General features: G+C 42.4%; 1 protein-coding gene across 1 annotated transcript; it reads left to right on the top strand.

Annotated features, from left to right (window-relative positions):
• The first annotated feature begins 16,727 nt into the window (after positions 1-16,727).
• On the top strand, positions 16,728-35,246 carry gfi1aa (growth factor independent 1A transcription repressor a). Its single transcript, XM_020530796.2, has 7 exons — positions 16,728-17,757; positions 21,119-21,337; positions 22,085-22,282; positions 23,238-23,608; positions 26,736-26,873; positions 29,117-29,282; positions 33,751-35,246. Exons 2-7 carry the CDS (start codon positions 21,223-21,225, stop codon positions 33,927-33,929), a joined length of 1,167 nt encoding a protein of 388 aa, XP_020386385.1. The 5' UTR covers positions 16,728-17,757; positions 21,119-21,222; the 3' UTR covers positions 33,930-35,246.
• The last annotated feature ends 30,304 nt before the right edge of the window (positions 35,247-65,550 follow it).

Here is a 65,550-nt window from a genome sequence, read left to right as displayed (position 1 = left end):
AATGTCAGCCTTCCTGCTCCTCTGATGCTGCTTGGCCTACTGTGTTCATCCAGCTCTACACCTTATTATCTCAGATTCTCCAGCATCTGCAGTTCATACTATCTCTGAAACTGGCAGATCACCTGGTATTGAAGTAATCACAGGAAACAACAATATCAAACACAGCCCTGTTGATCCTGTAGAGTGCTTACTAACGTCTGGGAGCTGGCCCCAAAACTGGGAGAGCTGTCTCGTAGACTACGGGCAGGACAGACCCAGCAGAAATGCAGCACAGTGATGTACTGTAGGGAGGGAGCTGCCTTCGGAGTCCTCAACATTGACTCTGACCCCACAAAGTCTCACGGCTTTAGGTTAAACATGAGCAAGGAAACCTCCTGCTGGTTGCCACCTACAATCTTCTCTCAGCTGATGAATTGGCACCCCTCAATGTTGGACAACACTTAGAGGAAGCAGTAATTGATAGACAGAACAATGCGATCCCACAACCAATGGATCAGATCTGTCCTCCGCAGTCCTGCTGCATTCAGTCATCAATGGTTGTGGACAATTAAACAACTCACTGGAGGAGACGGCTCTACAAATATCTCCATCCTCAATGATGGAAGAGCCCACCATGTCACTGCAAAAGACAAGGCTGAAGCAACCTTCAGCCAGAAGTGCCGAGTGGATGATCCACTTCAGGGGTTTCCTTCAGAGGTCCTCAGGATCATGGATGCCAGCCCTGAGCCAAATCAATTCACTCCATGTGACATCAGGAAATGGTTAGAGGCACCGGATGTTACAAAGGCTATGGGGCCTGACAACATTCCAGCAATAGTAATGAAGACTTGTGCTCCAGAATCTGCTGCTCCCCTAGCCAAGCTCCTCCAGTACAGTTACACCACTGGCATCTACTCAACAATGTTAAAAATTGCTCGGGTACGTCCTGTACACAAAAAGCAGAGATGGACTGTGGCTCAGTAGTTGGCACTGCTACCTCAGCACCAGGGACCCGGATTTGATTCCAGCCATGGGTGACTGTCTGCGTGGAGTTTGCACATTCTCCCTGTATCTGAGCGAGTTCCCTCCAGGTGCTCCAGTTTTCTCCCATTGTCCAAAGATGTGCAGGCTCGGTGGATTGGCCATGCCAAATTGCCAGTAGTGCCCAGGGATGTGCAGGCTAGGTGGGTTAACCATGGGAAATGCAGGGTTACAGGGATAGGATAGGAGGGTGGGTCTGGGCTGGTTGCTTTTTGGAGGGTCAGGATAGACTCAAAGGACTGAATGGCTGCTTCCATGCCGTAGGGATTCGAAAATGAAATCTAACCCAGCCAATTACCGCCCCATCAGTCTACTTTCAATCATCAGTAAAGTGATAGAAGGTGTCATCAACAGTGCTATCAAGCAGCCCCTGCTCAGCAACAACCTGCTCAGTGATGCCCAGATTCCGCCAGGGCCACTCAGCTCCTGACTTCATTATATTACAAATCCTTGCAGGGAGTATTGCAAGTGCCACTTGAGAAGTTTTAAACTCATGTAGCAGGGAGGTTGAAAGCAGAGCAGCTTCAGCATATGGAGTGACTAAGAAGAACATAGAGGTTAAGTCAAGTTAGTCTAATAGGAAGAACAAGAAAGGCCAGGTTCATGAATGGGACTGGTGGGGCTGGTAGTCTGAAGTGTATTTATTTCAATGCAAGGCCCTGAAAGAACCCAAATGGGACATCAGTGAGCAGGTAATTGCAGAGCAAGTGCTGCTTGATAGCACTATTGATGCCATTTTCTATCACCTTTATTGATGATCGAGAATAGACTGATGGGGCAGTAATTTAAAACAAGGAGTAAAACAGGTAAGGCAAGTTGAATTTAGAGCCTGGATTAGTACATCGGACAACGATGTTGTAACCATTACAAAAACTTGGTTGAGAGAAGAGCAGTATTGGCAGCTCAATGTTTCAGGGTTTAGATATTTTAGGTGTGATGGAGAGGGATGTAAAAGGGATGAGGGAGTTGCATTACTGATAAAGGAGAATGTCACAGCTGCACTAAGAGAGGACATACTGGAGGACTCATCCAGCGAGGTCGTATTGGTTGAACTGAAGAATAAGAAAGGTGCAATTATTATGATGCATCTTACAATGTCCTCCCAACAGCCAGCGGGAGATAGATCATGGAAAGATGTAAAAAAACAGGAGGGTTGTTTATGAGATAGTAGGAACTGCAGATGCTGGAGAATCTGAGATAACAAGGTGTAGAGCTGGATGAACACAGCAGGCCAAGCAGCATCAGAGGAACAGGAAAGTAGTGGGTGATTTTAACATCCCCAATATTGACTGGGATTCCCTTCGTGGAAGGAGCTTCGACGGGTCAGAATTTGTTTAGCCCTTCCGGGGCGGTTTCTTAAAACAATGTGTAGATACTCCAACTAATAGAAGGGCCGTACTAGACCTTGTACTGGGGAATGAGCCTGGCCAGGTGATTGAAGTTTCAGTGGGGAAGCATTTTGGGAACAGTGATTATAATTCCATAAGTTTTAAGGTAGTTATGGATAAGGTTTAAGACTGAGCCTCAGGTGAAATTGCCAAACTTGGGGAAGGCTAATTACAACAATAACTGGAGACGAGACTTTCAATTGGGAGCTGCTGATGAAGGTAAATCCACATTTGACATTGTGGAGTCTTTTAAAGGCCAGTCAATCGGGGTTCAGGGCCAGTGTGTTCCTGTGAGGATGAAAGATGAGGATGGCAACATTTGGGAACCTCGGTTAACAAGAGATATTGAATGTTTTGTTTAAAGAAAAAGGAAGCATATGTAAATGTTTGGGAAACTAAAATCAGGCAAGGGCCTTGAGTATAAAGGAAGCAGGAAATAATTTAAACAATGATTTCAGAGGGCGAAAATGTGCTTGGCAAGTAAGATGGTGGAGAATCCCAAGGCATTTTATATGTATATTAGGAGCAGGAGGGTTGCTAGAGAAAGGATAGGTTCAATCGAGAACTGAGGGAATTTACGAGGTGAGAAAGTCGCTGAGGTCCTTCATGAATAATTTGCATTGGATTCTACCAAGGAGAGATACATGGTTGATGGTAAGATTAGGGAGGGGTTTGTTGATATTCTGGGGCATATTGGTATTAAGGAGGTATTGGGTATCTTGATAAACGTTAAGGTACGTAAGTCCCCAGAGACTGATGGGATCTGAAGAAGGCAAGGGAAGAGATTGCTGGGGTCTTGACAGAGATCTTTGTATTCTTTAGCCATAGGCAAGGTGCCAGAAGACTGGAGAATAGTCAGTGTTATTCTATTGTTTAAAAAGTGCAACAGGGATAAAATATAATATAATATTTATAATATAATATAATATCCAGGATATTATAGGCCAGTGAGACTTGCATCAGTGGTAGGCAAATTATTGCAGAAGATTCTAAGGGACAAGATTTACTCACATTTGGGAGAGAATAAACTTAATAGGAATAGCCACATGGCTTTCTGTAGGAGAGGTCTTGTGTCAAATCTGACCTTTTTTTGAGCAAGCAGCAAAGATGATTGATAAGGGTAAGGCAGTGGATGTTGTCCACGTGGTCTTTACTATAACATTCGGTAAGGTTGGTCGAGAAGATTAAGTCACATGGGATCCACAGTGAGTTAGTAAGTTGCATACAAAATTGTCTTGGTCATAAAAGACAAAGGGTAATTGTAGAGGGGTGTTTGCCTGACTGGAGGATAATAACCAGTGGTGTTCCACAAGGATCAGTGCTGGGACCTCTGTTGTTTCTAATATGCATAAATGATTTGGATGAAAATGTAAGTGGTCTGATTAGTTAGTTTGCAAATGACACAAAAATTGATGTGGAGTTGCAGATAGTGAGCAAGGTTATCAAATGATGTAGTAGGATGTAGATCAGTTGGAAAGTTGGGCACAGAAATGGCAAATGGAGTTTAATCTAGACAAGTGTGAAGTGATGCATTTGGAAGGTAAAATGCAAGATAGTGTGGGAAAGAAGGCAGTCAACTTGCTTTCTTCAGAAATCACAAGACAACAGGTTTATTTGAAAACACAATAAACCTGTTGGATTATAACCTGATGTCATGTGATTTCTGACCTTGTCCACCCCAGTCCAACACTGGCATCTCCACATCTTGCCTTCATCAGTTCGGGCATTGAGTATGAAAGTTCACAAGTCATGTTGCGGCTGTATAAAACATTAGTTAAGCCACTTTTGGAGTATTGTGTGCAGTTCTGGTTGCCAAACTATAAGAAGGATGTGGAGGCTTTGGAGAGAGTGCAAAAGAGGTTTTGGTACTTGGATTGGAGTGTATTAGCTAGAAGGGTAAGCTGGACACATTTAGATTATTTTTGCTAGAGTGTCAGAGGCTGAGGGGCGACCTGAAGTTTATAAAATTGTGAGAGGCTTGGATAGGGTGGATAGTTGGAGTCTTTTTCTCAGGGTGGAACTGTCAAACATGAGGGGGCATAGACATAAAGTGAAAGGGCGAAAGTTTAAAGAGATGTTCAAGGCCAGTTTTTTTTACAGAGATGGTAGGTGCCTGGAACATGATGCCAGGGGAGGTGGTAGAAGCAGCTGTGATAGCAACATTTAAGAGGCATTTAGGTAGACACATGAACAGGCAGGGAATAGAAGGATAAGGACCATGGTCAAGCAGATGGGATTAGTTTAGAATGGAACGTTGTCGAAGCAGACATGGTGGGCCGAAGGGCCTGTTCCTATGCTGTACTTTTCTATGTTCTACAGCTTTGGTTCAAACATAGACAAAAGAGCTGCCTTCCAGACCCGAGTTCAGAGTGACTGCCCTTGCCATCAAGGCTGTTTTTGACTGAATGTGGCATCAAGGAGGCTCAGCAAAACTGGAGTCAATGGATGTCAGTGGTAAAACTCTGCCCTGGTTGGAGTCATATCTGGCACATAGGAAGATGGTCGTGGTTGCTGGAGGTCAATCTTCTCAGCTCCTGGACATCTCTTCAGGAGTTCCTCAGGGTAGTGTCCTAGGCCCAACCATCTTCAGCAGCTTCATCAATGACCTTCCCTCCATTATAAAGTCAGAAGTGGAGATGTTTGCTAATGATTGCATAATGTTCAAGAAAATTGTGCAACTCCTCAGATACTGATGTAGTCCATATTCAAATACAGCAAGACCCAATCCACATCCAGGCTTGGGCCGAAAAATGACAAGTAGCATTTGTGTCACAAAAATATCAGGCAATGATCATCTCCAACAAGAGAGAATCTCACCATCGCCCATTGACATTCAATGGCCTTACCATTAGGCAATCGCACACTCACCAATCTTGGGATCACCATTGACCAGAAATTGTACTGGATTTGCCATATCAATACATTAACTGCGAGTGGCTAGGAATCCTGCAGTGAGTGACTCATTTCCGAACTCCCCAGAGCCTGTTCGCCATCTACAAGACACATACTCCCTATTTGTCTGGATGAATTCAGTTCCAATGATACATGAGAAGCTTGGACAAAGCAATCCACTTGACTGGCACCACACCCACAAGCATCCAGTTCCTCCATTACTGATGCTTAGTAGCAGTACTCATCTGAAAGATAAGCTCCAGAGATTCACCAAAGATCCTTAGACAGCACCTTCCAAACCTACGACCACTTCCATCTAGAAGGACAAGGAAGCAGATCCATGAGAACACCACCACCTGCAAGTTCTCCTCCAAACCACTCACCATCCTGACTTGGAAATATATTACTGCTCTTTCACTGTTGCTGGGTCCAAATGCTGGAATTCCCTCCCTCACAGACCTACGAGTGTGCCTACAGCACATGGACTGCAGTGGTTCAAGAAGGCAGTTCACCACCACGTCAAGGGCAATTAGGGATAAACAATGAATGCTGGCCCAGCCAATGATGTACACATGAGTGAATGAATTAAAAATGAATAAAATAAATAAATGAAGCACTATGATTAGATACCTGTACCCCTTTCGTGGAAATCTGAAGGTGATGCTACATCAGAGATGAGTCATAAATTGAATCATATCGTAGAATCCCTGCATTGTAGAGGCAGATCATTTGGCCGATCAAGTCCCACACCAACCCTCTGAAAAGCGTCCTACCCAGACCCACATCCCTCCCTTATCCCTGTAACCCCACATTTCCCATAGCTAATTTACCTAGCCTGCACATCCCTGCACACTATGGGCAATCCACCTCTTCATTTGTCTTATGGTCTCTAGATGGAATTTTGAGCCTACATATTAGGATCCATTTCAAAGGCCTCTATTTTCTTCCACCAATCTTATTGTCCAAGTATTTGAACCGTACAGGAAAATGAATAGAATGCAGCCTCTTATAATTTTTTTTCATTTACAACATGAGTTTACTCCCTGTTAACACATCATCTCCTCAAACCTACTTCTGGCTAACTTTGTCCTTCTTCTAGCATTCAAATCATGTTTACCATCATACCTGTTATCATATGTCCTAGATAGACAAGCTTACTAATTTGTTCCAGTGTGACACCGCCTACGTCAATTTTCATTCAGCTTCCTCGTAATGTATTCCTTCTAAGTGCTATTGTTTCTGTCTTTTTTGGTGTTCATACTAAATCCATATGCTAATTTGAAAATCTAATTGTAGATTTTACTTGATCTATATTTTATAGGGCCTCTTCTGATTCTGCAAGTAGCACTGTCATCAAGTTTACTGCATGTTTGTTGTAATCCTACCTCCAATTTTTACCATGGAAGTGTAGATAATCATCTGACTATTTGCTTTGTGTGCAGATTGAATAGTTTTGTTGACAGTACACAGCCTTGTCTTACTCCTCTCTTTACTTGAAACATGTCTGCTTATCAATCTTCTTGCTTGACACATCTTGTCCCAATATAGGCTCTGGAAAAATCTCACATCTCCACATGTTTGGTAACATGCCTATTTAACTTTTGGTGATAAACACAATTTTTCTTTTACAAAGCATTTGTAAATGTTGTTTATTTCTTGGTATTTATCAATACTTATCCATAATTATTCATTGAAAGTTAGCAAGATGATCCTGCACTTTTGTTAAAATAAATGTTAGAGTGGAGTCATAGAGTCACATAGCACAGGAACAGACCTTTGGTCCAACCAGTCCGTGCCAACCATAATCCCAGACTAAACTAGTCCCACCAGCCTGCACTTGGCCCATATCCCTCCAAACATTTCTTATTCACGTACTTATCCAAATGTCTTTTAAATGTTGTAACTGTACCTGCATCCATCACTTCCTCTGAATTTCATTCCACAGACGAACTACTCTGTGTAAAAGAAAAAAAAAATGCCCCTCATGACTTTTTAAAATCTTTCTCCTCTCACCCTAAAAATGTACCCCCTAGACTTGAAATTATTATATATAAAATTTCAGGTTTATAAAATATTTATATCAGAAAAAATCCAATATGATGTACAGAATCACCAATGTACATCTTGCAGAGGGACAGAGAAAATGAATTGGTTTCATATCAACATGTTTGAATACATAAAATTGTATTTGTATCTGGCCATGTGCTGAAACCCATTTTCACATTTACTGTAACAAGAGTTCAGGCTCTAAAATTATTGAATGCGATATTGAGTCCAGAGGGCTGCGCTGAGCAAAGCTCAGTGCAAGCTGGAAGAACAGCCCCTCATTTTCCACTTGGAGACCCTGCAGCCTTCTGGAGTCAATATCAAGTTCAATAATTTTAGGGCCTGAACTCTCCTATGTCCTAGTCCCCAACCCACACACCAGGCCTTGTTATCTCACAGTCTGCCATTACACACTACCTATTTTTAGTCTCCATTAACAGCTATTCACCCTCCTAGCCAGATCGTTATCCATCCCTTTGTCTGTCCAGCTGTTCTTCTCTGTCTTTGGGCTCTATCCCCACCTATCATTTACCCTTTACCCTGTCCCTCCACCCTATCTTCTGCATAAAAACCAACATGTTCCCATCTACCATCAGTTCTGAGGGTCACCAGACCCAAAATGTTAACTCTGATTTCTCTTCACTGATGCTACCAGACCAGCTAAGCTTTTCCAGCAACTTCTGTTTTTGCTCCTTATGAGTTTACGTTTTAACCATCAGATATAAGGTTCCAGGTCCAATGGGATATTTCTAATAGTTCCTTTTATATGGAGCCATTGCTATTCAGTCATTGGATTTATCCCCATCAGTCCTTTGTCTATTGATTTACACTAGTTCCTGGTTCACTATTTTAAAATTCTCATCATATTGTTCAAGTCCTTTGGTTTGGGCTACAAATGTAATACTATTCTGGTGTACATCCCAGCTAGTTGTAGTGGAATTATCAAATTGTGATTGTTGGGGAGTGACTATTATAGTGCATACCACCCATAATCTCTGAAGAATAGAAAACAATGAACAGCAGAAATTTTGAATTAAGGCTTAAAGTGAAAAATGATTCATTGGTCAAAATGTGACTACATTAACGCAACTTGCAGAATCCTGTTAATTAGTGTAATTTATAGATGATCTAATTAATTAGGAGATTGTATTAGGAACGAGAAATCCTGAGGCGAGCGCACATCTACTGAGAGGAGCGAAACTTGGTCTCAGGAAAGTGATCAACATGTGCAAAAGTGCTGAGGTTATAAATCATCTGCTGGAACGTATTCATGGCAGAATAGAGCTCTCCTAGTATTATGCCTATAAACATTCTGGACCTAAAAGGCAGATACATCATGGACAAAGAGCAGGATGCAAATACTGTAAAGGGATTCACACAAACATTTTTAAAAGACATGTCCACCATGGGAGTCCAGAGTTCTGGCTGCAATCTGAATGATTTCAACATATGTTTGTTTGAAAGAAGTGCAACCATCAGATATAAGTGGTCACTGGAAAGAGATTAGCTGAAAATTTTGGTGAATCACTTTACACCTTTCAATAAGTTATTTCAGTCAGGTCAATAAATGGTAAATGGTTTGTGACTGTTGGAATGATGATCAAAGGAGCAATGAGGTAGACAGTGGTGTGCCACCCATCATAACATTGATGAAGTCTGTGCAAAGTGGCACAATATGGCAAATCAATAATTCAGCTCCCAAAAGGAAAGTTGAGGGTATATGATGGCACCAAACATATCCTTAGAGGCTAATTACACTGAGAGCCCAATGCAAAGACAAGAACAAAGAGCTGGAGTTTCCTATCGTAGACAGCAAGTAAGAGCCACTCATCTTAGCCAGAAAGGGTCTGTACCTTGGATTGGTGACTCTTGCCGTGCTGAAAAAGGTTTGTAACATGTCACATCACATTAAACCACTGATCATGAAATAGATCCTAGGGGAGTACAACAATGTGTTTACAGGTTTAGGACATCTTCCTGGAGAATATCATCCAGAAATAGATGGGAGTTTAAGATCAATTAGAATCCACTGAGGAGAGTTTGAGCTGCCCGTAAGCCCAGCCTGAGAGACACAATAAAAGAGCTGGAAAAGATTGGAGTAATACAGAAAATAACAACTTCTACTGAATGGATTAGAAGCACTGTAGCAGTGGAGCAGCCTGGAAAGTTGAGAGTATGCATTAACCCTACATAAAGCTCTAAAGAAATCTCACTGCCCTATGCCAACCATCAAAGCATTTTTGTCACAACCTGCAAAGGCAATATCTTCACTACTGTAGATGCCAACGATGGTTACTAGAAAATAAAGCTGGATGAAAGCAGCAATTTTTCATCTACATTCTGGACTCTGTTTAGATACAGATGGTTGTGCATGTCAGTTGGTCTTCTTACAACTCCAGAGGAGTATTAACACAGACAGCATGAGAGAAATAATGATCTTCCCAGGGTGGAAGCAATCGTGGATGATCTGCTAGTTTATGGGTGTAGAGGCACCATAGAAGAAGCCATTGCTGACCACTATCAGAATCTAACGTGACTGGTCAACAGGGCTTGCCAGATGAACCAGAAGCTGAACAAGAAAATATCTGCATATAAGGATAATCAAAGTCAAGTACATGACCACATACTGACAGCCTGGATCCATCAAAGGTGAGATCAGCAGCAACAATGTAACAACCAACAATGTAAAAGCAGTACAATGGTTTGGTGACAACAAGGTGCAGGGTGGATGTGTCATCTAGCAAAACTCTTGCCATCAGAGTATGAATCATTACACTAACTCAATGCAAAGGATACGCAGTGGTATTGGGGATCAGAGCACATTTCAGCAAAATCGAGCAACTCACGATAGCAATGCCAGTGCTGAAATATTATGACATAGATGATGAAGTTACTCTGCAGTGTGACACTAGTACCATAGGACTTTGAACAACCGTAATGCAGCCGATATAGTTGCATCCAAGATAGGATGATGCTACACTCAAATCAAGAAAGACTGCCTGGCCATTGACTTTGCTTGTGAACATTTTTATCGATACCTACTTGGAAGAGACAAAGTGACAGTCAAATCTGATCATCAACACTTCAAAGCATTTTCCTTACGCTGCTCCTATCTGTTTTACTTTAGTTAAAGAGACCTTATTAGAATATGACATATGAACAAAAATAACAAATCTATGTTGCTGAAGTGCTGTCAAGACCAACACTAGCAATGTTGAAAGTAGAGGATGCTATGAGAAAGTGTGAAGTCTTCCGATCCTACATGAAGCAGTAGCTCAATATGCTCTGTCAGGTATCAACCCAGCAGAAACATTGAATCTAACAGACAGGCTCTTTGTTTAATTCAAACTATCCAACAAGTTACAGTTCCCCAAGTGTTGGAAGTAGTAATGAAAAGATAGTTTGTAAGCATCAAAGACGTTCAGGTGGTCTCAAGAGCATATCAGACATACAAGATTAAGTGACAACTCAAGATGACATATTTTAGGAAATAAAGTAATTTTCTCTTAAGGAGTTGAGAGGAGAGATGCTGAAATCATCAAGGAATTGAGTCAAGTCTGAAGAAGGCAAAAGAAATGCTTTACCAGCCAAACTTGAGTAATGAAAGCAAGGACCACATTAACCAGTGCAGTGCCTGTGCTGTGTATCAAGATAAGTAGCTCGAAAGTCACTAATGAAATATGACATCCCAGACAGTCAAGGATGAGGCTGGGAGTAGACGACCTTATTCTCATAGAAACTCTCGTAGGTATTCCAGACTTAGTGATGACTAACAATGGTCCTAGTTCAGGAGTGAAGAATTCAACCATTTTATAAAGAATTTGGAGATTCAACACCACACCTCATCTCCACACTACCCCCAGACAATAGGAAAGACTGAAGCAGCAGTGAAAAGTCACCAAAAGAATCATAAAGAAATCAGGTAAATCCTAAACAGATGCAGAAAAAGCAATCCTTGAATGGAGGAACAAACTTACTGAAGGCAAGAAGGAAAGTATTCCAGTATAAAGATTAATGACACACTGCAGCCAAACTATGTCCAATAGCAAAAATGCTACTGAAGCCACAATAGTGGGAAAGCTGATGGAGGCCATAATACTGGATACAGCAAATACACACTTAGAGAAAAATAAAATGATACTAGACAGTCAACGTGTCTTTGTCAAGGACACGGTATGTCTGACAAATTTAATTGAGTTCTTTGACAAAGTGACACAGACACTAGAGGAGGGTGATGCTGTGGATGTTTCATATTCAGACTTTCAGAAAACATTTGATATGGTGCTACATGGCAAGTTGGTTAGCAAATTAGAACTGTTTGTGATCAATGGTCCTTGGCAGCATGGATTAGAAGTTGGCTATAAGATAGGAAACAGATGGTAGGTATAGATGAGCATCTCTCAGATTTGAAATGAGTCGAAAGTGGTGTTTCTCAGGGATTGCTGTAGGGATCCTTGCTTTTTCAGATTTATATAAATGATTTGGAGATGGATGTTGAGGGCAAAATCTCTAAATTTGCAGATGATACTAAGCTAGGGAAAACAGTGAATTGTGAGGATGATGCTGACTGACTTCAGGTGGAAATTGACAAGTTAACCAAATGGGCAGATTTGGCAGATGAATTTCAATGCAGAGACATGAGGTAATTTTGGTAGAAGAAACAATGCAGGCTCAATGGTACAACATTGAGGGGGAGTACAGGAGCAGAGGGACCTCAGGGTTCATGTGTATGATTGTCTGAAGGTGGCCAGGCAAGTTGAAACAGTTGTTAAGAAGGCTTATAGGATCCTTGGGTTTATAAATAGGAGCACAAGAGTATAAAAGCAAGGAAGTGATGCTATACTTCTACAAATAATTGGTCAGACCATATTTGGAGTATTGTGTTCAGTTCCGGCACCTTATTTCAGGGAGGATGTTAAAGCACTGGAGATTGTTCAAAGGACATTTACTAGAATGATGCCAGGAATGAGGGATTTTAGATACAAGGAAAGAGTAGAGAAATTGGGCTTGTTCTCCTTGGAACAGAGAAGATTAAGAGGTGACTTTGAGGTGTTCTAAATTATGAACAATTTTGACAAGGTAAGAAGGATATTCTGTTCCCAAAAGTTGGTATGTCAGTAACAATTTCAAGATTGTCAGCAAGAGAGCTGGGAGTGAGATGAGGAGAAACTTCTTTACTCAGAGACTTGTTAGGATTTGGAATGCGCTGCCTGGGAGAGTGGTGGAGGTGGATTCCATAGACGATTTCAAAAGAGAGCTGGATGTACATTTGAAAGTGAGTAACTTACAGGCCTATAGAGATAAGGCTAGAGAATGGGACTAGCTGGGTAGCTCTTTCGAGAGCTGGTATGGGCACAAAGCGTCAGATGGCTTCCTTCTGTCCTGTAAAATTCTATGATTCGATAATTCTTAGTGGTAATAGATGTGAGCAACAAAGTCAAAGTGAAACAGCAGAAAACCAAATTTAATGTTGATAAATTGCCAATGGAGGTGTCTTTTACCAATAAGCTAAGTAGATATAAATTGTTGAATATATATGTTAGCATTAATTGGGAGATGTATATTGCCTTATCACACAGATCAACCATCAGCCCAGAGGCCTACAGCATCCCAAACTTGGCAATGGAACAATAGTTACTGCAGCAACAAGTAACAAAGGAATGACACTCCCCAGAGAAGGAATATCAAGCTGATGAACACAATTGGCTACATTCATACATAAAGATTCTGTGTAACATATGCAGAGACAGATGAGAATGAACTGCTAATGCCTGAAAACAGTTACATACATAATGGGTAACTTGGGTAATGCATGGTGTAAATTGTAACATTAAAGTGTTTTTGTATGAAAGGACGATATTTGGGATAGAAATGCAATACTGTGCCAATGTCACTATAGCCATGTGACCTGTACCATGAGACACTTACTGCAGACATCCCTCTTATAGCCAAGTCACTATAGACCAAATACAAGCAAGGCTGTGGTTCTCTGAACTCCTAACACCCTCCATAACCTCATCCTTCCCTATGTCCATAAATTCTTCCAACCCTGTAGTTCTTCAAAAGTACATTTTTCCTTCAGTTCTAGTGACCCCAAACTAAAACTCTTCAATTCTTTTCTGAAACTTCTCCAACTATCTTTCTCTCTCCCTTTTATCATTGTACCCCCAGCATATAACCTGAAGTAACTGTCCCTTCTTACGTTTTTGTTTGATTATTGCCTTTCAGAGGTGCCTTGGAGCATTCCACTCTAGTGCAGGTTAGGTGAACTGGCCATGCTAAATTGCCCATAGTGTTCAGGGATGTGTGGGCTAGGTGGATTAGCCATGGGAAATGCAAGGTTACAGGGATAGGGTAGGAAGGTAAGTCTGGGTGAGATGCTCTTCAGAGGGTCATTGTGGACTAGTTGGGCCGAATAGCCTGTTTCCACACTGGCGGGATTCTGTGATAAACTATGATGATAAATGCAAGTTCCTGTAATTCACATTCACTGGGTCATTGTGATGTGTGTTAAACTGAGCACCCTGTTCAATTGCAGAAGTATTAAGTAATAAAAAAAAATGCTGGAAATCAGAAACAAAAACAGAAGTTGCTGGAAGAGCTGGGCAGATCTGGCGGCATCTGTGGAAAGAAATCAGAGTTAATGTTTCGGGTTCATGTTGCTAGGCCTGGTATGCGTTAAATAACGACGGTCGTTATCATACATTTTTGGAGATGTATTTTATCAATGAACTAAATGGACATAATTTGCGAAAGCGTAAATTAGAGGATGCCCAATTTGTACTGTAGAGCATCTATATACATCTTCATCCGTATTTAATAGGAACATGAGCTATCCAGCTCGATCACCTCCACACGGCGAAAGTTCTGAGGAAGGGTCATTCGACCCGAAACGTTAACTCTGATTTTTCTCCACAGATGCTGCCAGACCTGCTGAGCTTTTCCAGCAATTTCTGTTAAAGTTATACTTCATTTGTTATACATTTTGTGCAAAACGGGCGTCTGAAATTTTCAGCAGCGCAATCTGCCCACAAAATAAATGGAAGAAGTTGTATCCTCGCGTAGAAAACAAACAAACGCACATCGGAATAGAGTCAAGGTGCTTGTTAAACTGATTAGACATTCTCATTCTCATACGTTCACCGAAAGGATTTTCGACGCTATCGTCCAGTATTGAGAGAAGCTGGGATTTATTTTTTGAGGACTGTCCCATGCGGGATTGTAATGCTGGCAGGAAGAAAAAAGTGTATGTCTGTTACAAAATGATTGTTAAATTGTAAACCCCGTCTGTTCTCACATCTTTCCTCAACCTGCAATGAGGTCCAATCCAGTAGCAGAAATAAACATAGAAATTGCTGGAGAAACTGAACCAGTCTGGCAGTATTTGTGGAGAGAGAAACAGAGTTAACATTTTGAGTCATCACCTTTCTTCAGAACCAGACTCATCCCAGACACGAACCGTTAATAAAACAAAGAAACGTTCGGGAAAAAAATGGTCATTGGACTGGAAATGTCAACTCTGTTTCTCTCTCCACAGATGCTGCCAGACCTGCTGAGTTCCTCCAGCACTCTTTGTGGTTTGTTTCAGATTTCCAGCCTCTGTAGCATTTTGCGTTTAAACAAAGCAGATTCCGTGAGGTGAGGACATCTCTGACTCCATACATTTGGACAGGTACATGAATAGGAAAGGTTTAGAGGGATACGGGCCAAACGCAGGCAAATGGGACTAGTTTTAGTTTGGGAAACTTGGTCGGCATGGACAAGTTGGACCGAAGGGTCTGTTTCCGTGCTGTATGACTCTATGACCGAATGGTCAAGACTTCCTTAAAACGCTTTGTTGCGGCATCCTGTGTTTCTAACAGAAATCAGAACTTGTCATTAAACATGCACCAAAGTGCAATTACAAACTTCCCCTTTAAATGTTGTCGTGTAGCCGAATTGTGAAAATAAAAGTACACCAGAACAGTGAATGAAACCCAGTGATGGTGGTGCTAGGTCGGTGTGTGCGAGTGTGTGTGTGTGAGGGGAGGAGCTGTTGTTGGGTAGAACTTTAAACTGGAATGAATCCTCTTGGTTTTCCCGGGCTGCAGGGCAAGTGCAAACTCCTCCAATACTCTGGTGACAGGGCAAAACTTTACCTTTCCCCATTCATAATCCAGACATGAACAGACTGAAGCCAACAGCGTTAACCTCGTCACAAACAAAAACAGAAGTTGCTGGAAAAGCTCAGCAGGTCTGGCACCATCTGTGGAGAGAAAATCAGAGCTAGCGTTTCGGGTCCGGTGGCCTTTCCTCAGAACCGTTGTGGAGCCTAAGAACCTCACAGCGTTAACCTCGTTCCTTGGGACAACTCACTTTGTTGTAAGTGTCCCTTTTATTACTGTTTGGTCTTCAGGTGAACTGCCTTTGTCCAACCTAAAACGCGTCGAATAAATTAATTTCTACTGCCGGTCGGATGCGGCTTTGTAGTCGCTGCTAAGAAGTTACATCTGTTGGTTGTAGTCTTTCTAAGGAGGAAGGCGGCTGTAGAGTTCCCTCAGCCAACAGAGGTAGCGGCAGTGGGGGGGGGGGAGGGGTGAAAAAGTCTCGCCATTGACGAGGTGATGAGTTTGTGTGACTCCCCTCTCAATCCCCAGGCTTTCCTACTTTGCGATAGCAAGAAGAAGGGTCCCGACCCGAAATGTCAACTTCCCTGCTCCCCTGATGCTGCCTGGCCTGCTGTGTTCCTCCAGCTCCACATTGTGTTGTCTCTTTTCTACTTTGCGCTCTTACTGAAGAGCAATGGGGTGGGGGTGGGGGTGTGTTCTTAGGCTCAGGGTGAATTCACCGCTTTAACCTCACCTGAGCTCCTCTGGAGCACGTTGTGAGAAACCTGCAATAGGAAAGGTGACACACCATGGACAAGGGTGAGAACAGGGAATAAGCAGAGAAGTAAACTTGCCAAGTCTGAGAGAAACTCAGTCAGAACAAATTACTGCAGATGCTGAAATCTCTCCTCAATCAACTCTGTACCACCTACAGTGCCATCCGCCCCAGGAACGAGAGAGACTGATAACTGCGTCCTCCCTCTAGCGCCTGCTTTGTCCCCTGTGGCCAGGTTAGATTTCCCCTCTCAGCGCGAGATGATTTCCTATTATAAATAAATGTGTCGTGAATCTCTTGATTTTCTCAGTGCGGAAGTTCTCGGTAACCAAGAATAGGTCAGGTCCCAGTGTCTTTTACTAATCGGCACAGAACGCTTTCAGGGTCAGGCAAAGACAGCACACTCTCTGACACATACTTTCTGACACACACTCTCACACACACACCATCTAACACTGTCACATTCTCACACACACACACCCTCTAACACTCTTGTCACATTCTCACACACTCACACACCCTCTAACACTGTCACACGCACACACACTCACACACCCTCCAACACACACACACACCCTCTAACACTGTCACACACACACACTCACACCCTCTAACGCACACACACACACCCTCTAACACTGTCACACACACACGCACACACACACCCTCTAACACACTCTCTCACACACACACCCTCTAACACTCTGTCACACACACACACCCTCTAACACTGTCACACACACACACACGCCCTCTAACACTGTCACACTCACGCACACATCCTCTAACACACACACACACACACCCTCTAACACTGTCTCACACACACACACGCCCTCTAACACTCTGTCACACACACACACACACCCTCTAACACACTCACACACACACACGCCCTCTAACACTCTGTCACACTCACACACACACACCCTCTAACACACACACATCCTCTAACACTGTCACACACACACACACCCTCTAACACACACACTCTCTCAGACACACATACACACATTCTCTCTGACACACACACTGACACACGCTTTCTCACATACACAGTCTCTAACACACTCTCATACACACTCACTCATTCGGATAAACCAAGACTTTCCAGGTGGGCATTGGTGGGAATGGCCAGCTGCCCGTATGGATAATCCGAAATGCAATGTGTTTGAGTGGACTTCAATCTGGAGTATCCGCTGTTTTCTCTCTCTCTCTCAACCATTGCATTTCTAAAACACAGGAAGTGCTTTTTGTGGTTGTCAGAGCAAAACTGTTGGGAGTTACACAAAGCTGATCAGTTCCCACTTCGCACGGCTTCGACCCTCCACGGAACCATTCGGATTGCCTGGGATGATGCATAGGCCGAGGACTCAGCCCATCGCCCAGGTCTTGAGGAGTTCCGCACTCGGCCACACTTCACGGAGGATCCGGCACTAAGTGAGGCGCCCGGTCCCGGACTGACTTCCCAGCTCCCCCGCGTCTCTCCCTCTCTCCCACACACACTGTTTGTCTTTCTGTCTGTATCGCCCCAGGACCCACTGTCCCGGTAAGAAATTTCTCTTTTCATCATTATTTCCAATCGTGGAAAAAATACAACTAGAATAGTCGCTATGTTGCGCCTGGTCTCTCTTGAATCGAGATTTGAGGAAACTTTAAGTGAGTGAGGTTCTGGGCTCGGCCTACACACTCTTTCACATTTTTTGTCTGAATGATTTGTCCCACTCCAGATGTCCTGGGGCGGGGGGTCTTCTCAAACCCCAGGACAGATTGCTGCAAATCTGATGTACTGAACTGGCGTCTCTGCACTGGCATTTCTCTCCAATTCAAAGTTAGTCCCCTCTCCCCATCCCCTTCCTGAGTATTTTGGGGACAAGGGCAACAGTCTCTTCATGATGTGAAGAACTGTCAGTGTGAGATTTGTCAGCTCCGACTTGCTGCTGTTTCAAATCGCCCCGATTTCTGCTTCCTGTCGTGTTTATTCTCAGAGCCTGGATGTTTATAAAGTCACTGATGTTTCACGTTCAGTGAAAATGAAACGAGCTCAGGAGAGAGTGTTCGAATTCAGTGAAGACTGGTCGGTGGATTAAAACCGAACATGTCCTTGTTGTATGTAACTCCTCCCCCCCACACACACACACACGCACACACACACGCCAGGTCTGTCTACCACCAGCCGGCGCTTCCCCTCGATGTGCTCTGTGCAGAGGAGGCGCTCACGGCTCCCAGCGTGGGGAGGGCTCTCTATATCGATTAGTACAAGCACAGATGGACCCGCATGTACCTTCTCCCACGTTTATCGGCCGTGTTTTACAACAAGCCTCGCACGCTGTGACCTTGACTTGTTCAGGAATGAGAGAGGGGTGGGATGATTCAGGGAGCATTTTTTTTAGATTCACCTGCTACAGCAGATAAACTGAAGGCAGAACACGTTATAGGCAAGAGAGCGCTCGAAACAGCGCGATGTCTCTGTTTGGCGTCACCATAAAAAAAATCCTCCAACTCACTGAGAAATCAGTTTCCTCAGCCAGGTCTTCTCATTGGCTCTGTCTCGGTCCATGCTTATCAATACTCAGAATGATACCTGGACTTCAACCAAGTTTTATTCTGACGCTTGAGAGGAAACATTGACCATAAATACTTTTTGTTTTAAAGAAAAACGAGCTGACAGCTCTATATTTGGTTGCAATAAAACAAAACAACTGCGTTTGCTGGAAGAATGAAACAAGCACAGATTGCTGGAGAAACTGAGCAGATCTGGCAGCATCTGTGGAGAGTGAGAGAGACAACGCGTTTCGAGTAGGGTATGATTTCTTCCCGGAACGTTAACTCTGTTTTTCTCTCCACAGATGTTGCCAGATCTGCTGAGTTTCTCCAGCAATCTCTGTGTTTGTTTCTGTAATTGGCTCATAGAGTCATACAGCACGGAAACAGACCCTTGTCTGGGGCTGGCCCTTTGTGAACTGAGAAACTGGCTTTCTCTGCAGTGGGATCCGGGGAAATAGTGTCTGCAGTCAGACAGACTTAACACTACTGAATAACAGTGAGAACATCCAATCAAAGTTGCAGTCGTGAGCATGCAAAGCAATATCGTGCCACCCTCGGCCAGATCAAACACAGCCCTCTGTAAAGCGTAGCAACTATGTCAACACATTCGTGAAACGTGCTTTGATTTTTTTTTCTCATTCCACATTGGGAGGCTTGGCAGGCGCTGCAAACGAGTTATTCTGTATTCCAAAAGACTGGTGTAAGAGAAATCTCAATTTCCCACCATCTGATTGCAGGAGTTCATTCGTTTCATGGACTTTTTCATCCGTATTAACCGCAATTAAGTTTCAGCATCTTGCACAACTTGCAGGCGTGGGTTTCAAACAGCAGAGATTTTTTTTCCCATCACCCAATCAGTCTTCATATTGCAGAATAAGGCAAAGAGGTGAATCGACAAAAAAACACATGCAAAGGGGTTTATCGACAGCGCACACCATTAGAATCTCGACCCTATATACAACAGGGACCAAAATTAAACGAGAGGATTTAATGTTAATTCACTAGCAGGGCTGGTAGAACGCCCGCCTATTATAAACGCAATAACTATGGGCTGATAATGCTAAAATAATTAAAATTGTACATGTTTCTCATTCATTGGAATTTAATTGTGTGCCATAAATGTCTATTTAAGAAAGTTCTCTCAGTCTCCTGGTCAATATTTAGCCCTGAATCAACATCACGAAAACAGATTATCTGGGCATTGTTGTTTGTGAGAGCTTGCTGTGCTGTAACTTAGCTGCCACTTTTCTACATCAACAAGTGACTACTTTTCGAAGATATGCCAGTGAATGTAAAACACTTTAAGGCGCCCTGAGACGCTATGCAAATGCAGGGCTTTTTAAAAACCTTTTTATTCGTTTCAAAAGCTAATGAGATAAAAGATGCAAAACGATTCCGAAAGTTGGAGACTTCTTCCAATCGAATCGAATATAACGGGAAAGTGAATGAGCTAGCCCCTGGATGGGGAAGTTAGTCTGGGCCATGAAGTCCACTTCATCCAACACCATGTCACTGATCTACCGAAGCTTTAGAGACCCGATTCTCCCATTCCGTCTCTTCCATGTGGCCAGTGTGTGTCTCTTTGTTTTATCCCCTATTCTGCACACAAGCTCCAGCTCACACACCGCATGCACAAGATACCGTGAGAGCTCAGGTTGTCTGAAACATAGCACTTCCAACAATCAGAAAGCTTTTTTGTTGTCATTGCTGTGTTGTAGCCTGACGATTTAAAAAAAGGATTGGATGCTTTGAACTTTTGATAAAGTGTTTGCATTCGCCTAATCTTGATTCATAGTTCACATCGAGTTATTTAAATTTTGATAATTCAGTGATCAGCATGAGGTAACAGCCGAGATATTTAACATCATTCGTCCATTATTATTCCCTCACAAGAGAACAGACGAGGTAAATGCGTTTGGTTTTAACAAACACACGAGTCTTCAAACAGGTTGGCATTTTGGAACCGCTTTGCTAAACGTAAACCGTGGAACTCGCCCTTGTAGCAGGTTTGGCAGGATCTCGATTGCAGATCCAGTCAGAGTGATTGTATCGATGGAGTATTGTGTAACCGAGTGGAATAATAGTGTCACTTACGCCGGGTGCTGCCAGTTTGATTTCCCAGTGGGAGAAAGAGAGATTTGAAGTGGGTAGGGTGGGGGTGGCGGGTGATGGTGGTAGAGTCCTGTCCAATCAGATTGCTGGGTTTTGGGTTGCCACCTGGCGGGACAGCACCTGGTAAACGGCGAGGCTGTCTGCGCCTGCGCCAAGCCTCACCCTCCCCTTCCCCCTCCCACACCGCCCCCCCAGCCCCACCCACTCTGTCACAACCTATATCTAACCAATGATAATGTACAATCTCGCAGAACTAAAATCCAAGGCTCCGCTCAGAAGAAGACAACATTGAATCGCTGCCGGGACTGATTTCCTCCAAAGCCCCAGAGAAACCGCATTCCCTGAGGCTGCTGAGATGCCACGCTCATTCCTGGTGAAAAGCAAGAAAGCGCACAGCTACCACCAACACCGAGTTATTGAGGATGACTACAGCAACAAGCTGGAGAATATCCTGGCGGATATTTGCACAGGTAACTGGACACAGAGTGAAGCTGAAAGACCACATCCAAACTGCTGAGTTGCTGTCCTATCCACTACTTTCCGATTAATAAGCAAACTTGCTCGAAACTTTAGGAGAAGGGCTAATTTGTCTCAATTCGCCAGAAAATTGGAACAAGCGGGGCCGAGTATGACTTCTTTCGAACAATTCGCTCGAATATCCGACCTGTCAATGAAGCCGGGGCACAAGCCACTTTAGTTATTATCTATCAAAATGAATTTCAATGTGTTTTTTAATATCTGTTAGATATTCCCCAGCCTGTCTACTCTAAACCCTTCAATATCATATTTTCTCTGGGCGAATAGTTTGGTTGTGCGGAACAATACTGGTTAACGAAAGTTGTGATTTTTTTTGGGGTGTGGGCGATCTAGCAATTGTTATCTTTAATCTGCAATTTTAAGTGAGGAGGACTTCAACTCTTTTTCAATACTATGATCAGACTCTGTCCTGTTTTTATTGTTTAATTTTTAATGGAATCATTATTTAGACATGCAAAACATAAGTTGTAATCTGAAAGTGGCAAATTCAATGTCGTTTATTGTAGAGAACAGGATAAAATGACACTCTTGGCGGATCTCTCCAGTTTCCGCTAGTAGTAGAGACGGACTAATGAAAATCTGATGACAGCAAAATGTTTTTTTTCTCGACAATTGTACCGTCGGTTTAATGAGCTCTATTGACTTTCTCCCCCTCTCCACCCCCTCCAATGTGTTCCCAGAGAGCAGGATATCGGAAGATGCTACTTATTACCCAGAAGGAGCTTGCGTAGATTCTAAGGGGGAAGGATCGCCGACATCTCCGCTAGTTTACGCAGCTGATGTTCCCGAGTCTCCAGCCAGCTGTGAGGGGAATAGCTGCGGCAGAGCCCCCGAGTATGAAAACTTATGGAGACCCCCTTCTCCGTCCGCATCTCCAGGTATTTGCCAGCGACACGCAGTGCCGCACCTTCTCCGGGACATAATGCTTCTAAAACTGGAAAGACCATTGTGTTGGCGAGAGCGGTACGAGAGTTGAATCCAAATAGGAATCAAGCCGGCAGTAAATCACTGTCCATGTTTCCTATAGTAAAGGCCATGAGACAAACATCACGAAATTGCCATTAAAAATGAGGTAGAGAAATAAAACCAACCACGTCCTATATGTGGGTGGATTTTATGGCACTTTCTAAACAAATTGATAGATATTTTAAAGAAGTAACATACTGCGGATGCTGGAATTGTGTATCAAACAGATACAGATAAACTCAGAAGGTCTGGTAGCATCCGCGGGAGAGAAACAGAATTTAAGTTTCGAGTCTGGTACAATTCTTCAACTGAATGGCTGTTTTAAATCCATGATGTGGAGGTGCCGGTGTTGGACTGGGGTGGATAAAGTCAGAAGTCGCACGACACCAGGTTATAGTCAAACAGTGACTTCACTTGATGAAGGAGCAGCGCTGCGGAAGCTTGTGATTGCAAATAAACACATTGGACTATAACCTGTCTTTATTTTAAATCTGGTTTGAAAATGAGGGTTAAAAAAAAGTAAACAGCTCACCATGTTGCTAACAACACAACCAGCAGTGGAATTATCTCCTAAAACTGAGCTGCTAGTGAATAGATGTTTTCTGTTGTCTGCCTCTGAACGAAGCTTTTTTTCGTCAAATGTTGTCTAACAGTAAAATTAAACGTTAAAACTCGATGTTATAATGAATAGAATTCTGAATGGTTTAATAGCTCTAAAATGCAGTAAGATAATGCATGTGATAAATGCATGTTCCCATTTTTACGCATCATAATTAGAACATTTTATTCCGCTTAAAATCATGTTTGTTTAAATTGTATTGCAATGTCATCGAGAATTATTTAATTTCTCTGTTTTTTTCCGTTTAGTCTCTGAGAAGTCTCTTTCCCCTTCAATGGAGGAGAGCCACCCATTTGCGCTGTCTTTCAAACAGTACGGATGGAATAATTACACAGGTTCTGACTTGAAATACCTGGTGCAGAATTACCGCCACCCAGTCCTGGAACGGAACTCCACTGTGGGGCTCTGCAGTGAACAAAACTCCGGCACTGGTCTCTACAACGAGCTCGCCCCCTCCTCTGGTCTGTACGGCGAGCTCAGTAGCACTGCTCCCAGTCTGTACAACGAGCGCAGCCACAGCTTTCACGAGAAAAGAACCGAAATTAAAGCCGAGTCCGAGCTTCTCTGTAGCCGGCTCCTCTTGAATAACGGCTCTTACAAATGCATCAAGTGCAGCAAGGTATGACCCGTTTCCTGGCCCACTGACTGCTTTGGGAAGCCCCCCTGTAACTCTGAAGTCTGCTCCCATTTCTCTAAGGGCTTTCCATACGTCTATTTTCCTATCAGTTCCTGTCGTTCATTGGTCACCTATCTCGGAGAGATGTTAGGAAGCATTTCTGCACACCAAGGGGAGGTAGGGATTTGGAACTCTCTTCCACAAACAGCAGTTGATGCTGGGTCAGTTGTTAATTTTCAGTCAGAGGGAGATACATTTTTTGATAAGCAAAGGTAGTAATGGACACGGACCCAAAGGCAGGTCTACGGATTTAGGCCACAGATCGGCCTTGATCGCATTAAATGGTGGAACAGGCTCCGCGGACTGAATGGCCTACTCCTGCTCCTAGTTACTCCCATATAAAGCTCCGCCTTCCCTGGTATTGCTGGGAGCAGGGACATCTGCAGTCTGCAGACAGGAACACACGGCCGCTCCAGCTTCAATAGATTCTGGCTGACCTGTACCCTACCTCCATTGTGTACCGTTACCAAGCAAAAACATCTCTCAGCCACAGAGGAAGACGTGACCTGGTCTCCACTCCCTCCCCATAGCATTAAAACGTGGAACTAAGAGTGAAGCAGCGTTTGACACTCACTGCCACTGCAGGCCCGTCCACGTCAAAAAATATTTAATACGTGGTTCTTATCATATGATGATGCACTTCACCCTCAATAACTCTGTAAACCACCAACTTCATGATAAGTGGAGGCAGATGTAAAGATTACAGGTCCTGAGCAACGAAGCGGGTGAAAAATGTCTCACTGCCAAATAGCATCAGCTGCAATTGTTTGTCGCTATCTGGTCCATGCCAGCATTTGTTACCGAGCCCTCAATGTTCTTGAACTGAGTGGCTTGCTGACCTTTTACATATTATTTGTGAGATGTGGGTGTAGCTGGCTGGGCCAGCATTTGTTGCCCGTCCCTAGTTGCCCTTGAGAGGGTGGTGGTGAGCTGCCTTCTTGAAATGCTACAGTCCATGTGCTGTAGGTTGGCCCACAATCTTCTTAGGGTGGGAGGTCTACTATAGAGTGATTTTTACTCTCTAGTCTGATGCACTTTCAGGTATTAATTTGATATACAATTGATGACTTACTTTCTGAAATTAGTTGAAGATTACGTAACTTTCTAGTCAGCTCGCGGTTGTGCGTGGGGTGGAGAGCTTTCGCTATTGTACTGTAGAGTTTTCACTGTTGTATCGAATAGACTGGTCGGCAAGGACGAGTTGGACCGAAGGGTCTGTTTCCGTGCTGCATGACTCTATGACAGCAGGATCTGGGCTGCCAGCAGTTGTTACGTTCTAGTAGCTAATGTTTCAGTAACTTTCTGATGAAAATCACATGGAACGCATAGAATATCGGACCAGATTGTAACTAGTTAGTGCTGGCTGTGGCCAGAAATAAAGAGATAAAATTAAAACGGAAGTGAACCAGAACGAAGACTGGAATTTGGAGATCACAGTTTGTACAGTGGCACAGTGGTCCTATCACAGGGACGGCAATCCATATGCCAGGGAACATCAGTGAACCCAGGCTGAAATACCACCATGGAATTTAAATTGGATTAATAACATTTCCGATTTAAATGTTAATTTCGGACCATTAAACGTCCTTACCTCGTCTGACCTAAATATCACAGCAATGCGGTTGACTCTTAACCACACTCTGAACTGGTCAAGGCACTCAGTACAAACCAACTGGGGATAGACAGTAAGTGCTGGACTTGCCATGGGCACCAATATTCCATGAAACAAGAACGGACTTCCACTCTAGGGGTCAGATGATAATGGGACCACTCTAACTTTGTTCTCGTGATTTGTTATACAACTACGTATTCTATCATATCACAATCCCCTGACATGTATTCTTGTAACCAATCTGTTCAGAGATGTTCTTACATACCTCTGGAGCAGGTGGGAACCGGGTCTCTCGGTTCAGAGGTATGGACACTATCACTGTACCACAAAAATCCCCACACACCCTTTGCAAGATTGCTGTAAATAACTGGATATCACTTGTTATCCCCTCATCTTTCCCTATGCTTGTTATAGTCCCGATCTCACATCAGTAATTCCAGTCTGTTAACGAAGCCTTGGCATCTCTACCAACAGCAGAAGCAACATTATTCTGGCGGAGAGCACAACATGATTCAAATCTGAATTCGCCTAGTTCTGTCGTAAGCGACATAACGATTTATTCGCCCATTTTAATTCCGCCTTTTTAACGTTTTAGTTCTGATTTTATAAACCATTTTAATGGAGCCCAGAGTATTAACCGGGTGTGCTAAAAATTCTGAAATAAAAACAAAACCCGTTAAAGACACTGAGCAAGGAGAACATGTATCTGTGCGTTCGCACGCGTGTGTGAATATCCATCTGTGCGGGTGGTGGCAGGGGGGAGGGTTCAGGTCAATGACCTTTCTCAAATCAAGTTCTGATGAAAGCTCTATCAACAGCCATTGGTAGCTAAGGTGCTTCACTAGCGTCCAGTCTCCCGTTAGCATTATCACCCTGTTCATTCAGAGTGTTATAACCTCTTCTGTATCGTGCTGCGTAAAATAATGATGCTACAGCACTATACCTGTAACAGTAATTGTGCACGTGTTTTGATTAGCTCCCCCGCAACAAAGATTAATTTGTAGGTAAAAAATATGAACAACTTCTTGACCTTTCCGAAAGAAGTCGCTGTCTGTGATTGAGTCCGCGTCAGCATTTAGATGTCCGACTATTGCACCTAAAATGACTCAGATCAACACGAAATCAACAATTTTAGATTAAAAGTATTAAACATAACTCGTCAATTCTCAATTACATATAGGGTGAAATGTTTCCAGCTATCAGCTCTTGTAAATGAAGGGTCTAATAACCTTCCCCCATAAATAATTATAAAGAATTTCCAGATTAATGTGTTTTTCTCTGTTTTTGAATTGATTTTTAGTCAGCCGATAGTAGTTACCGATTACTGCCTGCGTGCAGGGTTCGATGCTCAGCGAGCAGGGGAGCTCTGATCAGTCCATTACTTTTCACAGACTCTGGTCTTGTCTGAATTTTTGTTTGAAGGATGTTGTTAACCCTGTGTTCCCGTCTCTCTGCCAGGTGTTCTCCACTCCTCACGGTCTTGAAGTTCACGTCCGCCGTTCTCACAGTGGCACCCGCCCCTTCGCCTGTGACAGTTGTGGTAAAACATTCGGCCATGCGGTCAGCCTGGAGCAGCACAAAGCCGTGCACTCCCAGGTAAGAGAGTATCTGCTCACTGGAACTGCAGGCTAAAACAGCGCATGACTTGTAACTGGGAGTGAAGCCCTGTCATAAAAAGCACCTCAATGGAATAACGTTCGTGCATTCGAAGCCATTAAACCAGTCAAAGTATTTTAGCAAGAACCCATGGATGAGTGTTAATGCAGCAGTATTTCGTTGTGATGGTAGAACACTGTGATATGTATGAGCAGCGGAAGCAGATTCAATCATAACTTTCAATGCAGAATCGTTTATACACCTGAAATGAAAGTATTTGCAGGGCACGTAGGAAAAAGGAGGGGTAGGGGTGTCGCACTAATTGGACAGCCCTTTCAAAGAACTGGTAGAGCCATAATAAACCGAATAGCTTCAACTGTAGAAATTTATTGAATAGATCATGCAATTAAAGGCGTTTAAAATAATGACATAGTTGAGCATTTCCACCCAGTTATTCTCCAACATCACCATTTTAAAAATTAGCCTTAGAATCACTTTAAGATCGTTATTTTGGAACATAATCAGGCTATATCAGCAACTTATAAAACTGCAATATGATTACACAAAGTTAATCCAACTTTATGGAAATAAAAAAGTCATCATTAAGTGCCCAGAGCACAATTAGCCCTTATGAAAGGAGAACCAATGGATGTGCATAGTACATTTGGAACTTCAGAATGCATTTGGTCTGATGCCACAGAAGAGATTACATCATATTAAGGCCCAGGAGATTTAGGATGATATATTAATATGGGTTAAGGATTATTTAACAGCCAGAAACAAGAGTTGGAATAAATGGGTCATTTTCAGGATAGCGGGTTATAACTATTTGAAAGCTACAATTAACAGTGACTAGACCTCAGCTACTTGCAATCGACATCAATAACTTAGATAAGGGCTTTTTAAGTTTTCTGATTGTGCAAAGCTGAGTGTGAGAGTAAGGCATGAAGAGATTGTGGATAGATTGATTAACTAAGTGTATAAGAAGGAAGCAGATGGAATATAATGTGGGAAAGTATGAAATTATCCACTTTATTAGGAAAAATGAAGAAGCAGATTCATTTTTTGAAGCAAGAGACTTTTAAATGTGGTATTCAAATGGAATTGGGTTTATCATGTACAAATGCATGAAAGTTAACATGTCAATGCAGCGAGCAATTAAGAATGTTCCACCTTTCTTACAGGCTGAGGTGTTGGAGAATGAGTCTTGCTGACATTTATAGAGCTTTGCTGAAACTATGCTTGGAGTACTGTGCACTTTTGATCTCCTTACCTAAGGAAAGATGTACTATCTTACAGCGGGTGCATCAAAAGTTCACAAGATTGATTTCTGGAAGCAGAAGCTTGTCCCATGAATAGAATAGGCACATATATCTGGAGATTAGAACAATGAGAGGTGATCCCATTGAAACATATAATTCTTAGTGAGTTTGATCGGGTAGATGTTGAGAGGCTGTTTCTCTTGGTTAGACAATCCAGATGGGGTATAGTTTCGGAACAAGGTGTCTCCCATTTAAGACCGAAACGGGGAGAGGTTCCTTCATTCAATGGGTTGTGAGTTGGTATTTCCTCTTATTGAGACTGTGGCAAATCCATCCATGTGTATATTTAAGCCTGAGATGGATAGACACAAAGAGAGAAAAGTGATGTTGTGATAAGTCACAATGATCAAGCTAATCTGGAGCAGTACTTTGTTTTTCCAGGTATGGTTCCTTTTAATGTGACTCCAGAGTGGAGAAGGGAGGGTAACTTCAATTGCTGAGCATTTCAGGGTTGTTTGGGGAGGGAATAAGATGGGAAAAAGAGCTTTTTTGCAGTAACAATGGATTTTCAAAGATCTTTTGTAAGGCCATGCCCACCAATGGAAAGAAAAATGAGGACTGAAAGGAGCTTTTTTGTTGTTAGCATTTCCTCTCAGCTCCAACACAGTTGTCACTACCTCAGATCTTGAGACCCAAATCTCCTCTCCCCTCCATTTGAGATGCTTTGATGGAGACATTTAGCTGTGATTTTACTGAATGGTAGGACAGGCTACGTGGGCCAACTCCTGCCTTGTATCTTACATTCTTACTTGAACTTAGAAATGTTCTTACTAAATTAAAGCTTTGTTATGATTTTACCTTAAATGATCTATATAACTGTACATCACTTAAACATATATTGTGCAATATATATCTTTTCCAGAGTAGCAAACTGTAGCATCATTTTTAATTCCATGTTGCACTTTCATTTTGTTTCATTAGGAAAGGAGCTTTGACTGCAAGATCTGTGGTAAAACTTTTAAAAGATCTTCTACATTGTCCACACACTTGTTGATTCACTCAGACACCAGACCTTACCCCTGTCAGTACTGTGGGAAGAGATTTCACCAGAAGTCAGACATGAAGAAGCACACCTTCATTCACACAGGTGAGGAGGAACCGAAAATTCTGTGTGGAAGTATATGCAAATCTGTTTATGCAGTGATCTGAAACTGAATATGAAGGAACCCAGTAATTTTCTTATCACGCTGGACTAGAGATGTTGGGGAATTCAACTAACATTCGCCTTCTTCTGAATGGCTCTCAATCAATAACTCTGTTTTCAGATAGAAACAGAAATGGGTGATTCAGTATTAGCCTGTTCTGCCATATAATTAGACCATAGTTGGCCTTTGTCCCCCCACATTGATTCCTTATCCCTGCCTAAAAATAGTTAAATGAATATTTGACATTTTCAATTCACCTCTAGCCTCAGCAGCATTTTAGGGTCAAAGGCAGCTCCATGTTTCCATAAATACAAGGTAGCATACCATTGGAAATCTATCATTAAAAGCATAAAATGCAGATCTGGCAGCATCAGTAGAGAGAGAAACAGAAGGTTTCCGTTCTGATGAACAGTCATCAATCTCATCCATGGGGTGTAGGCATTGCTAGCAAGACCAGCATTTGTTACCCATCTTTGTATCAAGTGTCTGGTCAGGCCATTTCCTTGTGCAGTTCAGAGTTAACCACATTGCTATGAGTCACATGAAGACCAAACTATTAAGGGCATCAGATATTCCTCTCTGGAGGACATTGGCAAACTAGCTGGTTTTGTTTTTATGACAATCAATTGTAGTTGAATGGAAAATCAGAGCAGAAGTAGGCCACTCACCCCTTTGAGTCTGGTCCACCATTCAATATGATGATCATTCAGCTCAGTCCTCAGTTCCCACTTACTCCCCTATACCTTTTGACCCCTTTAGTCCAAAGAACTATGTCTACCTCATACTTGAAAACATTCAATGTTCTGGCCTCAACTGCTTTCTGTGGCAGAGAATTCCACAAGCCCTCTTGGGGAAGACTTTTTTTCTCATCTCATACCCTATACCATTTTATGATTACATAGTGTTCAACACTAGTAATTAGCCTTATGCTTATTATAACCAGCGACTCCCCCCAGCCAACGCACCCCCCCCCCCCCCCCCCCCCCAGACTATTAGTCTGGATCTCTAGATTGCTAGCCTAGTGATATTGCTACCTACCTTCTTCTTGAGTTCTGAATCCCCCATTGTTTCACTGTTCACAAATGCTGCTTGGCCTGCTGAATGTTTGTAGCGTTTCCTATTTTCACTCCCCATTTCTACTGAGCTTTGTCCTTTATATTTTTTTTCAAACTAGCATTCACCAAAGTCCAATTTCCCGTTTGGGTTTTGTATGCACTCCATTCTCCCTAGTTTGCACTGCAACTCAATGCCAGTGCAATATTGCTTCCCTAATGTGAACAATGCCTGACGAAAGAAACGGCGTTTGGCAATGATTTCATCAATGGCATCTGTTTAATAATTTAATCGTGGCAATCCAATCAGTGTAGCTTAATATGATCCGTCCGCTGTTTATTCAGAGCGGCTCTGCTGTAAGATGAATACCTGGTATTATTAGCCTGGCCTTGATTTAACCACCAGCGAAAATGACAGGTGAATCACACTTTGACGGTAGTGGGGTAAGCTAATTTCTCAGATCGCCTGCCATGTATGGATTGAGGCGACAATAGCAGGCCGTACATAAAACAGAGCAACCAGGGAGATGAGGTGAATTTCTATTAAACAACACCGTTGAAAATACAGTGAGGTCTGTTAGGAGCTAGAATGGGCTGTTAGTACAACCTAGTCATTTCTCGCAGTCCATCCAACTGATGTGATTTATTGATTTATTGTCACATGTACAGAAAAACCTTGTTTACGAGCGGTACAGGCAGATCATAGTAAGCAAATGATACTCAGATCAAAACGACTTACAAAGAGGTATACAGGATACACTGCACAGGGCGTGCGCTAGGCGGATCAACGTTAGCAAGATCAGGGTTATTTAAGGCTAGAGAGTCAATTTATCAGTCTAATAACGGCCAGGAAGAAGCTGTTCCTGAACCTGCTCGTGCGTGTGCTCAGGCTTCGGTACCAATGATATATCCTCCTCAACTAAAACGGATAGAGGGAGAAACTAAGATCAGAGATACACACAGTCGACCTGTCAACATCTATGATGCCTCTGAACCCCAGAGGCTGTTTCCCCGAAATCTGCTCGGAACTTTCAGCAAATGTTTGATTTTATTTAAGGTTTTGTTGCCTTAGGGTTCCCCACTTCGTTTTTAAATTGTGAAAACACAACTGGATCAGTGTAGTTTGATGCGTTTGGCCAATCTATTGTCGGTCTGAAGACGAATATCATATTAAGAAGGGTGAAACGGTGCGGAAAGGGCGGGGGTGACTCAAAAATAACCCACCGAAGGAAGAACATTACCCGCTCACATTGACACAAATCAGTGTGGCGAGGTGGTAGTGTCCCTACCTCTGAGTCAGGAGGGTTCAAGTCCCACCTGCTCCGGATGTTTGTCAACACTTATCTGAACAGGTTGATTAGAAAACAACAGCCAAACAAGTGATAAAGGCAACGAATTTAGATCAATAGAGAAAGGATTTTAAATGTTGGGGTGAGAGAACTACTCAGCAGGAAACAAAATAACTTGCATAACTTCAAGGAGAGGTCACAACTAGTGTAAAACTTGTTCTGAGAAAGGGTCATAGGACCCGAAACGTTAACTCTGATTTCTCTCCACAGATGCTGAGATTTTCCAGCAATTTCTGGTTTTGTTGTTAATGTAAAATTTGCATTGCTCGAGTTAGTCATGCCACTGGCTGTTGAATAAACGCAGGGCAAAAAAAAAATCACAAACATAGAAAATGCTGGAGAAACACAGGTCTCAGCAGTTAATGTTTCGATTCTGATATGATTCTTCTTCAGTTCTGAAGAAGGGTCATGCCGGACTCGGAGTGTGAACTCTTGTTTCTCTCTTCACAGATGCTGCCAGACCTGCTGAGTTTCTCCAGTATCTTTTAAGATTTCCAGCATCCGCGGTATTGTGCCTTTTGACTTTTGTCAGTCTGCTCATGGCGCTCGAAAATAAACATTCAGCACAACATTTGAGTCAGGCCGCGATGCTAGAACAGTTTGGTATCAGCGTTGCCCTACTTAGCTGAAGCCCTCCACTGACCAGACTGCAAAGGGGAATGTGATCGCGTACTCCGGACGCTATTCTTACACGATTTTTGTGCTATTTAAGTCAGAACGAGAACACTTTCAGATCACGCTGATCTTTTCTGTTGTGAGTTTGCACTATATTTTCCTTACTGCAGCATACAGGATGGTGCTGGTCCCACACAAGGAATCACTGTTATCATGGTGTTCACTTACACTGAAGAAAACTTAGTCTGTAGCATCGATAGCATCAAACAACTTTCCTTTTGAAAATAAAAACAAAAATAACCCTGTGTTTATTGGGTTTCAGATTAACGTTTCACATCCTTTCTTTTCATTTAAGTATTTCAATGGCAGTTCACTCACTGAGTCATACATTATTCAGCCTTTCCGTCCCAGTAAATTGGACACATTTTCAATTACCGACCGTTCAATGGAGTTTCTAGTTGCATCGTCAATAACATTCAAACAATGTGAACTGCGTTGTGCGGGGAAAGGGTCCTCAAATGCACACAACGTGTAACGAGATTGTATGAAGCTGATTTTTAATTTCACTATGCAAGGTCTTTTTTTTAAAAAAAGATTAACTCATGATTAACTAAATGTGTATAGACCTACGCATGTGGCAAGATGCTGCGGACGCTGAAAGTCTGAAACAAACATAGAGAATGCTGGAGAAATAGTTCTGAAAAGTCTTCTTGGACTGGAAACTATGACTATCTCTCCGCAAATGCTGCCAGACCCGCTGCGTTTCTCCAGCACTCTCTGTGGTTGTGATGTATCTGACTGGCTCTATATTCAAGATTGATTTTCCCCTATAAATCATATCACTGTACAGTCTGATCCAAAATATGTATTCCTACAATTAAAGGGGAAACGTTAATTCATGCATTTTGGAGAAGGAGGTGCAATTCTGAAGTATGATGCGCCCAAAGTCCAAAGATGTACAGGTTAAGTGGATCGTCCATGCTAAAAAGTATCCAGGGATGTGTAGGCTACGTGGATTAGCCATGGGAAATGCAGAGTTACAAGGATAGGGCAGAGGGATGAGTCTGGATGGGATGCTCTTGGGAAGGTCGATGTAGACTCGACAGGCCGAATGGCCTGATTCCACACTGTAGGGCTTCTGTGGTTCTGAGATAACAAGGTGTAGAGCTGGATGAGCACAGCAGGCCAAGCAGCATCATAGGAGCCTGCTGTGTTCATCCAGCCCTGCACCTTGTTATTATAGGAGCAGGAAGGCTGACGTTTCGGGCCTAGACCCTTCATCAGAAATGGTGTTATCTCAGATAAAACTTGTTATCTCAGATTTTCCAGCATCTGCAGTTCCTACTATCCCCATTCTATGGTTCTGATGGCTTTCCTCCCTGTTATCTTTCCAGGTGAGAAACCACACAAGTGCCAGGTGTGCGGCAAAGCTTTCAGCCAGAGCTCGAACCTGATCACACACAGCCGCAAACACACTGGCTTCAAGCCTTTCGGCTGCGATCTGTGCGGCAAAGGGTTCCAGAGGAAAGTGGACCTCCGAAGGCACCGTGAGACCCAGCACGATTTGAAATAGGCGGCGAGTGAACAGCGCAGAGAAAGGACCCTGTGGTGGAACAGTTGCAGTTCCTCAGCCCGGCCGAGATGACCCACGGGTCAATGTTGCCAGCGTGTTTATGTGTCCTCAGTGTAGGATGGAGAATGTAGCAGGGGCCATCTGAGGACGAGGTGGACTTCTCCGTGTGTTCGAGGCGTTGGCTTTCTTACAAACAATGCAGGCAGCTCAAGGCTCATATTCTGCCTTGGTAAATTTCACATTGTCCCGTTTCTAACATCTTTTCTAAAGTAAAACCCCGTTCCTCACACGTTAAAAGGTGAAACGTGTGAATTCACTAGAAACTGGAAACTAATTGCTCGAACCGACATTTACTTTGGGAAAGAAAAAAGTTGTTTTATAAATCAGTTTGAAAACATGACAAAATTGACTCGGCTTACTGTCTGAGTGCTCATGATGTAGTTATTGACATAGACCAGACACACGAGAGCGCTTCAGTCGATTGTTTGCTGAGGATAGTAAAAATCCCCTACAGTTCCCACCTAGCAAACAAAATACCTCTTACAATTTGACTCCCTGCCAGAGGCAGTAAAATCAGAACGTGGCCCCTTCCCCACAGCCACCGGGTCTCTAACAGTCTAAAGGCAAAGCCTCATCAAATCCAACATTGTACTTGCTATTGTCCCCCACTGGTTACTCTTTCTCAAGAGATGAGAACGACAGAGCTCGACTCAGTTATGTTCGAGAGGGGAAATGGAGCGAAAACAAGTTATTGTGATAAACCTCCTCCCCACTTCCCATTAATGTATTTTTGTGTCTTGTATTGAAGACTGTTCGTGAGGGAATGGTGGGGTCCAGCGGGGAGGTGGTAACAAGGCAAGATTGGACACATTCAACATTCATGCGTTTGTACAGGGTTAAAATTGGGCCCGTCCGCTGTTAAGCGTCTTAAGGTTTTAGCGACGAATTCAACAACAGAAGATGCCTCATTGTTTTCCTTTAGGCGAAAGCCCCTGACTTGTAGAAAGTGTACTGAGGCACGCGGTTGGGTTGTAGAGGCCAGACCTGGGCGGTATTAAAAGTTTCTGGATGGCAATCGGATGCAGTTAGACAAAGACTGATGCCAGTTTAGCCGCTTCCCCCATGAGAGAACAGAAGAAGAAGTCAGCCAAGCTAGTCATTTTCTGAGTGCGACTACTAAATGGGCAGACTGTCAAACTTTATTTCAATATTTGTATTTTCCTGTGCAAACTTTAATGAGTGTGCTATTATAATCTATTCGACTTTATTTATTCGCAATACCAAAGTATGAAATAAATTGAAACATTTTGGTAAAAATTTCTAATCTTCTATTTGTAACTTGTTTCCTTTCAAATCACACTCATCTTTCCAATGAAAGAACCGACCGGATTTAGAGAGGAAATATTCAGGAGTTCGTGGATTAATGATAAATTCTTAGTAAATTGGTTTTGATTTTATTTTATAATAAAAGGGGCATCGAATGAATGATCCATTGCAATTACATCAATGCATATTTTAAACGTGAAGGCTTTTCAAATGTCTTGTAACAGGACAACATCACACAACCAGCAGAGAATGTTATCGACGCTGATCATCTTGCGAAATTTGAAGAATATACGTATATTTATTAACATGGTCGCTGGAGCCCTATTAAAAATGCATCATGCATATTACATGTCACATTATTCATGAGCTAGAGGTCGTACCTTTTGTATGCCCGAGTAAGAATACACTGGGTAAGCGGAGAAGCTGAGCACACCTTTGTTGAGGTTTTTAAATTTTTAATAACACCTCTAGCTAGCCAGTTGGTGAGTCACAACTCAATGCACCAAAGTGGAAACCCAGGACTCTTTCATGGAAAGACAAACCTTTCAACCGCTTTAAAGATACTTTTAGTTTGTCTCCATACACTTCAATGGTGATTAAATTACATATCAAGTGTGCACGGATATCAGGATTCAGACATTTAAAGTGAATTTCGTTTGATCGATTTCTTAACTTGACGCGGGCGTCGAAAACCATGATGTAACCGTGTGGCACTGAAGAATATTTTCATTACTCGAGTCATTTTCGTATGTAGCAGTAGCTCAGTCTTGTATGCAACTTTGAGATCCAAAGTAACAAGTTGCTTAATTAAACAGCTCCCGTAGGACACGGGTTCCAAATCAAATCAAGTAGTATGTATGTAACACGCTGTGTGCTGGAGATAATAACCAAGCTGCGCCGCCCAGTAATCTCTCCTTCATGCAATGTTTCCAAATCTCACACGCGCCACATCTAGTACAAACTAAATATTTAAACTCAGTTATTCTGTAAATCAAATATCCACCTATCTATTGAACTGCAGAAGTGGCAATAAACCTGAGCGGACCACGTCCACTTTCATTTCAATACCACTTCATTGCAAATACATTCTTGCGTTTAACTAACATTTATCGGTTTTCCCAGAGACATGTCTGTGAGCTAGACATACAGATACACACTTTGAAGTGAGTGACTGTTGTGACGGAGGAAAATTAATTCAAAACAAGGAATAAATTATGTTACATTTCTATGTGTTGCAGTGTGTTGTAATTCAGTGTGTAATTTTTTTTGCAATCTAGAATTAAACAGTTTAATTAAGCGTAGTCTGTTCCATAATGTATCACATTGCTCCTGGTTTGGAAAAAATTATAAAATGAAGTTTCAATTACAAGTGGGCGCAGGTTCAAGGTGAGAGAACAAAAGTTTAAGGGAGATGTGCGAGGAAAGTTTATCACGCAGAGAGTGGTAGGAGCCTGGAATGCACTGCCAGAGGAGGTGGTGGAATCAGGCACGTTAGTGACATTTAAACGCCATCTGGATGGGTTACATGAATATGGAGGGAATAGAGCGATACGGACCGAATAAGAGCGGAAGGTTTGTTTTTTAGTTTAGTCAGGGCATGATGATCGGCACAGGCTTGGAGGGCCGAAGGGCCTGTTCCTGCGCTGTACTTCTCTCTTGTTCTTTGTACAGCTCTGTTTGGACATTTCTTCTGAGTTCCTATTTTTCTTCAAACTGAGCGACTAGAAAATGATGTAAATCGAAGAGTGGAAATGACGGTTGGAAAGACTTTGGGGAGATTATTATTTTGTGCCTGAACATAATGGGTTAATTGAGCTACCGCTTGTTTCTGTCAAAATGTGGTATCAAGCGACCCCTAAACCAAGAGTTTCCTTCAATCACAATTAGAGCACAGCAACGAAAAACTCAACTGATTAGCATCACGATAAATCTAAGGCCAAATCAAATATGTTGAAAACAAAATGCACCTAACAGATACATAGATAAAATAACAACCTGAATCTCTAATCTACAGCAAAAATCTTAGTGAGATGATGGTTAGATTTTAGAACGAATGCAGAGTCGAATGAAAATTCCTCAATGATTTTGCCTTAAACTATTTCATAATAAAATATTACAGCTAACATTTGTCCCCGGCTCGAAGCAACGGTGCCATTCTACTACATGAGCTTGGTCAATTGGACATCTTTTGATGTGTCGGGCTCTTCCCAGACTTTGTGGAATTCAAATACAATCATGGCTGCACACAATGTGAGCGTTAGGGCCCTGGGAAGCACCAATAATCAGAGGAGCCTTAGTGTGTATGTACACGGGTCCCTTACAGTATCAGGACAAATGGATAAAGCGGTTAACAAGGCATATGGTCTTTATTAGTCCATAGATTCATACAGAGCAGAAAAGGCCCTACAGCCCATACACAGACATAACTACCACTAAAGGTGCGCTAATCCCAATTTCCATATCCTTGAAAGTTATGATATTTGAAGTGCTCATCCAAATATATATATATTTTTAAAGTTATAAGGTTTCTGGCCTCCATTACCACTTCCCAGACAGTGCATTGCAGATTTGCAACACCCAGTGAGTGAAAACGTTTTTTTCCCAAATCCCTTCTGAATCTCCTGCCCCTTACCCTAAAACTATGCCCACTCGTGATTGACCCTTCAACCAAGGGAAACAGCTGCTCTCTATCCACCTTGTCCATAACCCTCATAATGTTGTATACCTCAATCATGTCCCGTCTCAGTCTTCTCTGCTCTAAAGAAACCAATCCAAACCTATCCAGTCTCTCCTTATAGTTCAATTTCTCCATCCCAGGCAAAATCCTGGTGAACCTCCCTCCTCCATACCCCCTCCAATGCTATCACATCCTTCCTATAGTGAGGTGACCAGAACTGCACACAGCACTCCAGTTTGGCCTGATCAATGCTCTGTACAACTCCAACATTACTTCCTTGCTCTTATACTCTATGCTATGACTGATGAAAGCAAGTGTCCCATATGTCTTCTAAACCATCCTATTCATGTGCACTGCTGACTTCAGGGATCTGTGAATAATTTCCCCAAGATCTCACTGTTCCTCTAAACTACCCAGTGTCCTGTCATTCATTAAATACTCCCTCATCTTGTTTCTTCTTTCAAAGTGCATCACTTTGCACTCATCAGAGTTAAATGCCATCTGCCACTGGTCTGCCTATCTGACCAACCCATCTATATCTTTCTGTAACCTACAAAAATCTTCATCACTATTAATCACTCTACCAATCTTGGTCAGAGACAACAAGGTGCAGGGCTGGATGAACACAGCAGGCCAAGCAGCATCATAGGAGCAGAGAGGCTGACGTTTCGGGCCTAGACCCTTCATCAGAAAAGGGGGAGGGGAAGGGGGTTTTGAAATAAATAGGGAGAGAGTGGGAGGCGGATAGAAGAGGGATAGAGGAGAGGATAGGTGGAGAGGAAACAAACAGGTCGAAGAGGCGGGGATGGAGCCAGGAAAGGTGAGTGTAGGTAGGGAGTTAGGAAGGGGATAGGTCAGTCCAGGGAGGATGGACAGGTCAAGGGGGCGGGATGAGGTTGGTCGGTAGGAGATGGAGGTGCGGCTTGAGGTGGGGAGGAGGGAATAGGTGGGAGGAAGAGCAGGTTAGGGAGGCAGGGACGAGCTGGACTGGTTTTGGGATGCGGTGGGGGGAGGGGAGATTTTGAAACTTGTGAAATCCACATTGATACTATTGGGCTGCAGGGTTCCCAAGCGGAATATGAGTTGCTGTTCCTGCAACCTTCGGGTGGCATCGTTGTGGCACTGCAGGAGGCCCAGGATGGACATGTCGTCTGAGGAATGGGAGGGGGAGTTGAAATGGTTCGCGACTGGGAGGTGCAGTTGTTTGTTGCGAACCGAGCGTAGGTGTTCTGCAAAGCGGTCCCCGAGTCTCCGCTTGGTTTCCCCGATGTAGAGGAAGCCACACCGGGTACAGCGGATGCAGTATACCACATTGGCAGATGTGCAGGTGAACATCTGCTTGATGTGGAAAGTCTTCTTGGGGCCTGGGATGGGGGTGACGGAGGAGGTATGGGGGCAGGTGTAGCACTTCCTGCGGTTGCAGGGAAAAGTGCCGGGTGTAGTGGAGCTGGAGGGGAGTGTGGAGCGGACAAGGGAGTCACGGAGAGAGTTGTGTTGTCTGCAAATTTGCTTAACATTCCCCTCCACATTTTCATCTGTATCGTTTATGTATATAACAAACAATAAGGGTCCCAGTACTGATCCCTGTGGCACACCATTGGACACTGGACTCCAGTCACTCAAACAGCCTTCTACCACTATCCTTTGTGTCCTATTACTAAGCCAGTTTTGATCCATCTCACCAAATTTCCCTCAATTCCAAGGCTTTAAACTTTTCAATCACTCTTCCATGTGGGATCTTGTCGAACACTTTGCTAAATTCCATACAAACTACATCAACTGACCTTCCCTCAACCACACACTTGATTGCATTTTTGAAAAGTTCTAATAAATTTTTTAGGCATAACCTCCCTCTGACAAAGCCTGCTCACTATCCCTAATTAACCCATGCTTTTCCAAGTGGGTGTTAATTTGCTCCTTCAGAATTTTCTACAACAGTTTCCCTACCACTGACGTGAGACTCACCGGTCTCTAATTTGCTGCTTCATCTCTATCACCCCTCTTAAAACGTGGAGCAACATTAGCCATTGTCCAGTCCTCTGGCACTTCCCCCGCGGCCAAAGAGCCCCTGCAATTTCCTGCTTTGCCTCCCACAGCAGCCTGGGATGCAATTCATCCAGGCCAGGGGATTTGTCTGTTTTTAAGCCCAAGAAAGCCTCCAATACCTCTTCAATTCCCATGTCAAACTGTGCAAATTCTTCACAGTCCTTTTTCCTGAATTCTACACCTATATTCTCCTTTTCCAGAGCAATTGCAGAGTGAAGTATTCATTCAACATCCTTCCAATATCCAGCACCTTCACACACAGATTGCCCTCTTGGTCCCTAATGGGCTCTGGTCTTTCCCTAGTTAACTTCTTCCCTTTAATGTATTCATAAAATATTTTAGCATTCTCCCTAGTGGCAAGTTCTTTTTCATGCCTCCTTTTTGGTCTTCTAATTGCTTTCTTAAGTTCCCTCCTGCACTTTTTGTATTCCTCTAGGGCTGCAGCTGAATTGATCCATTTGTACTTCCTAAAAGCCCTACACTTCTTCTCTATCCAGTCCTGAATTGTCCGAGGCATCCAGGATTCTCTTAACTCATTGCTCCTATATTTCCTGCTAAAGGATACAGATTAGATCAATGCTCTTCTTAATTCCTTTTTGAATGGTCCCCATTGCTCTGCTACAGACTTACTCACAAGGAGCTGTTCCCAGTCTACTGCAGCCATGAGTATGCTTTATTTTAATTAAATCTGCCTTCCCCCAAACCAAAGCCGTCTTTTGCAGGCTATCTTGCTCCTCGTCCAGAACAAATTTGAACCATACCATGTTGTGGTCGGCATCGCTAAATGTCCACCCACTGCCATATAGAACACTTGTCCAACTTCCTTCTCCAGAATCAGATCCAGCACTGCGCCATCCCTTGTTCGGCCTTCTACGTATTGCAACAAAAAACTCCCTTGGAAACATTTCAAGAAATCTGCCCCATCTAAACCATTAACACTATGACTACCCCAATTTATGATGGGAAAGTTGAAATCTCTTAGTATAATTACCTGATTATTACTCTTACAAACCTTTGTGAACAGTCTATATATTTGCTCCTCTATTTTCTGCTGATTTTTTGGGGACCTATAACACACTCCCAGGAAAGTATCTGTCCCCTTAACATTCTTAAATTCTACCCAAAAAGCCTTGTTTGAGGATCCTTCCCAAGATATCATGTCTCCCTATTATAGTCATTGACTGCTTAATTAATAGTGCCACACCACACTTTTTCCACCCTCCTTTGACTCGCCTAAAGATCCTATACCCCAGAATGTTGAGTTGCCAATCCAACCCTTCCCTTAGCCATGTTTCTGTGATGGCAACAATATCATATCTCAATGTGTCAACCCATGCCATTAACTCATCATTCTTAAATATTACAGTCCTAGCATTAAAGTAAGGGCCATCCAACCTTGCCTTACTCTCTTAACAGTCAATATAGCTCAACTCATTATGATTTGCTTTCTTTGCTGTAGCATGATGTGTCTCTGTTTCATCAATATTCTGTGTCCCGTTCCCCTGTCAGGTTAGTGTAAACTCCAGACATAGAATCTAAGAGCAGGGAAGTTATACTGGAACTGTAGAAGATGTCAGTTAGGCCACAGCTCTAGTATTGTGTGCAGTTCTCAAATCCACATATGGGAAAGATGTGGTAGCATTGGAGAGGGTGGAGAAGAGATTTACCAGGATATTGCCTGGATTGGAAGGGTATTTTTCTGTGTTGTAACTTTCCATGACTCTATGGTCTGTTACCCCATTTGACAACTGTGAAAGGGTTTGTAGCATTCTTGCCTTTGAGTCATGAAGTAACAATTCAAGCAACATCCCAAGACTTGAAAACTAGTGAAGCACTTCTGGAGGTGTGGTGTGTTCTTGGAAATGATGCTAAACTAAGGTTAGTAATAATTAAGAATGATTTGGTGGGCTGTGATAAAGGTAAGATATCTGCGCTCTACATTTCAGGAAGGGTCATTTTTGTAGTCATTGCCAAACAACTATGGGGTCACTTCTTTCACCGTTAATGTTCATATCCTTTGAATATAGCTTTCCGAATAACCCAAAGCAGGGAATTGTCCTGCTCAAACTTGCCACTGGTTTTAACTATCATTTGTTTATTCATTATCTATTTTTTCCCTGTTACCTTTCATACTGCTGACCATTGACAATCCATGGTACACTGCTATAATACAAGTGCCTTATGGTTCCATTTCTACCTATCCAAATAATTTCACTGCATCTTCCTAAGCAATTTCTCTACCATAACTACCTGTTGTATTCCCTTAGACCCCAGCTATGACGCCCATCCCTGCACTCCCACTTATTCATCACCTTCACTGACAGCATCTATAAGCATGGAGTCAACCCATGTATCCCACTGGTCACAGATTTGAAATATTAATTTTGTTTCTCACCCTACAGATGCTGCTAGATCTACAGATAAATTCCAGCTCTTATTGTTTTTTTTTAAATCCATTCATAGGATGTGGGCATTGCTGGCTGGGCCAGCATTTATTGCCCAACCCTAATTGACCATGAGAAGGTGGTGTTGAGTTGTCTTGAACTGCTGTAGTCTGTGTGCTGTCAGTAGATTAACAAGGCTCAGGATTTTGACCCAGTGACAGTGAAGGAACAGTGATATATTTCCAAATCAGGATGGTGAGGGGAACTTGAAGATGGTGGAGTTACCATGTGTCTGCTGCCCTTGTCTTTCTAGATTGAAGTGGTCATAATTTGGAAGGAGCTGTCTGAGGATCTTTGGTAGATTTCTGCAGTACACCTTATAGACTGTGCACGCTGCTGCCACTGAGCATTGTTGGGGTGGGGGGGAGGGGGGAAATGGAATGTATGTGGTGCCAATCAAGTGGGCTGCTTTGTCCTGGGTGGTACAAAGTTTCCTGAGTGTTGTTGGAGCTGCACTTATCCAGGAAAGGAGGGAGCATTCCTAGTTACACACCTGACTAGACCTGTAGATGATGGACAGGTTTGGGGAGTGAGGAGGTGAATTACTCACTGTAATAATCCTAGCCTCTGACCTGCTGTTTTTGCCACTATATTTATATGGCTACTCCAGTTCTGTTTCTGGCCAATGGAAATCCCCAGGATGTTGGTAATGGGGGATTTATAGAATAGAATTGTAGAATCTCTATAGTGTGGAAGCAGGCCATTCAGGCCATCAAGTCCAGACCTACTCTCTGAAGAATATCTTCAGACCATATCCTTGTAACCCTACGCTTCCAATGGCTAATCCACCTAGCCTGCACATCCCTGGGCAATATGGGCAATTTAACATGGCCAATCTGTTTAATTTCCACATCTTTGAACTGTGGGAGGAAACCAGAGAACCCGAAGGAAAACCATGCAGGCACAGGGAGAACATCCAAATTCCACACAGGCAGTTGCCTGAGGGTGGAATTGAACCCGGGTCTCTGGTGCCGTGAGGCAGCAGGACTAACCACTGAGGCACCATGGTGCCCACTAAGCCACCATGCAGCCCACGTGATTTAATGATGATAGCACCATTGAATGTCCAGTGATGATAGTTAGCTTCTCTCTTGTTGAATATATTCATAGCCTGGCATTTGTGGGGCATGAATGTTACTTGCCACTGTTCAACCCAAGCCTGAGTATTGTTCAGGTCTTGCTATACTTGGGTATGGGCTGCTTCAGTATCAGAGCTGTTGCAAACAGTGTTGAAGGTTTTGCAATCGTCAGCAAACATTGCCATTTCAGATCTTGTGAAGGAGGGAAAGTAATTGATGAAGCAGCTGAAGATGGTTGAGCCTAGAACACTACCCTGAGAAATTAAGGGCTCTTGTTGTGCACTACCTCTGAATCAAGAGGGCTGGGTTCAATTTGCATCTGCTTCAGACATGTGCAACAATAGATCTGAACAGATAGATTAGAAAATATCTATGATGTGGAGATGCTGGTGTTGGACTTGGGTGGACAAAGTCAGAAGCCACATGACACCAGGTTATACTCCAACAGATTTATTTAAAATCACAAGCTTTCTGAGCACTGCTCCTTCATCAGGTCAAGCAGAAAGTATCTACCCTGAGGAACTAAGGCCCTCTTGTAGTGGTAGTGTCCATACTTCTGAGCCAGGAGACCTAAGTTCAAGTCCTGCCTGTTTTGGAGGTCTGTAATAATATTGCTGTGGAAGCTGATTGGAAAGTATCTACCCTGGGGATCTCCTACAGAGATGTCCTGGAACAGAGATGACTGACTTTCAACAACGATAATAATCTTCCTTTGTGTCAGGTATCACACCAACCAGCACAGAGTTTTCCCATTGAATCCAGTTTTGGTAGGACTCCTTAATGCCACACTAAATCAAATGCAGACTTGATGTCAAGGGCTGTCACTTCCACCTCACCTCTAGAATTCAGCTCTTTTGTCCATGTTTGAACCAAGGCTGTAATGAGGTCATGAACTGAATGGCTCTGGCAGGACCCAAACTGGGCTTCACTGAACGGGTTATTGCTAAACAAGTACTGGTTGATAGCACTTTTCATGGTAACTTCCACCAACTTTTAGATTGTTTTAATTTCAGGTTTCCCACATCAGCACTTTTTGTTTTGCTTTAGTCATTTTAAGGACTGATTGTTTTCCTATTTTGAATGATCTCTGCCTTCTCAAACATAAAATGTCACACATCCATCATTCAGGTTCTCACTCACTTCCTGTGCCATAACAAATTAATATCAAAAGACATTGTAAATGTTTTTAAATCCATTCATGGCATTGACGATTTTTGAAAACTCTCCAGCGGTGCTTTATTCTTCAAACTGTAGAGCTAGCTGTTCTGGATATAGTTAATTTCCCTGTCCCCCACTACTCTGCATTGGAGGCTAAACTTACAGGTTGACTGTAAAATGAGGTTGGCAGTCTCAATGTGCTACTATTAGGAAAATCCTTCATTCAAACATGACTTGGCAATATCACTCACAAAACAAAGATCATAGGTTGGAGACAGTAGGGACTGCAAATGCTGGAAGCTAGAGTCAATAAATGTGGAGCTGGAAAAGCACAGCAGGTCACACAGCATCCGAAGAGCAGGGAAGTTAACGTTTTGGGCCAAAACCCTTCGTCAGTCCTCATGTGGACATCTACATCTGAAGATCACAGGTTGACTGTTGTGGGAAATGGAAAAAAACATCCCAGAAGTTTGATGTTGTTTAATAGCTATCCCTCAAAGCACCTTGGGAGGTTTCTGCTCTGTTCAAGGTACTGTATAAATGTAAGTTCTAGTTGTTGATATGGTAGGGTTACTGTCCCTGCACTGAGACTAAAGTGCTATTGTTTGGGTAGAAGAGAAGGAGCTTTACTTTGCCCAACACAGTGTGTAGCTGGAGAAACACAGAAGGTCAGGCAGCATCAGAGGAGCAGGAAAGTCAATGTTTCGGGTCAAGACCCTTCTTCAGAACTGATTCCAGCATCTGCAGTTCTTGCTATTTCCGAGCTTTACTTTGCTTTTTGTTATGTGATAGTTTGCTCAGGAGTTTGATTCTGATATTTGATGCTGAACAAGAGTCCCATTCCTTTGCTATAATAGTCTCTTCCCTGATTAACTTAACCTAAAACATCAAAACAACCCAAAACCCTAGACTTCTTCTCCGTGGGTGTTGAGTTAACTAATGACAGTCAGTGAGCCAGAAGTTCTCTGGAACTCAACATCTAGTTCAATAACTTTAAAGCCTGATTTCACCCCCACACCTGGTACTGTTACAACATGGATTGCTTTTAGCACAGTTAACCATTCCCATGTACTCCTAGGTTCATGATTACATTATATAGGTTACATTCAGCACAGCTAAACAATTTTCTCACTCAGATCTTATTATCTCTTCTTCAGCTTTACCTCTGTTCTGGCATGTTATCCATAGACTCCTTGTTTATCTATCCCTTTCATCTCTGTCTTTGTCTCTCTTAGGTTCTGTCTCCACCTAGCTGCTCAGTTCTAACCTCCCCCCAACCCTCCCACTTTGGCTTCAGCATAAGTACCGCATTTTCTCGATCGCTAACAGTTCTGATGAAGAATCACCGGACTTGAAAGGTTAACTCTGCTCTCTTCGCACAGAAGGTTTTGTTTCAGTTCTCCAGCATCTGCAGTTCTTTGCTTTATTACAGAAATTTGCTGGATCTGGAAGAGGGGAAGAGACCATTGCCCACTCTTTTTGCAGGACAGCCCCTGTATCTGTGTAGATATCTATCAAGGATTAGCCCTGAATGTGAATCTGAAGGTGTTTACAGTCAAATAGCTTTCTCACACTCACATGTACTGAATAATGCAAACCAATGGGGTGGGAGGGTGGTGAATTATCACTTATAGAAAGTCTACGGGTTCATGAGGAGTAAGGAGAACATTAAAATGATAAAGGCTGCTTTATCCCCATGATGAGATGCTAGAATAAAAGGGAAGTTTTTATCAGTTCCTCAAATGTCAGAATCAAAGTATAGCTGTAATTCAGCTTAGGCCAGAGCAGCGATTTTACAATTACTTACTGTATCTCATTTATAGCTCGAGTTTTGAAACAAGGTTACTACATTCTCATTGGGAAACATTTAGAGTTCTCGGTTATACCGCAAAGTTCGTTATCATCCAAACTGGTAACTGTAGAGGAGAAATGAACCTTAAGAGAAACTGTTTTGTGTCAAACTGCCCTCTGAAGCCTGCTCTCTTCCTGAGCCATTTAGTTAAATGTGGTCTCAGCAGACAATCTGCAGCAGCAAGAACAGGTTTTCATAAACTCAAAACCAATGTACTTGTTCCATAAAGGGCTTTTTTTGCCCATGGCTATATTAATGGAAATCTGGGCCAAAACAGGCTACAGAATAAGCAATCTGTCAGAAGTACTGTACTCAAGGGCCTCTAGCCCTATGCAGGTTTAGAGTAAAATTCCATGTAATTTCTATTATTGATTGTTCAATCATAGAGATGTTGCCAGAAGCCGTGTTAACAGACAGCCAGTTTCTTCTCCTTTCTGTGTTTCAACTGAGAGAAAGTGAACACAGATTAATTAAGAGCATGACATTTTTTGTTCGTAATCCAAAATGTAATTATTACAGCGCCACATTGCTCATCGTTTGCAACATTTCGTTTTTGGAGTCTAAAGTAAGGGCAACCGAATTGACTGGCCTGAATAAAACAGTGCAGGAACACTCAGCTCCATAACATACGTGTTCACATCCCTGTTTGGATTTTGGGAATTCCTCTGCACTCCCAACAGAGACTGCGTTCCCCACCCCCACCCCCCACCACCCACCCCTCACCCTACACACAGTCGTTGGAGTTTACTGAATAGAGGACCTATGGCATTGTACAGTTAATTTCCATAAGCTACAATGCACTCACTTATAACAGATTTTTAAAACTTGCTGATTGTCAGGACCAGTTGCAAATTATTTTGGAAAGAGTCAGCAACATCCCGATGGTCGAATCCATAGAAGGACCAGTGTTCTGCTTACTCTCCTTTTCCCCATCAAATCTATCCTTTCTTTTATGAAATAAATGTCCATTGGGAATTCCATGCCTGTTCCTCTGGGATTTTCTGGAACAAACATATTCTTGGGACCTCACAGTGGGATGTACATGTCCAGTGCTGTGTCAGAGGAACAATTCTGAAGTTCTTTCCCAGCCACCTTCCTAAGATGGCTCTGGAGAATGGCAACTTTGTACATTTTTCACCGTACTCCTGTATTCCTGTACATGAGACAATAAAATCTAAATTTAAATCAGCCAAAGTTGTGGCACGCATCAACTCAACTTCTCCTCAATATTGCCAATCTCAGCCACAAAGGTTCAGTGCTGTATTTATGAGGAGAGTGCACTTCACCAGAGATAGAATAGAGCAACTGTACATCAGTGATGAGTTAATCACAGTTCTCCATCTGTGTATGTGATGGCCACATCTTTCTTTTCTTTACTCATTCATAGGATGTGAGCATCTCTGGCCAAGCCAACATTTATTTGTCCATCTCTAATTGCCTACAGGAAGGTGGTAATGAGCTGCCTTCTTGAATCGCTGCAATCTTTGGGGTGAAGGAACACTCTGCAGTTAGAATGTTCCAGGATATTGATCCAGCAACATTATGGGAACAGTCATATATTTCCAAATCAGGTCCGTGGAGGGGATCTTGCAGTTGGTGGTGCTCTCATGTATTTACTGGCCTAGTGCTTCTAAATATTTGAGATTGTGGGTTTGGAAGCTTCTGTCTGAAGAGCCCAGTTGAATTGCTGCCAATGCATCTTGCTGATGGTACAGGCTGCTGTCTCCAAATTGGATCAGAGGGTTCTTTATCATTCACTCTTGGGACATGGACATTGCAGGTTGGACCAGCATTTATTGCCTCTATTTGCCTTTGAGAAGGGGTGGTGAGTTGCCTTCTTGAATCGCTGCAGTCCATGTACTGTAGGTCGACCTACAATGCTGTTCGGGAGGGCATTCCAGGATTTTGCCACAGTGGCAGTGAAGGAACGGGTATGTATTTCCAAGTCAGGATGGTGAGTGACTTGGAGGGGAACTTGCAGGTAGTTTTGCTCCCACGTATCTGCTGCCCATATCCTTCTAGGTGGAAGTTGTTGTAAGTTTTGAAGGTGCTGTGTGAGGATCTTTGGTGACTTTCTGCAGTGAATCTTGTAGATAGTACAGACTGCTGCTACTGAGCGTCAGTAGTTGGGGGAGTGGATACTTGTGGCTGCTTTGTCCTGGATGATTTCAAGCTTCTTGAGTGTTGTTGAAGTGGCACCCATCCAGGCAAGTGGGGAGTATTCCATCTCATTTCTGACTTATGCCTTGTAGATGGTGAACAGGCTTTGGAGAGTCAGGAGGTGAGTTACTTGCTGCAGCATTCCTAGTTTCTGATGTGCTCTTGTAGCCAATGCATTTATGTGGCAAGTTCACTTGAGTTTCTGGTCAATAATAACACCAAGGAGGTTGATACTTGGGCATTGAGTGATAGTAACACCATTGAATGTCAAGGGGTGGTTGTTAGATTGTCTCTTATTGGAGATGGTCATAGCCTGGCATTTGTGTGTCACACTTACCAGCCCAAGCCTGGATATTGTCCAGAAATTGTTGCATTTGAACATGGACTGCTTCAGTATCTGAGGAGTCGTGAATGGTGCTGAACATTGTGCAATCATCAGTGAACATCCCCACTTCTGACCTTATGATGGAGGGACGGTCATTTGAAGCAGCTGAACATGGGACTATCCTGAGGAACTCCTGCAGAGATGTTCTGGAGCTAAGAAGACTGACCCCCAACAACCACAACCATCTTCCTATGTGCCAGGTATGACTCCAAACTGTGAAGATATTGTCCCCAATACCCATTTATTCAACTTTTGTTAGGGCTTCTTGATGTCACCCTCAGTCGAATGCAGCCTTGATGTCAAGGGCTGTATCCTTACGACACCTCTGGAATTCAGCTCGTTTGTCCATGTTTGAATCAAGGCTGTAATCAGGACAAGAACTGAGTGGCTCTGGCAGAACCCAAACTGGGCATCACTGAGCAGGGTATTGTTGATGACACCTTCCATCACTTTATTGATGATTAAGAATAGACTGATGGAGCAATAATTGACTGGCATGGATTTGTCTTGCTTTTTGTGTACAAGATATACCTGGACAAATTTCCACATTGTCGGATGGATGCCAATGTTGTAACTACACTGGAGCAATTTGCCTAGGAGAGTGGCAAGTTTGGAGCACAAGTCTTTAGTATTATTGCTGAAATGTTGTTAGGGCCCATAGCCTTTGCAGTATCAAGTGTCTTCAACCATTTCTTCTTATTACATTGAGCAAATCGAATTGGCTGAAGACTGATGTCTGTCATGCTGGGGACCACTAGAGGAGGCCGAGATGGATCATCCACTCAGTGCATCTGGCTGGACATTGCTGTGAATACTTCAGCCTTAGCTTTTGCACTGATGTGCTGGGCTCTGCCATCATTGAGGATAGATATATTTGTGGAACAGCCTTCTCCAGTGAGTTGTTTAATTGTCCACTATGATTAGTATGGCAGGACTGCAGAGCTTAGATCTGATCCATAAGTCGTGGAATCGCTTAGCTGTGCTATCACTTGGCATGCAAGTCGTCTTGCTTGGTACTTTCACCTGATGCTGCTCCTGGCATGCCCTCCTGCACTCTCCATTGAACGAGGGTTTGATCCCCTGGCTTGATGGTAATGGTTGAGTGAAGGATATGCTGGCCCATGAGGTTACTGATTGTGCTGGAGTACAATTCTGCTGCCTCACGGTGCCTCAGGGATGCCCAGTCTTGAGTTTCTAGACACAAAAACAGAATTTGCTGGAAAAGCTCAGCAGATTTGGCAGCATCTATGAAGAGAAATCAGAGTTAACATTTTGAGTCCAGTGACCCTTCCTCAGTTTTGCTGAGCTTTTCCAGCAAATTCTGTTTTTGTTTCTGATTTACAGCATTTGTAGTTCTTTCAGTTTTTATTGAATTTCTAGATTTGTTCGAAATCTGTCCCATTTAGCATGGTGATAGTGCCACACAACATGATGGAGGAAATTCTCAATGTGAAGGCAGAATATTTTTTGTTGATTAATAGTCTAGCCATCACATCCCCAGGAGAAGGAATTAATATTTAAGATGGTGGATGGGATTCCAACCAACCGGGCTGCTTTATCCTGGATGGTTTCAAGCTTCTTGAGTATTGTTGGAGCTGTACACACCTAAGTTTTTTGACAGTACATGTAGCTAGCCCAGTTCAATTTCTAATGAATGGTAACTCCCCCAGGATGTTGATTGTGAATTGAGTTAATAAGGGATTCAGAAATGGTAATGATGTTGAACATCAAGGGGCAATGGTTTTATTGTCTCTTGTTGGTGACGGTCATTGCCTGACATTTGTATAATATATACATTACTTGCTACTATCAGCCTAAGCCTGGATATTATTCAGTTCTTACTGCATTGGACATGGAATGCTTCAGCATCTGAGGAGTTACGAATGGATTTCCAGGATTTTCATCCAATGACAGTGAAGGAACAGTGAAACACTTGCAAGTCAGGATGGTGTATGACTTGGAGGGGAAGTTGAAATTGATGGTGTTCCCATGCAACTGCTGCCCTTGACCTTCTAGATGGTAGAGTCTGCAGATATGGAAGGAATTCTCAAAGAAGGAAAAATGGAAATTGCTGAAGACTCAGGAGATCTGGCAGCGTGTGTGGACAGAAAGCAAAATCAGTGCTTCGGGTCCAGTAACCTTTCATCAGAACTGAAAACCAGAAACCAGAAGTTTCCAACGTGTGCAGTTCTTGGTTTTACTTTAACTCTCAAAAAAGCATTACGTGGGAAAGGATTGGACCACAGGAGAGAAGACTTTAGTCAAGGTAGGAAGAGATGAGTTCTGTGGGGCAGGAGAAGGCTGAAACAATGGGTTTGCCCAGACAGTCCTGTTTGTGGACTTTTGGGAGGTGGTAGAAGTGAGCTGTGGGGGTCTGGGGCACTATCAGCTTGGAAGCAGAGCGGGGCAGATCACTGGATGAAATGAGATCAGTTACCGTAGTAGGCACAATGGCCTGGTGTGTTATGGTGGGGTCATGGTCCAGGGGAAGGTTCGGGGAGGTATTTGAGAGCTGGCGCTCAGCCTCTGCATGGTAGAGGTCAGTACACCAGACTACAACAGCACCACCCTTATCGGCAGGCTTAATAACAAAGTCAGGGTTAGATCTGAGTGCATGGAGTGCAGTCAGTTCGGAGAGAGACAGAGAAATTGAGGCGACTAATATCACGTCAACAGGTCTCAATGAACAATGCATGTAAAAGGCCAGAGGGAGGGTCCAGGTGGAGGGAGAGTGCGTTGGAACTGGGCAAAGGGATCTGTGGGATGGGGAGAGGACTCTTGTCCAAAGAAATGAGCACAGAATTAATCAGAGATAGTAGGAACTGCAGATGCTGGAGAATCTGAGATAACAAGGTGTAGAGCTGGATGAACACAGCAGCATCAGAGGAGCAGGAAGGCTGACGTTTCAGGCCTAGACCCTTCTTCAGATGTATTCTGTACTATTGCTGGAATCATGTCAGGGTGCACAACATGTGCAAAGAGTGCCTTCAGCTGTTCTTGATATCATGTGGAATGAACTGAATTGGCTGAAGACTCTCATCTGTGATGCTAGGGACATCTGGTATGGGAAACTCCCCAGTAACATTTGTCTTCACGTCTCATGGGCCCATTTTTCCATGTCCATTAACATGGCCCAGGAATGTGACCTGGGATTTTGCGAACTCACTCTTAGCCAGGTTTACCACCAAACCTGCCTCCTGAAATCAATTGAACAATTCTGATAGGTGCTCCAAATGTTCCTTCCATGTGTGACTAAAAATCACCAGGCTGTCTGTGTACACCACACAATTGGGTAATCCTAAAGTGTCTCTATTGGTTAGTCTTTGAAATGTGACTGGTGCATTCTTGAATCCAAATGGCAAATATTTAAACTGGTACAATCCATTTGCTGTCACGAAAGCCAAAATTTCCTTCACTCTTTCGGATAAAGGTACCTACCAATATCCTCTGAGTAAGTCCAACTTAGAAATACAAGTTGTTTGTCCCACCTTCTCAGTACAGTCTTCCAAAAGTGGAATAGGATATGAATCAGATTTTGTAAATAAATTGACTTTGCAATAGTCCACACATAATCATTGGGTACCATTTGGTTTTGGCACCATTACTATGGGTGAGCTCCATTTGCTGCAACTCATTTCAATTATGTCATCTCTGAGCATGATTTCAATCTGTTTTTGAACCTGTGCCAACTTTAGAGGGTTATGTCTATAAGGATGTTGCTTAATTGGAACAGCATTCCCTATACCTACATCTTGTGTTATTAGATTAGTACTTCCCAGCTTATTCCCACATATCTCCCCATGTGATTGTAATTGTTCTTTCAGGTTACTTCAATTCTCTTGTGGAAGGTAACTCAATAATCGATCCCAATTTTTGAGAACTTCCTCATTGTCCAATTTAGGTTGAGGAATCTCCTATTTAGAATCCTCTGAACTTGATTTTTCACTCTGTGTTGTAACCAGTAACAGATTCTCCATTTGCTTTCTTTCCCTATCAAAATACCTTTTGAGCTTCTTCACATGACACACTGTGTGAGATTTCTTCCTACCTGGAGTTCTTATCAAATAATTCACTTCACTCAATTTCTTTTTAATTTGATAAGGCCCACAAATTCTTGCCTTTAAATGTTCACCTACCACTGGTAGTAAAACTCACTTTACCTCCATTAGCAAAATTGTGAATTTTTGATTTCTTGCCTGCTTCATGTTTCAACACATGCTGTGCTATTTTTAAATGCTGTCTAGCTAACTCAACTGCTCTCTTTATTCTTTCCCTAATATTTGACACATAGACCAAATATGTGGTCTCTGAACACTGACTCACCAATTTGTCCTTAATTAAATTCAGCTGTCCTCTCACCTCATGCCCAAAAACTAATTCAAATGGACTGAATTTAGTTGATTCATAAGGTGCATTCCTAATTGCAAAATGTACAAATAGAATTCCTTTATCCCAATCTTCTGGGTAGTTTTGGCTATAAGGCCTCAACATTGTTTTTAATGTTTGATGCCACTGCTCTAATACTCTCTGTGATTCTGGGTGGTATGCAGTGGATCTGAATTGTTTCATTCCTAAGCTGTCCATAACTTCCTTGAATAATTTTGATGCAAAATTTAACCCTTGATCTGATTGCATTTCTGTGGATGGTCCATTTTGAATAAAAACTTTGAATGACTCTTCTACAATCTTTTTAGACATGATACTGTGTAATGGAATGGCCTCTGGAAATCTAGTGGACACATCCATTATGGTCAACAAATTCTGATTCCCTCATTTTGTTTTAGGGAGAGGTCCTACACAGTTAATTATGACTCTTGTGGAAGGTTCCACAAATGTGGGAATGGGTCATTAAGGGTGCTGGTTTTATCATTGCCTGAGGTTCCCAATTACCTGACACACATGACATATCCAGCAAAAGTCAACCACATCCTTATGCAGTCCAGGCCAAAACAAAAATTTGTATTTTGGCTTGAATTTTACTTACTCCCAAATGACCTCCTACTGGTAATTCATGTGCTACCCACAACACCTCCATTTATAACCCACTGGTAATACAACTTAATGAACTTCTGCCCATTTTTCATCTGCCTAAATATATGATGGTCTCCATTTCCTCATCAAGACTTTATTTTTAATATAGTAACATTCTGGGATACACTCAGATTTTTATTCTGTGTATGCTTTTTGATACAAAAGATTTTCATCTTCTTGTTGTAATTCAGCTAGCTTTTGTCCTCCACTTGTTCTTGTTTTTTATTCAACCATTTGATCAAACATATTTTTCGAGAATTGAACTTCGACTTCCTTATCTTTATTCCTTGATTTCTGCTCCTGCGTCAACCTGTGGCTTTGTGACCTTGTTACTATACAGTCAGGAAAAATCCCAGAATATATTTCCTGTAACATCTCAGTTGTCTGATTTTCCATTGGCTTTTCAACCACAGTAGGCAACACTCCCAGCTGCGTCATTACCAAGGATAAGTTGTATCTCCTGAACACAGAATCTGTCCTTTACTTCTACCACCACTTCATCACTTTTCACCGGACTCTCCAACCTCACTGTATATAATGGAACACCACTCTTCTCACCATCAATTCCACATATTACCACCTTTTCTGGCAATACTCCTTCTGAATTACATACTTCCTCATCTTTCACCATCAAAGATTGACTTGCTCCTGCATCCCTTAAAATTTTAATTTCTTTACCTGTTCCTCCCGGCATACATGAGTAAACCATGCTAGCCATGCTAGTAAATTCTTTAAAGAGATCTGGCACTTTCTTCTCACTAACCCCTATCAGGTCATACATTCTTTTGTAGCTGTTTAGCTTCCACTGTACTTTCCTTTACCACTTCAACAAAACTCACTGGCTTACCCTGTTTTCCCACATATGTCTTCCCAGTGCTTTTTCTAAATCACCAACATTGCAACTTCATGTGGCCTACTTTATCATAATGACAAGACCTGAGCTTTTTTATTTCTTTCTCCCTCATGTTGACTTTTTAACCCTATAGTGAACTATCTTAACTATATTTACAGCAAAGTTGTTGACCAAAATAAATTCTGTGTTTTGCCACCCTCAGTGCTTCTTTCAATTGATGTTCAGCATGGAGGTGCATTGATTTATCAGCTGCAGTGGAGGAGAGACTGTTTGTAGTAATCAGCAGGAGGTTCCTTTATCCATGTTTGACATGATGCCAAGAAACTTTATAGCATCTGGAATCGATGTTGAGGACTCCCAGGGCAACTCCTTGACTACCACTGTAATTCTACCTCAGGTGGGAGGATGATGATGTTATGTTAGGTATGTTTCTGTGAGAATGACTATGTGACACTGTTAGCTTAGACTGTGAGACTGCTCTCCCACTTTTGGCAGTAGGCCCCACATATTACTAAGGAGGACTCTGCTGGGTTTCTATTGTCGTGTTTTGTGATTATGTTGATGCCATGAGGTGTATCTGGTCAAGTGTTATTTTTTGATATGATGGAGTGGCTTGCTAGGCAATTTCAGAGCCAGTTAAAAGTCAACAACATTACTGTGGGTCTGGAGGCACATTTAGACCTGACAAAGTAACAATGACAGATTTCCTTCCCTAAAGGGCATTAATGAACCAAATGGGATTTTGCAACAATCAACAATGGTCACTAACAGACTACTTCTGTTTTTTATTGAATTCAGATTTCATCATCTACCAATGTGGGATTTAAATCTAAGTCCCGAGAACATTAGCTTGTCATTCTGGATTACTAGGCCAGTGATATTACTACCACCATCCATCATATTAGAAGGACAGGGAAGCATAACCCATGCCCCAAACAACATTGTACCATGGCGGCCCTCAACTCCTCCCTACCTTCTGCCTTCTGTTTATCTAAGGGAAAGAGATAGTGAATTATTGTGAAGTGGTGCTCACCACTTCCTTTAAGTGAGTTGCCCGTTGTTCCTGATAACACTATGAATAAATGTTGCAGATTACAGCTTGAATATTTGTTGGGTCACAATCTCTGCAGTAATTTTGCAATTCTGCCAAACAGTGCCCTTCAAAGCTAACTGGGACTGGGTTTGCAGGAACATAACACAATACGACTAGAAGTAAGAGTAAGAGTAAGTAATTCAGCTCCTCAAGCCTGCTCCATTTAATATGATCATGGCTGATCTCACCTCAGCCTCAACCCCACAGTCCTGCCTGCGCTCCACAACCCTATAAACCATAACTAATTAAAAATCTATCTCCTCAAATTTATTCAGTGTCCCAGCATCCACCATTCTCTGGGGTAGTGAGTTCCACAGATTCACAACCCTTTGGGAGAAGTTATTCTGCCTCATCTGTTTTAAATCTGTCATTCCTTATTCTAAAACTATCAACTCTCTTTCAGAAGGGGAAACATCTACTCTACAATTACTTTATCAATCCTCTTGAGCATCTTATATACCTCAATTTAACTCTCCTCTAATCCCTCTAAACTCTAATAAGTCTATACTGTTCGATCACTCCTAATAAGACAAGCCTTTCATCTCTGAAATTAATCGAGTGAATCTTCTCTGAAATGTCTCCAACATAATTACATCCTTCCTCAAATAAGGGGACTAAAACTGTACACATCACAGAAGAATGGCAGTGCATCTTAATAGCATGGACCAGTTTCAAGCAGATGCCTGGATGAATATTGTTTACCTTTCCCATTCTAATGGGTGTCATTTGTAGCTCCTAATGAGATCACACATGCTGTTGCCATATTGCAGGCCCAGGTGCTGTGGAATGGCATCATTTACTGCCAACACAAAGGTGCCAACTTTGTTCGATTATTGTGATCTTGCCTTTGAGTTAGATGGTTCCGATTCAAGCCTTGGTATAGTCTTGAGCACATAATCCATACTGTTAATGCATTGCGGTACTGATGGAGTGCTGCATTGTTGAAGGTGCCATCTTTTTGATGAGCAGTTAACTGCCCCTCTGGTTGAATGTAAAATATTTTATTGTGCTTTTTGAAGACCTGTAGGGAGTTTGCCTGGTGAGTTCACAGAATCCCAGCATCGCAGAATAGTTACAGCACAGAAGGGTGTTATTTGGCCTAATTTGCCTTTGTTGGCCCTCCATTGGAACAATCATTTAATACCACTCTCTGATCTTCTCCCCGTAGCCCTGCACATAATCCAATTCCCTCTTATATTCCTCAATTGGATCCATTTCTACCAGACTCTTAGGCAGCGTATTCTAGATCCCAACCACTCGTTACATGATTTTTTTTTCATGTTGCCATCACTTTTATTGCTAATTACCTTAAAGTCTGTGCTGACTTGATCCTTTCTCCAATCAGAATATTTTGCCCATTTACTTTTCCAGACCCCTCAAGATTTTGAAAACTTTGATCAAATCTACTCCTAGTCATATTGTCTTACATTCCTGCAAACCCAGTCCTCTCAAATGTAAACAGTCCTAACATCTGAAATTAATCCTTGAACTTGAAGTTCCTTGTCTTTGAAACCATGTCCATTCATCTACACTTTCTAATACCTTTGTATCTTTCCAAAAGCATGGTGCCCAGAACTACACACAGTACTCCATTGGAGGCTGAACCAGTGTCCTACATAAGTTCAAAAAGAAAGTCATCAGGGTTAGCTGGGAATGTGGAATCTGGAACACATATAGCAACACACAATGATCTCATTGAAAAGTGCAGCTGGCTTGAAGGGCCAATTTCTGTTCCTAATTTGCATAGTCATAAACTAATCTCCTTGCATTTTTATTCTACACCACTATGAACAAGTCCAGGAAGCTGTATACTTTGTTAAACATTTTCTCAACCTGTGCTGCTACCTCAATGACTTATGTAGATATGATGTAGAGATGCTGGTGTTGGACCAGGGTGGACAAAGTCAGAAGTCACATGACACCAAGTTATAGTCCAACAGGTTTATTTGAAATCACAAGCTTTCGAAGCACTGCTCCTTCATCAGGTAAAGTCACTCGGTATCAAATAAGCTGATCGAGTGCTGGATCTCCTCGTGGCTTTTCAGAGATATACTACCAGGGTATGGGAAATTGTCAACATGTTAGAACATAGAACATAGAACAATACAGCGTAGGAACGGGCCCTTTGGCCCATAATGTTGTGCCGAACGTAATTAAACTAATCCCTTCTGCCTGCTCTTGGTTCATATCCCTCTATTCCTTGCATACTCAAGTGCCTATCTAAAAGCCCCTTAAATGTCCCTATCATATCTGCTTCTGCCACCATCCCTAACAACACATTCCAGACTCCTACCACTTTCTGGGTCAAAAAACTTGCCTCTCACATCTCCTTTGAACTTTTCCCCTCTCACTTTAAACCCCCTAGTTTTAGACATTTCAACTCTGGGAAAAGGATCTGCTGGGAGGGTGAATAGGTGCAAGAATGCCACTAACAGTCCCCATTAACAACTATTCACCCTCCCAGCCAGATCGTTATCAACTCCTTTATCTATCCAACTGCTGTCCTCTTTCTTCGGGCTCTATCCTATTGTTTACTCCCTACCCCATCCCCTCCTTATTTTCTGCATATAAGTTGATGTTTTCCCAGCTACCATCAATTCTGAGGAAGGGTCACTGGACCAAAAACGTTTACTCTGATTTTTTCTTCATAGATGCTGCCAGACCTGCTGAGATTTTCCAGCAACTTCTGTTTTTGTAAATAGTAAGATTGTAGTAGTTTGTAGTTATAAATAATCACACAGTCTTGCTTGACCCATGTCTAGGTTTTATAAGACCATAAGACATAGGAGCAGAAAATAGGCCATTCAACCCATTGAGTCTGCTCTGCCATTCAATCATGGCTGATAAGTTTCTCAATCCCATTCTCCTGCTTTCTCCCGTAACCCTTGTTCTCCTTGACAATCAAGAATCAATCTATAAAAACTGGAAGAACTGCGGATGCTGTAAATCAAGAACAAAAACAAAGTTGCTGGAAAAGCTCAGCAGGTCTGGCAGCATCTATGAAGGGAAAAACAGAGTTAACATTTCGGGTCCAGTGACCCTTCGTCAGAATGTTCTGAGAAAGGGTCACCGGACCCGAAACGTTAACTCTGTTTTTTCCTTCACAGATGCTGCAAGAACCTATCTACCTCTGTCTTAAACATACTCAATGACCTGGCCTCCGCAGCCTTCTGTGGCAGTGAATTCCATAGGTTCAGCACTCTGTGGCTAAAGAAGTTTCTCTTTATCTCTGTTCTAAAAGGCCTCCTCTTTACTCTAAGGCTGTGCCCTCAGGTCCTAGTCTCTCCTACCAATGGAAACATCATCCCAACATCCACTCTGTCCAGGTCATTCAATATTCTGTAAGTTTCAATTAGATCCTTCCTTATCCTTCTAAACTCCATCGAATATAGACACAGAGTCCTCAAACATTCCTCATATGTTAAGCTTTTCATTCCTGGGACTATTCTTGTGAACCACCTCTGAACCCGCTCCACAGTCAGTACATCTTTCCTGAGATATGGGGCCCAAAACTGCACACAATACTCCAAATGTGGCCTGACCAGAGCCTTATAGAGCCTCAGAAGTACATCCTTTCTTTTATATTCAAGTCCTCTCAAAATAAATGCCAAAGTTGCATTTGCATTCCTAACTACTGACTCAACCCGCAAGTTTACCTTGAGAGTCTCTTTGCACTTCAGACTTCTGAAATTTCTCCCCATTTAGAAATTAGTTTATACCTCTATTCTTCTTACCAAAGTGCATGACCTCACACTTGTACTCCATCTGCCACTTCTTTGCCCACTCTCCTAACCTGTCCAAGTCCTTCTGCAGCCTCGCCACCTCCTCAATACTACCTGTCCCTATCTTTGAATCATCTGCAAACTTAACCAGAATGCCCACAGTTCCTTCATCTAGATCATTAATGTATAAAATGAAAAGTTATGGTCCCAACACTGACCCTTGTGGATCACCACTCGTCACCGGCTGCCATCCTGAGAAAGACCCTTTTAACTCCACTCTCTGCTTTCTGCCAGACAGTCAATCTTCTATCCATGCTAGCACCTTGCCTCCAATACCATGGGCCCTTATCTTACTCAGCAGCCTCCTGTGCAGCACCTTGTCAAAGGCCTTCTTGAAGTCCATGTAGATAACATCTTTTGGCTTTCCTTGGTCTACCCTGCTCATTATTTCCTCAAAGAATTCTAACAAATTTGTCAGGCATGACCTCCCCTTGATGAAGCCGTGCTGACTTTGCCCTATTTTACTATGCACTTCCAAGTATTCAGAAATCTCATCCTTCACAATGGACTCTAAAATCTTACCGAAGACTGAGGTTAGGCTAATAGCCCTGTAATTTTCAGTCTTTTGCCTTACCCCCTTTTTAAACAGGGGTGTCATGTTAACGATTTTCCAGTCCTCTGGTACCCTCCCTGACTCTAGCGATTCCTGAAAGATCACCACTAATGCCTCCACTATCTCTTCAGCTGTCTCCTTTATAACTCTGGGGTGTAGTCCATCTGGTCCAGGTGATTTATCCATCTTCAGGCGATTCAGTTTTTTTTAGCACCTTCTCCTTGGTGATGGCCACTATACTGTCCCCTGATTCTCTTGAATTTTTGAGATATTACTCATGTCTTCCACTGTGAAGACTGACATAAAGTAATTATTCAGTTCCTCAGCCATTTCCTTGTTCCTCACTACTATCTCTCCAGTGTCATTTTCCAGCGGTCCAATGTACAGTTTTGCCTCTCTTTTGCCCTCGATGTATCTAAAGAAACTCTTACAGTCCTCCTTTATATTACTGGCTAGCTTATGTTTATATTTAATCTTCTCCATCCTTATATCTTTTTTTGTTGCCCTCTGTTGGTCTTTGTAAGCTTCCCAATCCTTTGGTTTCCCACTGACCTTCACCACATTATATGCTTTCTCTTTTGCTTTTATGCTACCCCGACTTCACTAATCAGCCATTTTAGATCTCTCACTCAATACAACCGCAGTCATATCATCATGAATTGCAAGTTTGTGATGACATTTCTTGTACATCCAAATACTTGAGGCACAATCCACAGAGCCTTGTGATTCAGAGTGAAATCCTTTGGTCAAACCGAAGAACTCAATAACGTTGTTGCTCTCGACATTTTTCTTAGATTCGACTGGCAACGAAGAATGTGTCAGAGGGTCCTTTGGAAATTTCATTAGCCACGTATGTCATCAAGGAGAATGCATAACAAGGTTTTTCCTGCATTGAACAGAGTGGAATACTTGATAGTTTTTACAGCAGGTCTTTTCTCTTTTCTTGGGCATAGTTATAATTGTCACATTCCTGAAGTCAGCAGGATTGGGGTGGACGTACTGGGGTGTTATTTTCCAACAAATTTGTAGGATGAGTGCAAAGTGTCTTAATGTGAACAAATGTCCATCAGCTTTGAAGCTCTCAGCTGAATTAACATAAGGGCCAAAATGTTATTGTTTCTCATCTGTTTGATTGCTTGTTGGAGCTCTCCCATTGATAGTGGCTTACGCAAGGACTCCATTAGAGGGCCCTGGCAGATAGCCTGGAGAATATCAGCTGTGACAAGGGATTCAAGGTTGAGGAGTTTAGTGAGGGTTTGTCTTCAACAGGGTGTTTTACTTGTTGCAGCAATGCTTATGTTATGTTCCATAATCTGAGAAACTGACCAGGGATATCATGGTATTGAAGAATCCAACAGACGTTTATTATAACTAACTATTCTATACAAATATTATATTAATCAGGTGCATGCCTAAGTCAATATTAAGTTAGGCTACCACAGAGGAATATGGTTCCAGTAGAGTGTTATCCTTGAAGTGATCTGAGGCAGGACGGAGTATGAGATCTTTATACTGTCAGGTCACATGCTATGATACAGTGATAATAACATGAACATGTGTCCTAAAGGTATGCTGACATTTGGACCCGCAATACACCACACAAAATAGTTGTCCAAACTCTTTTTTCCAGTATTGTCATCCTTAAGAAGAGAAACACCATCTGTGAATGAAGAGAATTTTGTCAGTTTGATCATGAGCTATAGATGGCATCAGTGACTTCAACCATTTGGTATCTCATGATGATAAGCTTAAAGTTGGATCTCTTGGACATTTTCTTCTCACCGTAAAAATTTTATCTTCCAGATTTGTCTTAGGCTCCTTCAGCTGTGGAACTGCTGCCTTCTTGAGTAGTGATGTTGTGTTCTCCTGCAAGACAACAAGGGCTGTTTGTTTTTGTTCCAGGAAAGCATATACTTAAGTAGCAATTTTGTTGAATCCGTCCTAGTGACAACAATGCTTGAACCTGATGACCTGGGACTAGGGGTCGCACTCAGATGATTTTATTTAAGCTCATTATTCTGGAATTGAGTTGGATGTGTGAAGATTTTCCAGACCAGTTTTGAGTGGGACTTGGAAATGCCCTCTTTGGTCATGTTGTTGTAAGGCTGAGAATGATTTTTGCCCTCGTGAATCTTTGAACCTTCTAATGTTTTGTAGCTGGTTGGATGTTTGTCACTGATCAAACTAATCAAAGTTCTGTTCAGCAGATCTCAATAACCTGTATGGATCAAGTTGTATAGATATTACTTATTGTAGACCTTTGACTGGAATAATTACCGAACTAGGTAGTGCCAATGTTTTGATTTAGGATGACTCCTTTTGCCACCTCAAAGATGATAATTTCTTCCTTTGTGATGGCACTGAGGATTTCATCAAGGTCAGAACAGAACATTTCTTCAACATCTTCATCAGGGTCAAGGTTCAACATAGTATTGCTGATAATAGCGACATATCGGTTAAGCCCAATCTCTAAGTGAATGTTCCTGAGCCTTTGATTTATACAAGCCCAAAGTTCTGGCAATGCATTCAAGATCCAATTTTAGATGGCAAAATCAATTCCATGGATTTGAGGATTTCTGTCAGCTTTCCCTTTCCAACAGAAAGTGAATCTCTCTCCTGTCCTTCAGCTGTTCCTCTCCAAGAACACAAGTGTATCTGAGGGTGGCAAAGTCAGTTGGGAGTCTTGAAAGCTTGTGATACAACTGCAGTTCTTCTTTCTGGGTGGTTACCCTTGAGATTTTCTGTGAGTGTTCTACAGTTGCAAAAGTTAGAGCTTTCTGTTTTTGATCACAAAGATGTGATCCCACAGGGTGTCAATCCAAATCAAAGAGAAAGTGGGATGTTTTATGTTTAGGCATCACTAGTGTACAGTTTCTTGACTAGAAATTCCCAAATTTGCAGCCATTATTGCCATTGCCAATTCTCCTTCACCACAGGACTTGGCATATTAGAAATTTTTGGGCACAACTTCATCAAATTTGGGAATCTTGCCATGATTGCCCACATGATCTAGATAGGTTTGTGGTCAGATTTTAATGAGTTGTCAAACCATGATGACCAGGACCACATTTACCACTGCAACCAGTGAGATGTGCAGTTTCATCTTTTCTGCCAATGAGGGCAGTTGGACTGCACTTTGTCAGGCAACTCCCTCTGACCTTGTTGGTGTGAGTGGCCCAACCAGCGGAAAGGCACTCCCAAAGTCATCATTCAAGGGAACTTTGCACCATGTCGTCAGGTGGTAAGCCATGAAGAAGGAAACAGAAACATAGAAAAGAGAAGCAGGAGTAGATCATTTGTCTCTTCAAGCCTGCTCTACCATTCAGTATGAGTGTGACTGATCATCATTGGTTAACTCATTTGGCTGGACAGCTGGTTTGCTATGAGGCCAACATACCATCTGCCTTCTTCACCACCTGCTGCATCTGCACATTTACTTTCAGTGTACCTGGTGTACAAGGACACCAGTCTTGTTACAAGGTCTCATTACAGCTCCCCCTTTCTCAATCTATCATTATTCAGATAATAATCTATTTTCGCCATCAAAAAACTTCACATTTATCCATGTTATACTTTATCTACCATGCATATGCCCACTCACTCAACTTGTCTAAATCACGATGAAACATCTCTGCATCCGCCACACCCTCCCACCTAGCTTTGTGTTGTAAAAATAATCTGGTAGCATTTTCAAAGACAACAAGGTGAATGGTGTTGTTTTAAAACTACAACAGTTTTCACATTACGAAACTGAATCAGCATTTCGGAAATCAGTGTGCTAGCCCCAGCTGTAACCAAAAATTTAGTCACTTATGTGACTAAAACGTGAGAAGTGTTTTACTGAAGGTTTAATAATAGAGAGCTAAAAGTGTGTCCGAGGCATTTGCACAATTGATGTCACAAACCACAAGGACGCAAATTTAAATAGATTGCTGGAATCAGAGAAGACGTAACTATCTTTTACTGAATTTGTATTTCTACTTATTAGAAGCGCACAGTGAGTTTGAGATGATTTAGCTGCATTTACTTTTAGTGCAGAAAGGTCAACAAGCGCAAATTGCAAGCAGTTGTGGTGTAAGCAGCTGCACGATATAACATTGAACACACGCTGAGAAGAGAATAGCTTAATCTCATGTACTTTCATCAACTTTCACACATCAGACTGGAATGAAGATTTCTACAAACTTTTTAAAAATAGACATTTGCAAGTTGTTGCATCTATCTCATTCAGTCAAGCATTCAGCACCTTAGTCCAAATATTAATTAAAACATCTCACATAAACATTCACTTTTAACAAAATAATTTATTGTAATACATGAAAGTTAGCAAGGGATTAACAGTATTAATTGGTCTAAAGCATTAAAATCAAGTCAGTGAGACAACTTTAGACAGGAACTGTATGCAATAGATGGCGTTGTCAAGTAGCAAGGTCTTTTAATCCTTCATATTTGAGCCAGAACCTATTTAGGTCAACTTTATGTTTGTCAGAGTCAACTTGATTATAAAGCACATTTTGGGAAGATAACGGATAAAAATTAGGGCAACACATCAGTTATTATTTGTAAAGGGTTGGCTTTTAAGCTAACACCAAAATCACTGTAAGAAATTATTATGTTATAAAGACCAATTAAAAGATTGTTTTACCCTGTCAATATAAGGGAAATTTGCTCTGCTAAATATATTGACATCAAATTTTTACGTGTGTGATTGCAATTAAGTTATTATCTCTGAGCATGTTAACTTGTGTACAAGTTAGTATTTGCCTTGAATGTTCTCTTGGAATTAACGGTTTTGACTCCTTATGATCAGGATTACTCTGGTACTATCCAGTCTACATCAGGAGGATAATAGTAGGATTCTTTTGTGGTCTGAACTAGATATTGTGCATTTTTCAGCATCCTTATGTGCACTTCTCTGAGTTTTTTGAGGGGACGCTGGCTGCTTGTTTCATACCTTTGCAAATAACTTTTCCCCTTTTGAGAAATAGTGATAGAGAGCTGGAAGAATTCACAGAGAGATTATCAACCTGTTTGAATCAGTACACAAACACCCATTCCACGGTCAGCAAATCCTGAAGTGGAATTTGAAGCTGGAGCTTCTGGCTCAGTGGAAGGGAAACTACTTTCTGAACCCCAAGACCTCTTGAAAGGGAACAGAGAAAAGTACTGTCTTTGCTGCTGT

The sequence above is a fragment of the Rhincodon typus genome, chromosome 10, assembly GCF_021869965.1.
Source record: "Rhincodon typus isolate 14 chromosome 10, sRhiTyp1.1, whole genome shotgun sequence".
NCBI classification, from domain to species: Eukaryota; Metazoa; Chordata; class Chondrichthyes; order Orectolobiformes; family Rhincodontidae; genus Rhincodon; species Rhincodon typus.
The sequence above is the reverse complement of the archived record's forward strand: the minus strand, read 5'-3'. Positions and strand labels throughout refer to the sequence as shown.

What these genes read in the sequence shown, in the direction of transcription:
- gfi1aa (XM_020530796.2), top strand. Translation starts at nt 21,223, where the DNA reads ATGCCACGCTCATTCCTGGTGAAAAGCAAGAAAGCGCACAGCTACCAC. An exon ending in TTCTCCGTCCGCATCTCCAG is followed by an intron (nt 22,283 to 23,237) that starts GTATTTGCCAGC and finishes TTTTCCGTTTAG; the next exon opens with TCTCTGAGAAGTCTCTTTCC. An exon ending in GCACACCTTCATTCACACAG is followed by an intron (nt 29,283 to 33,750) that starts GTGAGGAGGAAC and finishes TTATCTTTCCAG; the next exon opens with GTGAGAAACCACACAAGTGC.